Source organism: Equus quagga, chromosome 3 (genome assembly GCF_021613505.1).
Source record: "Equus quagga isolate Etosha38 chromosome 3, UCLA_HA_Equagga_1.0, whole genome shotgun sequence".
Lineage (NCBI taxonomy): Eukaryota > Metazoa > Chordata > Mammalia > Perissodactyla > Equidae > Equus > Equus quagga.
The window spans coordinates 39,698,128-39,770,216 of NC_060269.1; the positions used below are offsets into that span (position 1 = coordinate 39,698,128).

A 72,089-nucleotide genomic window follows, 5' to 3' on the forward strand; every position below is an offset into this window, starting at 1 on the left:
AGACGAATTGCCGGGGTGAGGGAAGGGAGCCATCCTGCCTGAGATTGTGGAAGGAATTTTGGCTGTTTTTCAGGGGAGACTTTAGTAGTGCCTCACTTTTAGGAATCGTTCTTGCTTGCCGTTTGAAGCTTTGGAGAGCTGGTCTTGGTGGTTAATCAGTGTCTATTACCGTCATCAAGAAATTTTGGCCTGTGTTTCAGGTCTGACTCAAAGGCTATTTCCTTTCTAAAATAAATATTATTACTATTATGCAGCTTTTCCTACAGATGTTATCCTGGAAAGTAAATTCAAGTAAAAACTCATGAAGTTGAAAGTATAGTTCTCTAGGAAAAGAAATTTTAAGATAAAAAGACCAAAATCCTCAGAAATCTGGCTTGAACCTGTTCTGGTGAATAGTGTGAGAATGAGATAAAAGCAGCAGCAACGATGAAAGGAAGCAGATTCCACCGTTCTGTCGCTGGACCCTGGCACACCCTGCCTCCTCTACAGGCGGCAGTAATGGATTTTACAAGTCTTTCCACCTCAGGGGTTAAGGAGCAAGTGTTTATAGTCAGATTTGGGAGACTCTAGGTTTCTACCGTTACTGCCACCACCATCGGCAAACAGTAGACCTAGGAAACTTCTAACTGGGTAAATCCAAGGGCTCGTTTTTATTAAAATACTGCAGAAAAAGTGATGGAGGTGGGAGGAGGGTATTGCACAAGTGAGAAGAGACTCACAAAGTAGCACCTGCCTGCCTGCCCTTGATCCAAAGTTCCAAGACCCGGGTTAACTATCCTGCTTAAACTACCCTGGATTTGACTGTCTTTTCATGACCAATCCCCTGCCATGTCCTTCCAAATAAGATTCATAGGGAATCAAACCACTAAGTGATGGCCCAATATGGCTACAAAATAATTTTTTTTAGTTTTGTCCCTTTTCCTAATTTGCTGGTGGAAATCGAAGGAGTAAAGTGCACAGATATAGGGAATTTTGTGAAGCTGAGCACCTCAGATTTTAAATTCTGTCAGCTTTAGATAAAAAGAGAGCAAACACCAGAGCTCTGAAGCCCAGCAGAGGACGCCTCCAGAAAAGTGTGTGCCACGTTTGGTTTTTCAGCAGCCTGATTTGGTTTCATTGTCAGTGGCTCCACCTTAGAACCTTAGTGCTGAGATAGAATGGCACTCAGGAGAGCCCTCAGCCACCTACTTACGAAGGAACAGCTGCGCTAAGCTTACTGGGCAAGATCCACCCACCTCACCACCCAGCATGCTAACTGGAGGAAACAGCTGGGACTGGTGACTGGAGAGGAGGAAGTTCATGCATTTCCAACTTGGTCTGCATCTCTTTAGTTCTTTTATTTCTTATTAATCCAGAGGAGAGAACCATTCATTCAAAATTCTGAAGTTTTAGGTAACAGAGTTCTTTCCCTGCTTCATCAATTTGTTTGTGATAAAGATCTGCATACTCTGTTAAAATATAACAAAGGGATATTTGCATAGGGTTCTTTTCTCCTACGCTTGAAAGCGAGCTCTTGTGAGAGACTGTTTAATCAGTTTTATTATCCCACATCGGTGGTTTTTACTGTCAAAGATTTCATAAGCTAAATTATCTGGCAAAATTTCTTTCTAGAAATGCTATCTACAATATTCAATTACTTTCGCATTTTTATTGTGAAATATACATTGAAATGCATAAAGCAGTTAATCAGTATAATGAGTAATGAAAGAAACCTCAGTGTGACTCACCAGGTCAAAAAATGGAACATTGCCAGCACCCCAGAAGCCCCCCCAGTGACCTTCTTGAACACAACTCTCCCTCCCTTTTAGAGTTGACCATCTAACTTTTGTGATAATCATTTCCTTGTTTTTCTCTATTGTTTTGTCACAAGCGTGCATCCCTAAACAATATGTTGTTTAGTTTTGCCCTTTCTTTTGAACTTTATTAAATGGAACAACATAATATGTAATCTGTTGTGCTTACTGCTTTTGCTCAACATCATTTTTAATCCGTATGTTGTTCGGGTTCATATAGCTGTAATTTGTTCATTTTAATTGCTGCATATTACAGTGTTCCATTGTAGCAATATGCCATAATTTATTTAGCTGTTCTATTGTTGATGGACGTCTAGGTTGTTTCCAGTTTGGGGCTGTTATAAATGGTGCTGTGAACATTCTTCATAGATGTATTCCATCACATCTATATCAGTTTCTGTATAGTATATACCTGGGAGTGGTAATGTGTGTCATAAACTTGAATAAATAACGCCAAGCTGTTTTCTAAAGTGTTATACTCACACCAACCATGTATGAATCCCCTTGCTCCACACCCTCAACTACACCCTCACTCTTTAGTTTTGCCTGTCTGGTGAGTGTGTGGTAGTGTGTCATTGTAGTTTTAAGTTGCATCTCCCTGATTACTGACGCTGTTGAGGACCTTTTTACATATCAACTAGCCATTTGGATTTCCTTTTTGTGAAGTGTGACATTATCTTTTTCATGCCTAATCTCAGAGATGCCCCATTTTCCAGTATCCTTTTATAGTACACATTTGAACAATATATTTCAGGTAAGGTAATGCTACCAAGTGACTTATATTTGGGAAAAGTTCTTTGAAAATAAGAATAATTAGAGTTTACCTAATTATCTTTTATGAATTTGAATATAAACTTCTTAAGAGTAGGATAAGACTATTTTTTATTTTTTTTTTTTCACTTCCAAAATAATGCCATGCTTTCAACTATTAAATTATTGCTGAAATCCCTCATAGTGGTTTTGGGTTTTGTTGTGATTTAGTTTCCCTCAAATAAATAAAGGCAATTTTTGTTCTCTTGAATCCGTGTAACTAAACTCTATTCTTTGCTGCTTTGTATTTTACAGCCAACTATATGACAAAGTGTTTCCCCACCACAGATTTTTTTTTTTCATTTCCCGGGTTCATTTATTTTATAAAAGTTACAATGGCTTTTTCTTTCCTCCTAAAGTTCCTGCTAAAATACATGATTGGTTTGGGTTTCTTTGGGTTTTCTTTTTTAATTTCACTCATTAACATCAAATACATACCATCCATATCACTACCTGACAAATTTTCTTTTTGATTGTTTTTATCATTTTCTTATCTGTCAGTTCTTTCTTTGGAGTCAGTGATATTTTAAAACTGGAGGAATATGAGACCCAGAGAAATTAAGCGACTTACTCAGGGTTAAAAGAGCAAATAAATAGGAAGCCTGGACTCCACCCCAAGTCTTCAAATAGAGTAAGCTTGCCATTATATCACACTGACTCAGTCTTCTGGAGCAGTAAGGTAAATTAATTCCCATGGTTTATAGAGTTTTGTTCACTTCCCCATGGCAAACCTCTTATTCTACCATTGAGTAAGGAGACTTTATTTTACACCTAACAGCTTTAGGATTAGATTAAGATTGATACAAACGAAAATAAATAAAATTTTTAAAGATTAACATAAATAACAGTGCTAAAAATGGATTACATGGAAACTTGCTTTAAAAAAAAGTGGGTTTCTCCACTCTCCCCTTCATCCTTTATAGTCAATCCGTCACTAGGCGCCATCGCCTCTTCAAAGAATTACCATACGTCTACATTATCTGAGAAAAGAGCTGCACAAAAGAACACAGTGGTTAGCAGTGCCAAATAATGCAGAAAAGGACCTTGGATTTGGTGATCAGCTCCCTAATAATTTCACAATGCTGTTAAAAATATTGGAGGATATCAGAACTTAATGACATTTTTAAATACAAGAACAAATCACCCTAGTAAACTTAGCTGTTTGATGAGATTGCCCCTTTGTCGCCTTTAGCATCATCTGGGTTTTCAAAAAGATTGATTCTAAAAATGAATGATAGATGACTACTAGTTTTAATAGAAAATAAATGCAATAACTGGATCACTTGTAATCTTTGATAATTTAACCTTAAACTTTCTTGATAAGCAAATAAATAATCACTTGCTAGAAACCTTCAAATCTATTATCATTTTTCAGGTTTTCATTATGACAATTTTTGAAGATACGGAAAGGTCAAAACAGTAATATAATGTGTGTTCACACACCTGCCACCTAGATTCAGTCATTGTTAACATGTTGCCATATTTGCTTTATGCACTTTTTCTGAACCATTTGAAACTAAGCTGCAGGCGTCATCATGCTTCACTCCAAGTACTTCAGCTGTCACCTAGGAAAAAGATGGACCTAACCCGAACCTTGAATCAGACCTAAGAAAATTAACCCAAATCTATATCTAAACATGGCTCATATATAAATTTTTCTAATTGTCCCAACAATATATTTTCCAGCTTTATTTGGATATAACTGACAAATACATTGTATAAGTTTAAGGTGTACAACGTGATAATTTTATATACATACGTAGTCTGAAATTATTACCACAATAAAGTTAGTTAACACACCCTTCACCTCACATAGTTACCTTTTTTTGTTGTTTTGGTGCGGTGACAACTTTTCAGATCTACTCTCTTAGCAAATTTCAAGTATACAATATTTTTAAGAGCTTGCGCCCTCCCCCAAACTGGATCCAATCAAGGTTCATACATTGCATTCTTCAATCATATTTAAATATAAATATTTTTAGAGAAACTAAAAACTGGACTCTCCATTAATATTTGGAAGTAGTTGCTTTATGTTATCATTCCTCTCTTTTTAAAAATGTTATATTTTAAGTCTAAGAGCATTATGTATTTTCAGTAAAGGATGATCTCCCTTTTGTCAGTAGCTTTTTCACTCCCCTTTGACTTACTGCACTTAGTACAACTTCAGTAGTTGCAGGAGTCACTCACTGAGGTACTGAGCATTCCCCTATTTTCCGAAAGTAACCTGTACAATTTCGTAGACACTGCTTCCTTCCACCTTTGCCCACCATGCCTTCCTTGGAAAGCCCTGATCTTTCTCCCAGCCAAAACCCTATTACCTCTTTCCCCTCTCCTTGAATTTGTCCTAACTTTCCGGGAATCCTTTCAAGAGCATCAAACTTCACAGTGCTTTATCTTCTCTTATTCTCAACCCACATTTCAGGGCACCACCACCTCTGCTCAGCTCTACCAGAATCTGCACCTGATTTCCTTTACCAAAACCCTCTCACTAGAAGTCCTTTGCATCAGAACCCACCAACACTGCAACCTGCCACCATTAGTGTGTACTTGGCTGATTCCAAAGGAAGGGAAGGTCATAACATTTGTCAAGAACCTAGAATGTGCAGTTATTTCATTTAGTCTTCACAAAATCCTGCAAAATAGGTGCAAGATGCCCACATTCCCTTTCCTTTTCCTGGCCACATAAGAAGACTATGTTTCCCAGCCACCCTTGTCGTTAGGCTGGGACCCTGTGATTAGTCTGACCAGCAGAATGCAGGTAGAAGCGATGTGTACCACTCCCAGGCTTGATCCCTAAAGTCTGATCAGCTTGCAATTTCTCCCCTGTCTACAATGCTTAGAGCAAAAGATGTTAAGATATTGGATCACATGCTAGAAGGAGTCCAGATTCTTTAGTTGCTGCGTGGAGGAGTGCTATCTGACCTCTATCAGACAGTGAACTGAGAAAAATATAAAGTTGTGTCGTGTTGAGTTGCTGAGTTTAATACCAAGTTTGCACTGAGAAACATAAGAAATAGCAAGTCATTGCGTTAGCATTCTAGTCTATTGGGGTTGGGTTATATAGCTTCTGTGACCTGATGTGAGAATGCAACCCCCTTTTGTTATACTGTTTTTATAGAAACATGAGTTCTGAGTTCCAATCCAGACTACAAAAGAACTTATAGAGAAAAGAAAACAAAAACCTTAGAGATTGACTTCTGTAAAAGAAGTACAACGTAATAGAACATCTGCTTCTCCAGGTGTTTGTTTAAGGCTTCCTTTTCAACAAATAGGCTTGCATTTCAAGGATGAAGATATCCTCAGCTTCTGCAGACTTACATTCCAGACATTTCTTTTCATAACCAAATAAAATTGGTTATTATATTCCATGAAAAGTTCAGAGCCAGCTCTCTCCACTGTGGCTGGCATCCTCATCATTTCAATGCCTTGCCCCACACTGGACACTACTATTTCATTTCATTAACACAAGACCATTCTATGTAGCAGACTTTTAGGCTAAGGGGTAACAAAGGGTTATAGTATAAGAACCAACTTACAGCACAGGAAACAACTTCAAAATCAATGTCAGGTATAACTTTTCCTAAAACAGTTGGCCAGTTGCAGCCTTCGGGAATTTCTTAGTAATTATGTCTTTCTTTAGGTCTCTTCCAATCACCCTGTATTTGCTACTCTAAAACACCTTCCTCACGTCTCTCCAACACAATCTCCTTACATACAAGGTTCTCTTTACTTTATTGAGCACACAATTCAACTCTCTTGGGTCCATACCTTTTACAAAAAAAGCCCATCAAACTCATTAATAATATATACAAATGCAAATAACAGAAAACCCAACTGTTATAAACATGTAGAGGGTTCTCTGTTTCTCTTAATGAAAAAGCCACTTGTAGGGAGTCCATGGTTGGCACGGCAGCTCAGTAATGCTATCAAATACCCAAGCTATTCTTCTTTCTTTGCCATCCTTATTGCCATCCATGTCACATTGACTTTTATCATCAAGCCTGTTGCCTAATGAGTCACAAATAGGCTGCTGTTCCTCGGGAGTCACATCCAAATCGCAGACTGGAAGGAAGAGGAAAGGGTGATGCCCATATAAGGAAAAGCTGATTCTTTTCCCAACATTTCCAGCACACTTCTATTTGAGTCTCATTGATAGAGTGGGTCCTTGGGACCAGGCCTAGATCTAAAGAAGGCTTAGGAGTAATTTAGCTGGCCGTTGTGGCCCAAAGTGAAGTTGGAGTTCTGTTAATAAGGAAAGTGGGAAGAATAGATAAAGAGCAGGAAATTAGCCATGTCTGACACACTTTGTCTTAGTCTGTTCTGATTGCTATAACAAAATACCATAGACTGGGTGCCTGGTAAACAACAGAAATTTATTTCCCAAAGTTCTAGAGGCTGGAAGTCCAAGATCAGGGTGCCAGCGTGGTCAAGTTCTGGTGAGAGCCCCCTTCCTGTCACAGACTGCAGACTTCTCACTGTATACTCACATGATGGAGAGTAGAAAGCAGCAACCTCTCTCCTAACTCTTGTAAGGGCACTAATCCCATTCATGAGGGCCCCACCCTAATGACCTCATATAATCCTCATTACCTCCCAAAGGCCTCACCTCTTAGTACCATAACCCAGGGAATGGCAGTGTAGTATTTCAACATGTGAACATTCAACCCATAAAACCCTTAAAGATGTTTCCCTTTTTTTTTTTTTTTTTTTTTGGTGAGGAAGATTGTCCCTGAGCTAACATCCGTGCCAATCTTCCTCTATTTTGTATGTGGGATGCTGCCTCAGCGTGGCTTGATGAACAGGGTGTAGGTCCTCGCCAGGGCATACCAGGATCCAAACTAGCAAACCCCAGGCCTCTGAAGCGGGAGCATAAGAACTTAACCACTATCCTACTGGGCCAGCCCTAAAGATGTTTTTCTTAAAAGGATTATCTATCCCAGAGATGAAATGCCACTGGCTAAACCCCAGAAATAGCTACCATTGCTTTTTGTTTTAAACAGCAGTTTTCCCCAATGCTTTGCATATAAATATCAGTAATACATAGAATCCTCTTTTTTGCCTCTTGTAGTTTAAAAATTCTGTAATTTAATTTCAGGAGCGTTTTTCAACAAATGAATTTGTGATCTCCAGATGGTGGCTTCTAGTCTCTTACGTCATCATTGCAAAACACATCTTATTAGTGACATTTTAAGCTCTTGTTTTAGACCCATATGTAGGAATGATTAAATATTCATTTCCCTTTTGAAACCAAAAATAAGTATTCTTTTTATTTCTTTTAAAACAATCTGAAACCTACAGAGAAGTTGCAAGTATAATATAAGGAACTTGTTTTATCTTGAACCGTTTGGGAGTAAATTGTCAGCCCAGTGCCCCATCACCTACAAATCCTTAAGAGCACATACAGAAGACGTTCTCCCACATAATCACAACGCAATCAGGAAATTAACATCAATAATCCGTAGTACCTAATCCTGAGACACGACCCCCACTAAATTTCATCACTTGTTTCCATAACATCCTTCATAGCAAGTAAAGAACACGCTTCAGAATGTGTGTTGCAATTGTCACATCTCTTTAGTCTCCTTTAGTCTGAAATGTTTCCTCACTCTTTCTTTGACTTTCATGACCTCCAGACTTTTGAAGGTTATAGCTAGTTATTTTGTGGAAGATCCCTCAATTTGGGTGTCCTTGTGTTTAGCAGGAATATCACCAAAGTGACGCTGCAATCTTACTGCATCTCATCAGATGATGTTCAGTTTCAATTTGTCTTATTACTGATGACATTCACTTTAATCATTTGATTAAAATGGTGTCTGCCAGGCTTCTCCACAATGAGTAACTCCAAAATGAAGTTACTATTTTTTCTGTTTGGAATTAATAAGTATTAATTTTGTGAGGAGTTACTTTATATCAAAATAAATATCTTATTCCTCATCAAACTTTCATTTTACTCTTTTACTTATATGAGTGTGGCCTCACGGTTTCCTGTTTTGTTCAATGGATTATAATCTGTTACTAGTATCATTTATTTTGATGCTTAAATTGCCCCATATTTGGCCAGTGGGAATCCCTTCAAATTGGCTTCTATGTCATTTTGTCCCATCATTCTTTGAGTATTTTCTTTTTTCTAACACAACAGAATGTTCTGGGTTAATGTTGTACTTTCCCTGCCCCAGTGCTGGAATTGGCCATTTCTCCAAGGTTACCAAATTAAATATACGTTAAATTCAGTTAAATTTGAATTTCAGATAAATATGAATAAATATTTAGTGTAGGTATGTCTTATGCAATAATTTCTTATTTACTAAATATTTGCTGTATTTTTATATGCTGAATGTGGCACCCTACCAAGGAGCCCTGCTTCCTTTAAGTGGAGATCCTCTCCTCTCCCAGCTCAGGCTTCACTACCACACACCAGGTCACCCTCCATGTGGAAGGCCTCCTCAGCCTGCTCAGAATTTGACTCCATACGGGTCCCTCCTCCTGTGTGCACACCCTCCTCACCTTGCTCAAAACACGAAAGTCTTCAGATTTAAGTGATAACTAAGTATGAAATATTATATTACTCTTTTTACTCATAACGCAAGCTGGGGTTTTCAATGTAAAAGAAGCTTTGACAGAGACAACTGGAAAAATAGTTACTCAGGGATATTTTTATTCATTTACATTGAGGTGATACTAACCATTACTTACTGTCTAATAATAGAAACCCAAGAAAAGTCAAAATTAGAAATGTAGGCTACTGTTTAAAAACCTGCGTTTGTTTCCACTTCCTCTCAAAACTCCTTAAAATAACAGTAAAGGAATAAAAAGGCACAAAAAGTACAAGGAGAACAGGAGATGAGATGACTGCAGAAAAGAGATGTCAGGAAATTCTAGAAGATAGAAGGTTGGTGGATAAGGAATAACTAACTTAGAGAAAAGGAAGCTAAAGCACAAGTTCCTGCAGCAGAGTGTCCAGCAATAAGCAGCCAATCCCTGGTGCAGTATCCCAGAAAATGTCCAAAATTGAAGTCACTAGTTGCCTCTGAAGGCACGGATTCAGGGTAAAGCAGAAACAGGTTTTTCTTAAGTATGAATGGAAGCCAAGGATCACAAGACATTTGAGGAAAGTCTAATATGAAAGCAAAAAAGAAAATTAACCTGGAGAAAATTGAGACAGTATGGAAGAAGAAAAGAATCAAAGATTGTGATAAAACTTTATTAAGATGTAGGAGGTGAGATAGTGGGGGTGTGTGTGTGTGTGTGTGTGCTGAGATGATTAAAGACCCATTTTTAATAATAGATGATGTCTTGATTTGAAAAATCATGACATAGCTGTATTAGGATGTTATTTAGATACAAATGCTAAGGGGAAAACCACCTAAAGAGTTGAAAGTAGTTGCCTCTAAGGAAGCCACATTAGATGAGGGGAAAGGCACACGACTCTTGTTTTTTAGAAGCCTATATATTATTTTGATAAAAACAAGAATTTAATTTAACACGTTTGTACAGGTTGAAACATCTTAACATAGCACAATTTGAAAAGAAGCATGCTGTAGTAGAAAGAACCAGAACTTGACATCTAGATTCAATTCAATGGGCACCGCTGCCCTTTTACTGCTTATATAAGTCTGTATGGGTCTTAATCCTTGAGACTCAGTTTACACATTGATAAAGGGGATAATCATATTTGCCCTACTGTATTAGTTTGCTGGGGCTGCCATAACAAAATACCACAGACCAAGTGGCTTAAATACCAGAAATTTCTATCTTATAGTCTGGAGATTGAAAGTCCAAGATCAAGCTGTTAGCAGGTTTGGTTTCTCTTGAGGCCTCTCTTTTTGGCTTGCACACAGCTGCCTTCTTGCTGTGTTCTCACATGGCCTTTCCTCTGTAGGAGCTCATCCCTAACGGTCTCTTCTTCTTATCAGGACACTAGTCATATTGGATTAGGGCCCGACCCTAAAGGCTTCATTTTAACTTAACCACTTCTTTAAAGACCTTATCTCCAAATTCTGTTACATTCTGAGGTACTAGAGGTTAGGATTTCAACATATGAATTTGGGGGTAACACAATTCAACCCATTATACCTACCTTCTACATTCATTCATTTGCTAAGATTTATTGGGGCGCCTTCCATGTTCCAACCTGTACTAGGCACTGAGGATAGAAAGAGAGCATCAAATGAGATAATGGTATTTTAAAACTAACTTAAAATATCTTTTAAAAATTAAGGTGTAGCCCACTCAACATAATGCTTTGCTTGCAGGAAATAATTAAGTTGAATAAAGTCAAATGAGGAAGACGGAAAATTTCTAAAAGGGAATAAACGGGAAGCATGGAAAAATCTATTAAATAGCAACTGTTATTTCTCAAGCACCTGATATGTGCCAGGAATTGACTATAAGATTTATGCAAATTGTCTCACTTAATCCTAACTACTACCTTGCTGGACAGATATTATCAAAATCACTTTACTGGTGAGAAACCTATCACTCAGAGACTCAGGAACTTCCCTAAGGTTGTACAGCCAGGAAGTGACTTGAATTTGGGTCTATCTGATACCAAAGCCCAACACCCACGTTCCCACCACTACTCTCTACTGTAAGTCACAACTAGCAAGGAATTACGGTTAGGCTTCACTTCTTTAAATTATTTTTGTTAAATATTAAATACATTCAGAAAGTACAATTTATGTGTATAGAGAATAACAATAGAATGAACACCCACGTACTCACCACTTGCCTTGAGAAAGAGAATATTACCAATCCCTTAGAAGTCCTGTTATACACCTTCCTCCATCCCTAGTCTCTTCCCTCTTCCTCCCTCTTTCTTCCCGCTTCTTCCCACAGAACTATTCTGGTTTTGTGTTTACTATCCTGTCATACACACACATAAACACACATACATTTTCATTTTGCATGTTTTAAAAATCTAAATAATTCACCTGTTCTTCTGGGACTCACTTTTCCCCCCATCAACATTAGGTCCCTAAGATTTATTCAGGTTGATGTAAGCGACCATAATTATATCCCTGTTGCCCCTGATGGCCCAGTGCTGCCAACCCGGCCTCTAGAATCCTGTTATTGCTATTGACTCTGGGGCATCTCTTGCCATCAATCTTGATCTAGAGGACAAGCAATTCTGAACTTCTCAGAATGTATTAGTACATTCCTTATCACTTTAGTGAAGGCAATGTCCTCTGAGCCTTCCCAGGGAACATTGTTAGCTGGTGGGTTTTCTGGTGCTGTATAATAAATGCATTCTTAATTCCAACCTGTTTGAATTTTTTTACCCCTTCCTCATCTTTCTTCTAAGAAATTCCAGCATCTCCATCTCATTGTTGTTTTCAAGTTTCAAGGCCATTCTTGCAATGTACTAGGTACAGTTCTACCAGGATATTAAGACTTGCATCTCTGGATAATACACCCATATTAATAAACTCTCCCCTGTCCTGATATATAGTCTGTCCTCCCTGATCCAGCACCTTTAAGATCCATTTCCAGGCAAATTCTCCCAGCTCCTGCTGATACATATTTGCCAGGTTTTGCAGTGCTTTTTGTGAATAATCCCTTTCTTCATATAGCAGTATTTCTCTGCTTGGCTCATAAGAAGACTTCTAATTGTTAGTCTAAAAGCAATAAAGAGAGACCAGGAAAGATCTTACGGACAAGAGTCATCTTGCAAATCTTGGACGGCATCTGCCCTAGGTAAAGCTTTGCACAATCTCCAGGCGATCGGAGACTGGTTTCCTTTAGCAAGAGGAAGGGCTCCAGAGAATTCTGGCTCAGAATGTTCAGAGGAATCTGGGGAGCTGAATCCTCAATCCCGTCGACCCAAACATCCCCATTGGAGGTCTCAGTGCTCTTCTCCTTCCCTTTCAGGTCTCGAATTTTAGCATAAGAACCTTCTGGCAACCTCCTTTTTAGTTCTGCTATACTTAAGATCAAATTTGAGGTCTTATTTTCCAGCTCTGTCTACCCTCTGTCTACAGGAGATGAGATTCCCCTTAAAAGATGCCATGGAAGATTTCTGGCTTTCTTTCAACCTGTGCTCTAAATTAATGGTTTTCTGATCTGAGCCTGTTACATGCTTCCTTCATGGCTCCTCTAGCGGTTAACACCAACCAACCAATTCCAACATGCTAATAATTATCGTTGTCCCCCATATCTTTTATTTAAAGAGCTACTCTATAGGCCAGTGCATTTTCTTGCACCCGCACACCATCCTAATTCATCACAGGTAAGACTCTTAGACATAGTGATGCTCCAGCATGCCAGAAATTATCATGGCCCCATTCACCCACAGTAACAGGGTCATTGTTGCCATCTGACCAGCAAGCGATCCAATTCTAGAATCCCATCCTGAGGGTCTCCTTCCTTGCATCACTTCCAGGACCTACTGACTTAGGCTGGGTTCCTCCAAAACTAAGGATCTGAGTGCAAGTGGTATGTTTGAAATGTAAAATGTGATACCAGGAAGTACTGGTAAAGGAGTGGAGAAGTGAGACAGCAGTAGGAAGGAAACAGTACAGAGCACTTTAATGAGCAGGGTACTACTGAGGACAACTAGGGCTCACTCCCACAGGGAATCTCTGGGAAACATGTGGAATACACTTCACAGTTGTCACCCCAGGGGGCTGGGAAGCTGGGATGGTAGTCCTTCAACTCCCATGTGCCATTGGCTGAGGGCTGTCCCCCAAGCTTGGGCCTGCGCCACATGCAGATAGGGAGAAGCCCTCAGGCCACAGGCAGGGAGTCACAAGTGCTTTCAGTAAGGTTGGCTTGTACTGGATCATTCCAGAGTGCCCAGGGCATGTGAGCATGGCACCATGGCTGTCAGTTAAACCTTCCTTGACATCCCATCTAAAATAACACACACCCCATCCTCACCCTTTCCTCTCCACTTCTTTCTTTTTCTTCACAGTAGTATTTCTACCTGGCATTCTATTATATTTATATATATTTATTTGTAGTCTGTCCTGCACACATACACTTGAATAGAGACCAGAGATTTCATCCAATTTATTCACTGCTATATGCTCCATGCCTAGAACAGTGCCTAAAACGTGGCAAAGACACAATAAATATTTTTGAATGAATGAAGAGCTGAAAAAAAGTAATATTTGCAATATGGCTTAAAAACACTTAAGCTATGTGGTTAGGAAGTTAGGAAGGAGAAAGTGGTTAGGGTTTCGGAAGAGGGCTCACTGAGCAGAGCCATGAAGGATGAGCGTGATTTGTCAAGGGAAACAAACATGGGAAAGTTGTTCCATTCAAAAATTTTCAGTCTCAGTTGATTAAGAAAAAACCGAGCTAATTCATTGAGGAAGAATGACCAAACTTTTAAAAATCAATGCTTAAAAAAAACCTTATGAAATAATCAATTCAGGCAAGGATTATCAATGGATGCTAAAATTGTTAGGAGAAGGTTAATATCAGAGAAGATATTCCCTTGTTGCTAATAGATAAGCCACATATCACTTGCTAATTGCAAAGGAAAAAACATAGACTTTCATAGAGAAGAGATCTGGCAATCACCCCCGCAACCAAATGATCAAATTTAGGATCACACAGTGGAACAGTCTATTTACCTCCCCATGTGATGCAATATGAAATACACAGCATGAACTATAAAGTATTCTTGCCAAAAATAAATCAAGCCTTTAGATTTAACTTCCAAAGCATTAGGTATAAGTTAAACACCACCACAAGGAAATAATCAGAGAAGTCTTTTTTGTCTGGCTTCTTTCACTTAGCATAATTTTTAAATAGACCTTGTGTTTTAAAGCAGTTTTAGGTTCACAGCAAAATTGAGAGGAAAGTACAGAGAGTTCCCATATACTCCCTGCTCCCACACATGCATAACCTCCCCTATTATCAACATCTCCCATCAGAGTGGTACATTATTACAATTGATGGATCTGCATTGACACATCATAATCACTCAAAGTCCATAGATTACATCAGGGTTCACTGTTGGTGTTGTAAATTCTATGGGTTTGGACAAATGTATTATGCCATGTATCCATCATTGTAATATCATATAGAGTTGGTCATCTCACTGCCCTGAAAATCCTCTATGCTCCACCTGTTCATCCCTCTCTCCCCCACAACCCCTGACAACCACTGATCTTTTTACTGTCTCCAGAGTCTTACCTTTTTCAGAATGTCTTATAGTTGGAATCATACAGTATGTAGCCTGTTCAGATTGTCTTCTTTCACTTGGCAATATGCATTTAAGCTTCTTCTATGTCTTTTAATGGCTTGATAGCTCATTTCTTTTTAGCTCTGAATAATATTTCGTTGTCTGGATGTATCACAGTTTATTTATCCAATCACCTACTCAAGGGCATCTCGGTTGCTTTCAGGTTTTGGCAATTATGAATAAAGCTGCTATAAACATCCATGTGCAGGTTTTTTGTGTGAACATAAGTTTTCAACTCCTTTGGGTAAATACCAAGGAACACAATTGCTGGATGATATGGCAAGAGTATATTTTGTTTTGTAAGAAACCATCGAAGTCTTCCAAAGTGGCTGTACCTTTTTACATTCGCACCAGCAATAAATGAGAGTTCCTGTTGCTCCACATCCTCACCAGCATATGGTGTTGTCAGTGTACCAGATTTTGGCCATTCCAATAGGTGTGTAGTGGTATCTCATTGTTTTAATTTGCATTTCCTAATGACATATGATGTGGAGCATCCTTTCATATGCTTATTTGCCATCTGTATATCTTTTTTGATGAGATGTCTATTAAGGTCTTTGGACCATTTTTTAATTGGGTTGTTTGAAAGTTTTATGAGTTCTTTGTAAATTTTCAATGGGCCCCTTAAGAGATGTCTTTTGCAAATATTTTTTCCCAGTCTGTGACTTGTCTTCTTATTCTCGTAACATTGTCTTTTGCAGAGTAGAAGTTGTTGATTTTGATGGAGTTCAGGTTATCATTTATTTCTTTCACCCATTATGCCTTTGGTGTCGTATTTAAAAAAAGTTATCACTATACCCAAGTTTATCTAGGTCTTCTCCTGCATAATTATTTTGAGAGTTTTTCCCCTCTCCCATAACAACAATATGGGTTTTTTTCATTGCTGAGTTCCATTGTGTGGATATTCCACAATTTGTTTATCTACTCACTGGTTGATAGATGTTTGAGTTGTTTCCAACTTTTGGCTATTACACTAAAGCTACTATGAATATTTGTGAACAAGTTTTTATTTAGATATATGCTTCATTTCTCTTGGGTCACTTTCTAAAGGTTGAATTGCTGAGTCATTTGGTTGGTATATGTTTAACTTTTTAAGAAATGGTTCAACTATTTTCCAAAGTGGTTATATCACTTAACATTCCCACTAATAGCACATGAGAGTTCCAGTTGCTCCACATCCTCCCCAACAGTTGGTATCATCAGTCTTTTTAATCTCATCCATTTTTTTCAGGTGTGTAGTGGTATCTCATTGTGGTTTTAATTTGCATTTTAATTTTTTTGAAGTCCAATTTATTGATTTTTTTCATTTTATAATTCATGCTTTTTGTGTTGTACTTAAGAAATCTTTGCTAAACCCAAGGAAACTATAATTTTCTCCTCCATCTTCTTTTAGAAATTTTATAGTTTTAGCTCCCTTGTAATTAGGTCTATAATCAAATTAAGTTAATTTTTATATATGATGTGAGGTGAAGGTCAAGATTCATTATTGCTCTTATTTAAGACGTACACATTCTAAATCAGGTATGGGGTGATGAGATTGACTATAGAGAGGATATCAGTGAGAGAATTAAAAGTAGGCAAAAGATTTGGTGATTGATTATAGCCTAGATTTTCCAGAAGAGTCCCAATTTTTAATTTTCTGTCCTTTCCCCTCCTACCCATGTTTTATTATTTAAAAAGTTCAAACATACAGAGAAGTTTGAAAGGAGCTTTTATAACCACTCCATACCCACCAAGTAGGTTCAACAGTTGTTAAATTGTTTCCATATTGGTTTATTTAACTATCTTTCTGAACCCCTTGAATGTAAATTGCAGAACCATGACACCTTATACCTAAATGCTTCAACATAATCTAGAACATTCCTCCACCTTTTAAAAATATGTCTCATAGAATGTACCATATTCAGTACATATTGCATAACGCCATTTACGTAAAATTCTGAAGAATGCAAACTAATCTATGGTGATGGAAGGCAGATCAATGGTTACCTGAGGATGAGGGAAGAGGATGAGAGAAAAGAGGAATGAATTGCAAAGGGTTCTGAGGAAACTTTCGGGGTTATGATATGTACATTATTTGATTGTGGTGATGGTTTCACAGTCGTATACATATGTCAAAACTGATAAACAGGGGCTGGCCCGTAGTGCAGCAGTTAAGTGTGCATGTTCCAGCGGCCCGGGGTTTGCCAGTTTGGATCCCGGGTGCGGACATGGCACTGCTTGGCAAGCCATGCTGTGGCAGGCGTCCCACATATAAAGTAGAGGAAGATGGGCATGGATGTTAGCTCAGGGTCAGTCTTCCTCAGCAAAAAGAGGAGGATTGGCAGCAGTTAGCTCAGGACTAATCTTCCCCAAAACAACACAAAAGCAAAAACTGATAAACAGTACGTTTTAAATATGTGTCAATTATTGTACTTAATTACAACTCCACAAAGCTGTAAAAAGTTAGAGGAGGACAGAATGTACTAGTGAAAATAATAGAACAGAAAATTTTAAATTGAGACTGTCCTGGAATATCTAGGCTGTATAGGAATTTAGCTTATTATCAATCACCAGGTCTTTATTCTACCTGCTTCTAAATTTCTCTCTGATATCCTATTTTCACTCACATCACTTTATACTGGATTTAGAGGAGGCATGTATCTTAAGCAATAGCAAAAACACATTTTAAGTTTTAAACTACTTCTATGAAAGCGCTTGGAAATAATTTAAGAAAACATTGAAAATGCATTTTAATTTGAAAACCAAAAGAAAAAGAAAAGATTTTCCGTAGCTCCCCCTTGCCTCCTAAATTAAACATAAAGGCAGTTCACAAAAGGATTTAAATCTCGCTTTTCAGCTTTTTCTCCCATTACTCCCTCATACACATCTCATTCCCAGATTGATTGGCCTGCCTGCTGTTTCAGCCCTCATGCCTGCACTGCTGATGCCTTTGTCCATGTTGTTCTTTTAACATGGGCTCCCTTCTCCCTACAACTGTCTCTGACAGGTGGAAATCCAACTCATCCTTTAAGACTTCTTCTGGAAACTGCTGATTACTCTCACCCTCACCAGATGTGTCTTCCTCCCCTTAGACTGCTTAGCCTGTTGTCCTTTCCAAAGAAGCTGGGACAGGGCGAGGCACAAAGACACTCACCTGAAATGAAAATTTTAAGAGGCCACCAAAAACCTCAGTGATCAAGTACCTTCAAATCAGTAATCAAGGTTCACTCTTTGCATTTGGTTGTTATCTCTTTAGTCTTTTTAAATCTAGAACATTCCTCCCACTTTTTAAAAAATGTACCTTATAGAATGTACCATATTCAGTAATATGGAATAGCTCCATTTTATTATATTTATAGTATATAATATTTTACATAAACTTTTTTAAATAAAAATGAATGCAAAATATAGAAATGATATCAAACTTTTAAATAAAGACGAGATCCGTATGACTGATTTTTCCTGACCCTCCGACGTCAATATGGCCCCAGGCCACACTGGCCTGTTCCCACACTGCCTGGACGAAAGGGCTGACTCATCCTACATCCCATGCAGCACCTGTCCTGGGGCCCGGCCAGTCCTGGGCACTGTTCATCTGACCACGATTTTCTGCTCCTTCCACGTGTTGCTTCCCTTATTAAAGGAAGAAAAGAAAACAGCAGCTGTGATTAGGGCATCTAAGCATAGAGAACAGATAAAGGAAAAAAATCTATAACAGGTTTGTAATCAAAGAGAATCCAGGTTGTCTCTAAGACAAAGAACTTCAGCTGCATCCTGCGCGTGAAAATAGACGACAAGGAAAAAAAACCAGCCAGGATCATAAATAGTTCTCAATTTAAAATGCTCTTTTTTACCCCAATAATAATCACTTTGAATAACTGAAATCATCATGCCCCCTTCTTATCCTTGGGGTAGAAATTTTTTTGTCCTAAACGGATGCACATTCTTGATATAAAATTAATATATTATATAAAGCCCCTTCCCAGATTTTCCTATCTTTCGGTTATAGAGTTCTTGCTTGCTGTGGGGATGAAAAGAATTGTCTGTTTGTGGGCATTCACGCTTTTTGTGATTTCATAACCATTTTGACAGTCCTCTTTTGTGGGCCCAAGACTTCAAAATAAAATCTATGAAAGTATTCAGTGACAAGTAGAGTATCTCAGTATTGTCATTGTGTTTGTGTATTAATGAAAGATTTAATTATTCAATTCATTTCTTCAGGCATCATGATATTTTCTATTCTGGTTAAAAGCGGTTTGGTTCTCGTGACTCTATAAATACACGTTATAGCACAGAAAACCTCAAGGCTTAAAGAGAAAAAAATAACCTAAAGTAACTTACTGATCTGCTGTGCATTTTCATGTTCTTAGCAGTGTTGTTTCTAACTGTATATGTAATACTGCTTTGTTTGGTAATATATTCTATTTTTAACGTTATCTGGTCTTATCAGAAGACAAATACAAGCAGAGTCCAAATGGCTTAAGATAAGCACTCCCTGTGTAAAAAGATAAATTCTTGCTCCTTAAATTAGGGTAAAATATGCCCTACGTTCACTGAAAACTTGAAACTGCTATTAATTGTAATGGAGATCCATCTCTTTAGTTGCATCTTCAGAGTGAACAACAAACAACAGCAGCAACCAGAAAAAGATCCTTAAAACAAGGAATATTTTTAAGTGAAACAGCTTGGGACTAGATTCCTCATTTTGTTAATCCAATGAATCCCAGCAGATACAGGATGCATGTGTCTTGCCTATCTCAAGGGAAGAAACAGCTAATAACTAAGAGGATGCTTATATTTTTCATTTGCATCAATATTGTTGGTTATTCATAAATTATCTTTTGAAATTTTAACTACAATTTTAGGCTTTATTACTGACTGCAGGCAGAAATAAATTTATCTATGTTAGTTATTTGGTGGGGAGGAAGATCCAGATATACTCCAGGCTGAAAGAAACAGGTGGAGACCACCTTTTGGAGCAGTTGCCTTTCTCTTGCTTCATCAAATGTTGTAGTCAAGGATTAGCACAGGATCTGCATTAGAACAGGATCTGCATTGTGAGCCAGAAGGGCTCATCCCAGCTACACGAAGGAGAAGGAACTGGTTAGTCAGGAATACGGTAAATCACTTGTGGGTACATTGGTCTCCTTATAGTTGATGATGTAAGCAAATTATTTCCTCAGGGAAAAAAAGAGAGAACCTCCAACATAACAGGCCCAGTACTTGTTGCCCTGGGAAATCTGGAGTTGCTGGGTGCTGAGTCTCTGACAGTTTCGAAGCTTAGATCAAGGACAGCAATTTTCCTGTCTTGTCTGCTACAGTATACTCAGCACCTAGCACCCTGCCTGGCACACAGTAAGTGTTTAACACATGTTGTTGATGAATTTTTAAAAGTCTATAGACTTGAAAATACATGGAGAAAACTTAAATCCATATTGCTAAGGGAAAGAAGCCAGTTTGAAAAGGCTACATATTGTATGATTTCCACTATGATATTCTGGAAAAGGGAAAACTATAGCAACAGCAGGATCGATGGGTGACAGGGTTCAACGGGAGGGAAGAAGGAAGGAAGGGATGAATTAGTGGAGCACAGAGGATTTTTTTGGTCAGTGAAACTATTCTGTATGTACAATACAAAGATTGAGCCCTAATGTAAACTATGGAGTTTAGTTAATAATAATGTATCAACATTGGCCCATCAATTGTAACAAGTGTATCACACTAACACACGAGCTTAGTAATTGGGGAGACTGGAGAGAGAGAAGAGGGTTTATGGGAATTCTGTACTTTCTGCTCATTTTTCTATAAATCTAAAGCTGCTCTAAAAAAATAAAATTTATTAATTTAGAAAAAAGTTTATGGAGCTTTATTGTGCCCCTTACTTCCACTCCACGATAATATAAAAGGAGCTACCAGAAACTAGGTAAAGGAATGAATGTGGTATTTGAGGTAATGTTCTTTAGAATCTATTTTATTTTGAGTAAACAAATATCCATCGAGTGCCAACTAAAGCAGTGCTGGGCAGTGTACAGTATAGAAGGAAAAGAAATTGCTCCTTATTCTGAGAACTACAAGGAAGACTTTTTATTCTCTTGACCACAAGACTCTTCAGGAGAGAAAATGTTTACCTGCCAAAGAAGAAAAAAGAAAAACTTTAGGGAGTGTGACAATTAAGTAGGAATTTAAACAAAATTGATTGGGACAAAAAGTTTCAAAGACTAGGTAAAAGTATGAAGACAGGGAAAATATTTCAATAAAAGTGTAGTAAAGGTAAAACAGTCAACGTTGCAAGTAAATGGATGTAAGAATTACAATATCAACAAGCAGTCGGAAAGCTTGTGTATGACTTTATAAGTCATCTGAGACATGCTATAATCACCTAGAATCTCAATCTCTTTTTTTTTTTCTCTCTCTCTCTCTCTCCCCTCAACCCCGCGGGCACGCACACACACACACACACACACACACACACACACACACACACACTAGCTATACTCTTTCTGAGGCTCTCCAAGTTATAGACAGTTGAATGCAGCCATGGGAGGTAGGCAAGAAAATGTGTCATTTGATGCTTAAAACAAAACAAAGCAAAACACAGGCTTATACAATTAGGACATCTTTCTCATCACCCAAAAGGCAGAGAAACAGTACTGCCCATTCCTGCTTCCACACCCACTCCTCTGGCTGACGTTTCGTCATTGCCTTTATTCTTCAACTCTGGCCTGGGTGTGTATTTTAAGCTGGTTTTATCTGTACATCAATTGCAATGCATCAAGTGATAAAGACAGGTGACAAAAGGAAAGCAATGTGATTTTCCCTATATCCTAGCCCACACAAGGAGAGTCCAAACTTGAATACAGCATTTGGGACCTATAACCTACTCAAGATAGATTTTTTAAAAACCCACACACAATCCCCCAAGATTCCAAACATTGGAAAAGTATCTTACAGGTTTGGACTACAATGGATTAGGGGCATTCCTTGAATACCCCTAAAAGAGGAGGTAACGTGGAGGTCGGGCTTTATGGTCAGAAGGCTCAGTTCTACTACTTACTAGACTAGAAAGCCACATAATCTGTCTGCACCTCTTTTCCCCATCTCTAATATAGGGGTTTAATAATACTTGTCCTTTACAACAGATAGTTGTAATGAAGATAAAATGAGAGAATGAAAGCAAAAGTTATTGGTACACTATCATCATCGTCATCATTATTTTTTCCCTCACCAGAAAAATGCAAGTTGTCCAAGAAGTACCCAGGAAACTGCCTAAATGTTTTCAGGGTGTGATTCAACCCCTGGTGTGACCTTGGAAGACTGGAAATACATAGACTTGCTTTCAAGTTCAGCAGACTGTTATCACCAGAGCTGTAGCATATGGCCGTGCAAATGATGCACTGCACAACTCCGGGGAGCGCCATTCATATAATTCAAGACCTGCAGCTGGACTGAGGATTAGCAGGTAGAGATTTTAGATCCCTCTTTCTATAACAAACTCACAAATGATGAAGCAAACCAAATAGCTTGCTATCCATACAAGTGGCACATGGACCCATATTTTCAAGTAAATTTGAGAAATACAATAAATTTAATGAATGAAAGGAATTCCCATTCTGAGGGTCTAAGTCTTTTTTTCTAAGTGACAAAGGATAGAAACAAATACTAAAACTAAAAAGAGACAACAAGAAGTGTAGGAATTTCGGCCAAAAACTCACTTGTTATTTAAGTCCTACCTTCAATTCCGAGTTCAGTCACAACAGAAGTGTGTCCGAAAATACAAATTTTAAATAACAGCTCTATGAGAACAGGAAGTTTCTTCCTCATGCAAATGAATTTTGCTCACAAAAAGAGAAAGAATGAACTGGACAGAGAGCAAAGTACCAGAACCCTGATCAACTTTGATGGCAGGAAATGCTGATCCTAGCATTTGGCTATGCTCTAGACGTTTTCTCTCTTAAAGTTTGTGCAGTTCCAATCAACAGCTTGGTAGGATTTTTTTTTTTAACTTGGAAGTTATTCTAACCTTCATTTGGAAGAATGAAAGAATGAAAATGACATGGATATTTTAAAGAAAAATGAGATAGGGAGCTAACCCTACCAGATACTAAAACCAATTATAAAGCAATAAGAATTAAAACTCTGTGGTACTGGTATGGAGACTGAATTGACAAATCTCTCAATAGAACACAATAACCTGTAAATGGCTTCTAGTATGTATAAAATCATGCTAAAAGTTGTATCACAAATCTATTGGGAAGGAAAGATCATTCCACAAATACTAATGGGCTGAAGAGCTAGCAGTTGGGAGAAAAATCAATTCATATCTTGACCTCACAGCATAACTAAAAAAATAAAATTTTAGAATATGTAAAGAGATGAAAAAGAAAAATCAAGATTTAGATGAGCCAAAAGAAAAGAGAGTTAAATACTTTCAAGCCTCTGGAAAAGTATGAATTTCTGAGCTTGAGAACAATAGAAGGAACAAAAATTTGACAACATAAGAACAAATAATTTAAAGTTAAAATAAAAAAGTGAACAACAAACTAGGAAACTCCATCCTTCAGTCCTTTAGACTAATAAGTCTAAAAAGTTCAGATAAATAGATATAAAAATTACTAAGATTTTAATAGATGAATCAGCAAAGGGCGTGTTCAAAACATTTATGGAAGAGCTACTACAACTAGTCTTAAACATAAAATTTTCACCTGCAGTGTGATTTTAAAAAGCAACAAATGAAACAAAGATACGTCATTTTCACCTATTAAACTGGCAAAATTAAAGAGCGATGATACTCATTAATGTAGAAAGGACAGAAAAATGGATATGCTTATGCACTTCTAGTGGCATTTCACATGGACACAACCTTTTAGAAAGTAATACATTTGACAAAATATATCAAGAAGAACAAAAAATCTCATGCCCTTTTTTCCCAGGGTCCCTATTCTGGAGATGAAGAAAATGCAAGTACGGAAAAAGCCATATGCCCTAGGACAGTCATAGAATATTATTTATGATTATAAAAGACTGGAATCAACCAAATTATATAACAATCAAAAATTGGTTCAATAAAGTATAGATCTTGGCAAATGGTAGTTTGAACAACAAAAAAATGAATGAATGAAACATACATATGGTAGAATATTATTCAGCAAAAAATAAGATTACTACGTAACTACAATGACCATGCAGAGCAGCTACTGTTTTAATTTTTTTCCCCTCCTCTGTCCAGCATGCTTACCAATCTCCTTCTGACAACAGCATCTCTTTCTTTTGGAGAATCCTCCCCAATCTTGTGTGATCCTGGTGGGGATGTACATCATGATGGCCCAACCACATCTCTGCTAACTGCTATTATGACCCGGCTTGGACTATTGATAATGTAACATCCCCCTGTACATGGTAATTGGTCAAAGGAAGGATACATTTTACTTGCCTGACCAGTTTGAATCCTTTCCCAGATTTCTCCAAATGTAAGATAGACAGAGGTTCTCTCTTTCGTTTGGATGATCTTGGGCTATTGGCAGCTGTACCCCCTGCTGGCTGGGTTCAGAAGTGCGGAAGGAGAGCATGAAGGCAACAAAGAGAAGCAGAATTAATGAGAGAGAAAATAAAGGTCTGAGGACATCCTCTGGACCCCTGGATACAGCCCTACCTAAAGCCCTTATATTTTCCACTTACACGAGCATTCTTGACACACAGTTAGGAATGTTTAAGCCAGTGTGAGTTGGTATTCAGCCGTTGGCATTTGTGTCGTCACTCATGCAGAAACGATTTCTGTACAATGTCTTTGGTGACCAGAGTACTCGAAAATCTAGATCAGACACGTCATTGCTCTGTTTAAAATCTTACAACAGCTTCACATTGCTCTTAGACCAAGAAATAATCTCCTTACCGTGCCCTACGTGGTCCCACAGGATCCTCTCTTCTCTCTCTCACGCACACTCTCCTTCCCTTAACTGCTTTCCCTCCATGCTCCTCTTGCTCATTTACTCTACCCACATTGACCATCTTTCTGTTCCTCAAAGTTCATGCCTGTCCTGGGTCCTTGAGCCTACTACCTCATGTGCAAGGAATGCCCTGGCCCAGACCTTCACAAGGTTGCCTTGTTCTTGTCAATCAGGTCCCATCTCAAATGACACTTTTGTGAGAACTTCCCTGACTTCTTATGCCACATTCCTCTCCTTTATTTAGTTCACATTAACTATATCTATCTTAAATTATCTTATTTATTTGCATGTTTATTATCTGCCTTCTGCTTTAGAATGAAGGAAAAATTCAAGATAAAAACTTATATGTACACTGAGATTACAACTAGGAAACAGTAAGCATATGAGCAAATATATATCGGATTTATAATATTGGGATGATGGGGATTGATTATGTCTGATTTCCTGTATCTTTTTTTAAAGAGCTAACATCTGTTACCGATCTTCTTCTCCTTTTTTTTTTTTCTTCTTCTTCTCCCCAAAGCTCCCCAGTACATAGCTGTATATTCTAGTTGCAGGTCCTTCTAGTTGTGCTATGTAGGACGCCGCCTCAGCATGGCTTAATGAGCGGTGCCATGTCGGTGCCCAGGATCAGAATCTGTGAAACGCTGGGCCTTCAAAGCACAGCGTGTAAACTTAACCACTTGGCCACAGGGCCAGCCCCTCCTTCATCTTTTTTTTGATTTTCCAAATTTTCTGTAACGTCTTTATACTATTTGATTGATTAAGACAGATAAAAAAACCTTATATGCTCTTCAGAACCCACTAGCTTCCTTGCATTCTTATGAAGAATTTCAATTACCATAGTCTTAATTTTCAGAAACTATAATCACAGGTTTTGCTGATAACTAGCCTCAGGAAATCTCTTGGTTAAAAAAAGAAGAAAGAAAAATATTAGAAGGAGCGTTTGGTATGTTAGTTTATCATGGTGCTCCTAATCATAAGGGATAAACTTGCACTGGGTCATTGTCAAAGCTGTCAAAGCACAAAATACAGCTGTGATGGGTTTTCTATACATACACCTAAGCTCACATCATGACATATGAGAGATCAGATACAATAATAAAAGTTCTTAGAATTATTTGGCCCAATGCCATAGCCAACTGCATAATGAAATGTCTGTTATTTATTATCTGCAAGCTGAGAGTTGTAAATTGAGAACAAAAAGGCTAAAGCCTAGAAATTCTACAGTTTTTATTTTTAAACTGATATTTACAACTTTTGAAATTTCACCCTCCATAAAAGTATTCCCAAAGTCCCAAATATCCCCAGGTGATCACACCTGTTTCTTAAACTCCACAATAACCTTCTTCCTCCTTGAAATCAATTTCTCCTATTCCTAGTCTTCTGGTTCTTTCACCCACATGGACCTTGGCATCTCTGCCTTCCCAGAGATCCCACAAGCACCCTTGCTGGTTTATTTGAGGGTTTTACCTGTTTTTAAATCACCCAGTCTCAACTTGATGGATAACTTCATTCACTCTTTCCACAAATAGTTATGGAGTGTATGTATGTGGTAGATTCTGGGCATAAACAAGGCATCCTTGCCCTCTTGGAACTTGCAGTTTACTGGGAGAAACAACGAAAAACAAGTGATCAAACAAAATAAATACAAATTTTGGTAACTTCTAGGAAGGAAGCAAATAGGATTTCCTGCTGGGATGGTCAGGGAGGGTCCTTCTGAAAAGTTAAGTTGAGATCTGAAGCATGAGAAGGAGTAGCCTAGGGTAGGAAAAAACAGAGCTTATTTGAAGGTTTATATGGCTGGAACATTGTAAACAAGGGGCTAAGTGGCATGAAATAAGATGAGATGCCAGATTAAGCATGGCCTTAAAGTGCAATTTGAAACAGCTGAAAGGTCTAAATCTGGAAAATGACATATCTGACTTACTTTTATTTTGCTTCATTCTTTTCCTTTATTTACCAGTTTTGAAAATAATGGATGGGCTCCTTAGTATCAAAAGGATATAAATTTTATAATCAATTTGTTGATAATCAGAAAATAACTGGTCTGGGATTTTGATTATAATTGTATTGAATCTACAGATTAAATTGGAAAGAACAGACATCTTGACAATATTGAGTCTTCCTATCCATGAACATGGAATCTCTCTCCATTTATTTAGATCTTTGCTTTCTCTTATTACAGTTTTATAGTTTCCCTTATATAGATCTTGAATATATTTTATTAGATTTATACCTAAGTATTTTATTTTGGTGCAAATGTAAATGACATTGTGTTTTTAATTTTAAATTCATTGCTGGTATGTAAGAAAGCAATTAACTTTTTTATATTAATCTTGCATCCTGCAACCTTGCTATAATCACTAATTCTAGAGTTTTTTTTAATGATTCCCTGAGATTATCTACATAGATAACCATGTAATATCCCTCAAAGGTTTTTTAAAAATATATATCATTATGAATTCATGAATTTAAACACCTTGATTTATTTCAATCTCTTCAACTATTATTTTTATCAGTACTTAATTATCCCATCTTGGGCCAGTGGGAGTCTCTTCAAGTTACCTCTTGAATCCTTTGGACGTGACCTCAGCAGTCCTGGATTGCATCACTGCTACCTGGTATGGCAAGATGTTCCAGGCTAGTCTTTTACATTTCTTGCCCCAGACTTGTAATCAGCTTAATCTCTAAGGAGTCCTGATTCCTTTTATTGGTAGTCCAGGTAGACTACCATGCCACCTAACCGCTTTCTCCGATTCCATTCAACTTGCTTTTATTTCATTCTACGCATAAAAGCAAGGATGATTTTAAAATCACACCCGGAATTGTGACTTCCAAATACTGTTCCCCAATAAAAAGCTCCTTGGAGAAAAGAAAGAATCAAGGACAACTTCTAAGTTTTGAGTGAAGACTGATGGGGAATATCAATATCAGGATGATGAATATTTTGGGAAAGATTTGAAGTGGTCTAAATGAATCTACTTCAAATGAGTCTATTTCAAAATGCCAGTGGTCTAAATTTTATTTTAAAGATATTATACAAATAATGTTTCCAAAAATCCCATACACTTAGTAACTGTTTACATTACTTTGTATACTCTTCCAGTCCTTGTTAACTAAATCTACAATTCTTCTTTTTCTTTTCTTCTTTTCTTTTTTTTGGTGAGGAAGATTCGCCCTGAGCTAACATCTGTTGCCAATAATTCTCTTTTTTTGCTTGAGGAAGATTAGCCCTGAGCTAACATCTGTGCCAGTCTTCCTCTACTTTGTATGCAGGATGCCTCCACAATGTGGCTGATGAGTAGAGTAGGTCTGCACCCAGGATCTGAACCCACAAACCCAGGCAGCCAAAGTAGCACTAGGAACTTTGACCACTCAGCCACGGGGCCTGCCTCCTAAATCTACAATTTAAAAGTTGCAAGCAATATGTTCATTCTGCCTTATGGCTTGCATTTTTCCATGCAGACAATTTGAAACTTCATCACTTTAAAACATATTTAATCATGCTAACATACAATAATTTATTTAATCATTTTCTTTCTTTGGGTTGAGTTGCGTCTGATTTTTTATTATTGCATCTCAGTTAAGACTCTGGTTATAAGCAACCAAAAGTGACTCAAGTTACTTTAAGTTGAAATGTAATGTATTATAAAGATAGAGGTGTGTGTCATGGAGTCAAAGGGTAGAAATGCAATTGGGCATCTGCAAGGAGCCAGAAGGTTGTCAGTCCATTCTTTGTTTATCTCTGTTTCTCTTGGTGAATCTATTTCATTCTTCTTTCTCTTACCCTGATTGTCTCCCCTTGTAGGGGAATAGAGTTACCCCCAAGTCGAGTTTATTTTACTACCCTGACCACGTGCAGAGATAAACCTGTAATTCTCTGTTGCAGTTCCACATCCTAGCTTGCAATAGGCCTGTCTCCAGTGGAGTTGTACATCAGAAGATGGGATTCTCCAATACAAATATGGCTGCCAGGGCCCCATCCCTGTGGATGGTGCGTAGGAGAAGTTCCTAGAGAAGAGGGGATGGCTCACGGGCTGGGCTGACCCCTAAAAGATGTCACCACAATTTGAACAATGCTGCTATAAACAGATTTGTGGATGTTATTTTTTTGCTTTGTCCTTGGAGTATGTTCTTCAAAGTGGAATTACTGGGTCTCAGAGTGGGAACAGTTCATGACTTATCCTTAGACAATGTGGGTTAGGCCCTGCTGACACAGGAGAGGAAATAAGGGTGTTGGGAAATACTGGTCTGGCAACTCTCAAGAAACTCTTCCTTATCTCCATGGTATGCCTTTTAAGTCATTGCCTGATCCACCCTCAGTAAGCACTAGAATGAATATATTCTTTTCTATTCTTTTTTTTTTTTTTTTTTGGTCCCTTCAGTAGTATTTATTGAACAGAGGAAATGAGAGGACAATACAATCCAATGCCCATGTAGTAACATCACATTCTCAAGGGAGTTGTGAAGTTGCAAATTAATTTCTTCTCACAGATAAATATCCCACATCCTCTCATCTTTCGTATTGGTCCCATTTTCCAGCCCTTTTTGCATTTTTCTGGTCTTTGCCACCCTCTCTCTACTTTCCCCCCTCAGACAGATGATCTGAACACTTTCCCTACAGAATACAATATTAAGAAATACTCATCGGCTTTAACTATTAATTCCTCTGAGTAAATGATAGCTTTCAAGGATATTGATTATCTAAATACTTTACATTTTTCACATTTTAAACAAAATTACATGGTTCTTTTTTAATTGGGGCTAGAATTTTAACCTACATTTGGATTCCTTAATTCATGAATTGGGGAATTGGACAGGAGTCAGCATAAGATGGCAGGAAGTGGGCAGAAGGGTAGGCTAGAGAGAACCAGGACCAAGGATGTCCCTGGTTGACACCATCCTGGCTGACTCGGCTTAGCTGACTGTGAAGGAGGCCACAGGCAGGAGGAGGGAGAGCGAGGAACCAGCCGATATAAGATGGGAGGCATCTGACCGACCTAGAGGAAATGACAAATTGTGACCTCTGAGCAGGCAAGCTAGCTACTGAGAGACACTAAGGGTTCTGTGTGGGCAAGAAGGCAAAGGTAGGCTTAGAGTCCAAGTGTCCAGATGAGGGTCCAAGGAGTGGATGAAAAACATGTCCAGTTCAAAGGACCAGAAGGCTAACCAGAGAGGTTTAATTCCATACATCAGCATTGAGGGAAGTATTTGTCATGTGTTTTCAATACATTATAATTCCCCCAAATTGCATTTTTTCTTCACTTTATTTTAATGTCCCCATATTGCTTATTTAAAATTACACAATTCACAAAGATGCTGTCAGAGCACAACTCTTGGTTCTAAGTCAGAGGTCTCATCCTCTGTCTTGTTTTTAAATGCAAGTGATGAGAGCTGGCATAGCCTGGCAGGAGTGTTCTTATCCACAGCAAGAAAGGACTGTGCAGGTGCCATTGGCTGGGGCTGCAGCCCAGGCAGGGGGCTGTGTCCCCTGGAGGGTCCCTCAGTTCTTGAATGAGTTCTCCCACAGGTGCAATGGGAAGGAAAGGGGCCCTTTCCTTATATCATGCATTGTTTTACACACTCCTGCCTCATTACAAGGGTATAAAGGGAATGGCAGCTGGTTTCTGCGTTTGCACAGAAAAGTACTCAATGTAAATAAGTAGTTGGGAAATTGTCTTGAAGCTCATGGAATGATTGAGGCATTAATGTGTAATAGAGGGGCTTATAACTCTCTGGGAAGGCTCTAATAGTGTGTTAGAGAGATGGTTGGCCATTTGTTTTAAAGAATTCAAAGAATAGCAAAAGCCACTCTGGCCGTTTAGGGAAATGCTGTGGCAAAAATCACAGGAGGGGGAGGGGGAGCGCATGAGGGCCATTAAGCAGCTGTCTGTTAGAGAACATTTAATTTAAAATAAGATAAACATCCAGTGTAGTGTAAAACAAATATTTTTGCAGTGTTTTCATCCCAGCTTCCTTACGTTGCTGTTTTCAGACTTTGCTAGGATGTAGGATGGAAAACCAACGGGAAGCTCAGATAGTGTGGGACTCCAACCCATTCATCAGTATTGAGGGGAGAATTTGGCATGTGTTTTCAATACATTATAATTCCCCCAAATTGCCTCTTTTCTTCACTCTATTATAATTTCCCCCATGTCGCTTTATTTAAAATTGTACAATTGATGAAAGATTAAGGCTTGCTCCAATGAATATGCTCAAATTTCTCATTTGACATAGAATTGCATGTGCTCCTGTCTTTGTTAGTGACTAACCCCCTCTGGGTACATAATTCTTAGTAAATATTAAGTGATGTATTTGCTTTTATGTTGTTGGCTAGAAATTACATGACCAGGCCTACCCTCAAATTTTGCATCTTTTTGGATTATGTCCTTTTTGTAACAATGAATCAAAATAGATTTATATTCAAATGCTTCCTTGAATTCAAAATAGAGAGAAAGGGATTCTAGGATTTTCAAAACACTAGGGAAATGTGACTCTGCAATGGAATTGTGTCAAATGAAACCTCCAGGAAAAACTGAGAAATTGTTCTTTTTACCAGGAACGAGAATTTTCTAAAAAGAGGAATCTCTCAAATGAGATATTATTAACAATTATAACAATTATTTCAATTATTTTACGTTACACATGATAACCTGAATATATCAAAGTGAATGTAATGGACACTGATTTAACTAGATGGGACTGCAATTTTCCAAAACTTGTACCTAGTAGGATTTTTTTACTATGCTGCTGACCTAGTTTTAGACATGGACTCACGAATCCCAGGCCCCTAGGAGAGTAGGAAGAAAACTTACTTGCTTATAGTCTGCAATTTATTACCCTAATTTATGGTCCTTCAAGTCTGGGCAGGGGATGGGCTGTTCTTGTTTTATAGAAGAACCTTTTTGTCCTTTGTTGGGGACGTTTCCAGCAATTTAACAATTGACTCTAATAGAATCTTATGAATAAAACTAATGAAAACATGAAGAAATGAACTCTAGAGACCAAACATACAGTAGCTTATTGTTCACTCTCTGGAGAATAGAAATACCTTCTCTAACAAGGTACAATGGTGCAAACAGGAACTAACACTCGGGTTTCAATGAACAAGGATTCAGGGTCAGGAGAAGGCCAGTGTTGCCGACCTTAATCTGGTCAGTAAGAATAAACCCCATAAACAGGTATAAGCAAAAACGTAAACACACTTCAGCTTTTGGATCTGTTTAGACGATTATTAAAATTGTTTTAAGAGAGCAACAATTACGAAATCTAGTTCTTTGTCCCTGGACCCATCTCGATATTTTATTGAAGGGGCTATATATAATAAATAAGCAGTGCTTTCTCTTTCGCTAAGGCCAGTCCTTGTTTTGCCCATTCTCTTGGATCTTGGGGACCATACGGGAAGTGTGGAAAGAGAGAGTTGGAACATCTGAAACACTGAATGGTTTTTAATGACCAAATTCTTCAACATATCAAAACTTTTATTGGAATGCAATCACCAGGGACTCAGGAGAGGGCAACTCACTCCCGTTCCTTGGATCTCGGGGTCCTCATCTATCAAACGAGAGGTGTATGTGGTCAGCGTTTACCCAAGTGTGGTACCCATACCACTGGTAGCACCTGAGATGATTTCAGGTGGCACATGGACCACTGCTTTAAGTTATGTATTTATTTTACTAGCCTATCAAACCTGTGATGTTTATGATATTCCTGCTTAGAAATAAAGTGGGTGTTACGTTTTTTAAAAGCCAGTCAACATAAAAACAAATATTAAGTAAATGATATGAGGATATGACAAAATGTTGACATGTTGTTTTTGAATGAGTAACAGCTGGAAAATGCTAGACTAGATAATCCCTAAGGTATGGGTTAGCGCTAAGTCTAAAATGTCTATAATTTTTAAGCCTTTCTTCCAAAGCTTGCTCACATGAACCATAAAAGAGAAGCCAAAATGAAATAAAACAGAGAAAGTTAAACAGCAGAAGTGGAAAGGAAGAAAAGCAAAGCACTTGGATAATTCATAGACTTGATTAATCACTCAAGAATTAAAACTGGATCCGTTTCCCTTGATTTTGACATAGAATTTTCACATAACTGTCTAAGCAACTTCATGCAACACTTTCATAAAAGCCTTTAAAAAATCCCATCTTAAATTATAAATTCTGTAAATGTGCCCTAAATGTTTATGTTGTGATCAACACTAGCTTCTAAAAGAATTGCAAATTCTGCTGTGGTTGTCCTTTAACTGCCTGTTGGAATGGAAAGATGATACCATACATACTAAATTCATTTATTAAGTGTCCTGCAATGGCCTTGCACTTTATAAACCTTATCTTATGTAATCCTTACAACAACCCTACAAAAGAGGTATTATTTCCCCTATGTTCAGGTTAAGAAACTGCAGCTTTTTGAGTTTCCTAACTTGTTAACTATCTTACTCAAGGGCTCAAAGTCTGTGGTGAGCATTTAAGAAAATGCTACCCAGGTCTGTCTCATTTCTAAGCATGTGCTTTTTCTACAACATAAAAATTTTATGTAAGTGTTTTAAAGAAATATCTCTCTCTCCACACGTGAAATAAAGAGGCCTTTGGACTTGACCATGAAAAACTTTTGGAAGAACTCAAGTTCTTGAAGAGTAGGACAGAGACTCAAGTGGTTATCCTCGAGATCAGCCATCTGTGTCTTGACAGTTTAGGCCACATTCTGGGGTCCCTGGGTTAGACTCTTCCTCCACCTCCTCAGATAACCACCCTGCTCCTCACCACTCACGCCCAGGTTAAAAGCTGGCAGCATTCATGACTAGTAGTTTTTCTTCCCTCACAGCTTCTCTGTGCATATCCCCAGCTAAGAGCCTATTCTCTCACTGCCCTCTCCACCAACCGTTAAACTTTCAGCAAAAAGTGACCACAGTTTTGCCAAACTTGTACAAAGTCGCCCCTTGACTTTTCCTCCTCTTTCAACATTAACAAGTCCTCTTTGGGGTCTGGCCCAGTCGTGTAGTGGTTGAGTTTGCGCACTCCGCTTTGGTGGCCCGGGGTTCATGGGTTCCGATCCCAGGTGCAGACCTACACACAGCTCATCAAGCCGTGCTGTAGCAGGGTTGCCACATATAAAATAGAGGAAGATTGGCACAGATGTTTGCTCAGGGCCAATCTTCCTCACCAAAAAAAAAAAAAAGAAGAAGAAGAAGATATCCTCTTTGGAATGCTCTAAGAACTCTAAGGAAGGGGCTGGCCCCATGGCCGAGTGGTTAAGTTCGTGCACTCCACTGCAGGCAGCCCAGTGTTTCGTTGGTCCGAATCCTGGGCACGGACATGGCACTGCTCATCAAACCACGCTGAGGCAGCGTCCCACATGCCACAACTAGAAGGACCCACAACGAAGAATATACAACTATGTACCACAGGGCTTTGGGGAGAAAAAGGAAAAAATAAAATCTTTAAAAAAAAAAAAAGAACTCTAAGGAAGACCAACTATCCATTCCTTTACCTGGAGAATCCACTCTGTCGTCCAAAAACAATGTGGGGCGATCTGAAGTTAGAAATTGTGTGTGCAAATAAAATTATCAAGCCCTTGATCCTTCCGAAAATGTCCTCATATAAATTAATTTTTTTCTTCTGCTTCTTCTGCCCAGTGCCCTCCAGTACATAGTTGTATATTCTACTTTCAGGTCCTAGTTGTGCTAACTTAATTTTTTTTAACTCAGTAAAAGAAGTATCTTATCAAGTAGGGAAATAAAATTGAAAACATTTACAGTATTTGGAAAACAGTCTTAGTCATAAAGGTGCTAAGGAGAGAAGGAAACTACCTCTAAGCACACCTTGTTTAAGAGACAATGGCTTCAGTTACAGACAGCTGACAGGTGCGGAGAGCAGTTGCTCAAGGGCAAAGAGCCCAGCAAGGAAAATAGGGATGTAAGCCCTTGGTTTAATCCCACTCCCAATTGTCTCCGTTATCAGCGGCTTTCCCACTCACAGGTGAAGTCCTAAAGGAGACCACCTCTCCAAGGCCACCCACCTACTAGTTCAATATAATCGACTGACATTTTTGCAGGTCAAAAACGGCCAAATACCAGCAATTCCAACCTACACATTTCCTTCCCATCACAGTAGGTGGGTGCCTTGATTCGGTCTCCACCTCATTCACTTTCAACGGACATCTCTTCTGGATTATTCCTTTGCAGCACTAGCCCCCACGTTCAGACGCCATCTTTAGCTCAAACTGATCCTTGAGCTTCAGCCTGCATAGGAGCTCTGCTCTGTGGCCCCATCCCTGCCCAACTTGCTTGGTAGAGGGTTTTAACTTTAGAAGGTCCACATTCTGAGAAAACTAGCGGGCAGCATGTTTCTCAGGGAATTTCCACCTCTGAACAGGCTCTGGGCCCCAGAGAATCACTCAGTACACATATACACCCCCAAACATATCTGATGTCACCCCTACTACAGACAACGGACACTGACATTTTCTATTTTAAGTTTTTCTATTTCATTACAAAAATACTGGTGGGTACTCACTACATTTATTTTGTGACTCACGAATGGGTCATGATCTACTGTTTGAAAAGTACTTCTCGGAGAAGGTGTTCTGGATAAATTCTTCGAATACAAATGAAAACACCAAAATGGGCACCATTTTATGAGGACTTGCTTTCCAGGGTGCCATGACCTAATCTTTGTGGTCCTGCCTCTCTCCTTTTGTCACTCTGATTCAGGGTGTCATGATCCAGGGGGCTTGATAGCTGCTTTGGGAACCTTGTCCTGCCTTCTTTAGGTCTTCACTCTTCCAGCTCCACCCCAGGCTTCCTGTCCGGACTTTCCTGCCCCTCGAAAATGTGTGCATGGCCATGACATGAAATTATAGCTTCAGAGATTCATCAGTTTGCCATTTAATGAGTCCATGTTTTAATCCAACTTTGAAAATTCGAGATGTATTTGGTACAGCTTATTTTAACAAACACCACCACATGCAAACAAGTGAGCCCAAGTACCAACATCAAACTATCAATTACGAAAGAGATTGAGATTGAGAAATGGCAATTAGACTGCCCAAGTATATTTGTCAATGCCTGCTCTAGTCTCCAAGATTAAATACAGTCAAAATTTTCTTCATACCTTTTTTATTGATTGTATTAATTATTTGTGGTTATTTGATTAATCACAGTCTCCTCCATTAGACCAAGTTCAATGAGATCAGAAACAATTTAGCTCACTCCCCAGCACCTAGCGCAATGCTTGATATACACTAGTAGGTTTCAATAAGTATTTGCTGAATAAATAAATGAATTAAGAAGACTTCAGTAAGATTTCTTTTTCCACAAATGCTTTGCACTGTCTCTCACGTCTTACAAACTAGAATACTGAATGTGAATTGGTCACTGAATCAAAAAATACATGTACAGCCCTACAGGTTTGAGCTATCTTTAGCATTCCAATTGGGGTATCATCCCTCCAAAACACATCAGCATCCAACCCCAAATGTAGCTTTCTATTAATGCTAGCTGCTATCTATTCCACACCTCACAATAACTCTAGGAGGTAGGTACCTTTATTATCCCCCATTATACAGAAGAGGAAATTGAGGCTCGGGCAGGCTTAATCTAAGTGTCTAGATTCTAAGCCATTTTGCCTTTATACTAAACTTCTATAAAACATCTTGTTATCATTTTAAAAAAGATTTTTTTTCCCTCCATCCTTTTGAGAATCTTTTGTGCAAAGGGAGCAATAAGAAATGGCATAGAAGAGAAATGAGCTTTAAAATCAGGTTATTCCAAAAGAGAATATGTAACGTCATAATGGACGGCCTTCTTTAAGATGTTTACACACATTTTGAACATGCCATTTAAAAATTTGTCTTTTCTCAATGCAAGTGAATGACCAACCTTTCAACAGCATCATTACTGTCGATCTTGGATGATATTCTTTCAAATATAAATGGATGTCACAGTAACTAAGAGGAGAAGTAACTGTTTCTAAAATATATTTAAAAATGAGGAATAAGAAATAATTACTATACTAAAAAACAAAAGATATTCTAAACAGTTTTTTAAAGTTAAAAGAGGGAGATTTTGTTTTTCTATAATCCTTTGAATAACTTCTACCTCAGATCATGCAAAGGGTTCTGGAAACATACTTGAATCTGAAAGCTCTGTGCCTCTCATCTTGTCAATTTCCTCTATTTGAGTGGGTAGAGAGTGCAAAAGGGGTTAGACCGGGCTCCAAGGAGCATAGTGGGAGTTTTCTGAATTTTACAAAAGCAGTGGCAATTTTTATTACTTTTCTTAGAGTTATTTCAAAAGGACACATATCCTGACATTATTTCATTTCTCATAATTTATAGTCATAGTGAGCCCCTTTAAGAATCTGGCCAGCAACAAACACAGTGATCCCCACCCCAAAGCACTCAATAAATGCTTACTAAGTAAAAACTGATGTTAAGATTGACCTAAGCAAGCAATGGGCTAAGAGGTCGGTGAAGATCCATGCGCGTTCCTCTCCCTCCCTCTTTTCCTTTGTCCAATTTCAATTTTGACCTCAGGAACTTAACTGAGATTCTTTCTGCTGGCTCATGGTGGGCAGGTGCCAAGAATTAAGTAACAAAGTATTAGCTGATAACAGTAAGGCAACTGCCTCCCTTGATTTCCATCCTCAGCCAGTACAGCTGGGGCTTGGACAGCGGCCAGGGAAGCCATGATGGTTCAGTCACCAGGAGAAACAAACCCAGGGAAACACGTTTAGGAGTAAAAGTCAAAGTGGGAAATTATGCAGATAAATAGTGCTGCTTTGACAGCCAACTCTGATCTTGTCACAAAGAAGTTAGGGACTAAGATGAGAAACAGATTGTAGAGTAATGGGGGTTGGTTACTTTGTAATTCTAAAGAAACAGTGGCAAAAGAATTATACACACTAATGGGAAAGACCGGTTACTGGTCCTCCCACACCGTCTCACTCAGTGACCTAGGGTCGCTCCATACCTATCTGGTCTGGGGAGTTCTCATCTGTCAAAAAATGTACAGAAACTACAGAAACCTGAGTTACTTTCTTTCCATGTCACGTGGAATAAATTTTTTTTCATTCTTTTAGAAAAAGATAATATAGTAGCAATATAAACATACTTTTTTAAAAAATGTAAATATCATAACTAATGAAACTTCATTTTTTCATGTTACCTCCCACATGCATGGTTCAAATATAGTTGCACTCATTTTATGCAGAAATATTTAACAGTAAATAAATCCACCCACTTTAACAAAAACTTGTTCTTTGATCTGTTTACTGAAATTTACTATATACATTGCCAAATCTTTCATGTTATAAGTTCTGCTTAAGTTCTTTTATTCCTCTTTCCTTCCAGGAATGAAGGATCCTGCAGGACATTAGATATTTTGCTTGACTTTTGGATTCGTGCCTGTCAGTGGGATCTTAGTTTGTAAACTAAACTTCATACACAGTTGGACTAAACAGAGCATTTAAAACCACCGTGAACTTTGGGTTCTCCCAAGATCCCATATGGCTTCCGCTTCTACCACGCAATTAAAATTTCTCCTCTTGAAATGAAAGACCATCTCTGCCTTCTTAAAACCCTCTCCTGTCTGCTTTCCTGACTCCACATTCTCCTGGTGCCCCTCCGACTTCTCCAGCCTCTCCTCAGGCTTCTTTGTTGATTTCTTCTCCTCAACACTCTTTAAACGTTGGAGTTTTCCAGGGTTCAAACTGGAGCCCTCATTTCTTCTCTCACAACATCCTCTCCCTAGTTCATCTAGTCCCATGATTTTAAATACTTCCCCGAACTTCTCCTTTAGGCTCATCTACCCCCTATATTCACCCTGCTTAAACTGCCTCCTCACCTTTTCCCTGTTTAACTGAAGATTGAAGATGCTGGTGGAAAGCAGGACCATCCTTAAGAAATCAGAACTTTCCACATAGGCACCTCAAACTCAGTATCTCCACAATAAAACTCTTGATCCAACCCAGTCCCCACCCCAGAACATTCCCTCTCCTAGTTTCCCTCCATCTCAGTGAGTGGTACCATCTTCCATCCCATGGCTAAGTTTAAAAAGCCCTGTCATTCTTAATTCCTCCCTTCCTCTTTTCTCTCGAGTTCAGTGAATACAGCCATTTCAGGTTCCCTGAACACTTCTCATCTTCGGTAGTTTTTCCCCAGCTGTAAGCCATTCTCCACCCTGTCCCGGATCACTGCAGTCGTGGCCCGACTGACTTCCCTGTTCACACTCTTGCTTCCTGCCGAAAGACAGCCAGAGCAATTTTTTTAAGACACGAATAGAATCATGACACACCACTGTTTGACAGCCTTAAATGAATTATTCTTTCAATACAATCTAAACTTCTTTCATGGCCCACTTGATCTGCCCTCGTCCCCTTTTCCTATCTTGTCCCACTTGTTTCCTTGCTCTGTACCTCTCAGCCACACTGAACTCCTCTCTCTGACTGAGTACACCAACGCCTTTTGTGCCTCAAAGCCTTGTACTTACTGCTCCTTCTGTTCGGGACCCTCCTCCCCTACTCCTTGCTTGCCAACATTCTGTTCATTCTTCAGACCTCAGCTTCAGTGTGACCTCCTCCAAAAGGCGTCCCTCTACCTAACTACTCACATGCACGCACCATTAATATCCCACTGCATCTTTTCATTTATAGCATTTATCACATACTTAATTACATATTTTTCTTTATCTGTTTATTGACCATCAACTGCTTCTGCCACTTATCCTTTCACTAGTTAATAATACATTAATATTTGTTGAATGAATAATTTACAAACTCTGAACACAAGATAATTGGCTTTAAAAGAGGGGGGGAACTATTTAAACTTTCAAGATTTAAAAGGTATTTCCAGGGTGTGGAAGTCTTTAGGTTTATAACCATTTGAGAATACAGGCCACTAAGAGGATTTTAAGCAAGAGTGCTCTCCACTAACTGGCCTACAAGGAAAGAGAGGCGTTAATTTGTACATTTGTTGGAAATGTTTAACTGAAGATGCTGACAGAAATAATCAAAGAAGAGTCATAGAGCGTGACCATTCTTAAGAATTCAAAAATTTCCTCTCCTGGTGTTTGTGGGAAGGATAATGTCAATAATGGTGTTAGCCAAAGCCACTCTTGTTCAATTATCAGTCACAGTATAGAAGTCATTTGATCTGACAAAATGAGTGACAAGAGGGTCTTTATCATCGCGGAACTGATTCAGATAAAACCTTCAAACATCTGGGATTCTCTCACAGTTGGGATCCTTTCCTGGTTTATGAAGAAAGCATTTTTGAAAAACATCTGGTTCAAATTCCTTCCCCTTCGTTAATCTGGTAAGCAGTCTAAAATTTGCATAGTGTGAATTAGCCAGTCTATTCAAATATTTTGAAGGAAAGGTGTCTTCAGTGAGTGACATTAGGGGACTAGAAAGCAAGTTAATTTATACTATTCTTTTATTATTTTTACCTATAAAGATGTGTGTGAATTTTTTATTATCCACCATGACAGTAGAGAAGGACAGGAATATTTATTGTTTGAATTAATTATGTATCTTTGGTTATAGCATTATATTAGCATATGTCAATTTATCAAGGAAGGAAATAACTCAGATACAAAATCAGGGCCGACTGCTGGGCTGAGAGGCCAAGCGGGCCTTCCAGCTTTTCATTTAAAACGAATAATCCCCACAGCAGAAGTGGCACGTGTGCCTGCATGTGTATGCAGGGTTACCGCCCCAGGAAGCAAAGATGTCCACACGAGGAACAGAAGCTGAGCAGAACCTACACAGAGAAGGTTCAACAGCAAAACCAGGGTGTTTATATCAGCTGATAACTTCTGGGAAGGATAGGCAATTTTTTTTTTAGGTAGTACTAAAACTAGAAGTTATAAACATCCTCTCTACTTCTCCAAGAGCTTACAGGGACAGCTCAACACAGAGCAAAGAATCTATTGAGAGAGAGGGGGTGGAGGGAGAATTTCCCGGATAACAGGTGGCTGCTGGAGGCCCTCGCAGCGTGTGTATTGACGGAGGAAACACTTGCCTTCTGCTCTACATACGTACATATCTGGCCCCCAACAGAAACACAGTTGATGAAGATTCCCTTCTTAAAGGCAGCACCTTGGGCAACTGTAGATGGAGAAAGAAAATTAATGAAAAGACTTCATGCAAGGAAATAACCATTTTGACGACTACAATCGTGGATGAGGAACAGCATGCCGCCTAGGAGGGGATTACTTGCAAACATTCAGGGAAAGAAAAGATCCTGACAGGCCAACACGGCCACAGCAACCTCACTGAAATCTGGTTAAGAATCCGATTAAATGCTCAGTGCGGAGGGATTAAAAGTTAGCACCAGAACTGTTCTCTATATTTTCGTATATTTAGTACACATACTTTTGATTGCATAAACTATTTGGTTAACCCTATGTTGTTGGTTGCCAGAGTATGGATTCAATAAATCTCAACTTATTCTGAGGGTCTTTATAAAGACCTGAAATTTTAAACAAATCTAGAGGTTTTGTTAAAGAAAGGAAGCTGTCCTCCATGGATCCAACTGTTAATTGCAGTCAAGGTTCCGGAGCGGACAGACCAGGTGAGCAGCATCCCTCGGAGAACAGGGGCGTGGAGGTTTGCTCCTGCCAAAGTGGGTTTTACTCTACACTCACAGGAATGGATGTTAATATGAGTGCTTCTGATCCTAAGGGAAGAGGTTGAAGCAAGAAACAAAAGGACCAATGGAAGCTTCTAACTTTGCCATCTCCGTGTCTTTTGTCTTTCAGCCTTCCAAAGGCTGCATTTGTCCACTGGGGTGCAATCTCCCAAGACCACCGGTGGCCATTGCTGGGGATGGCCTGGAACGTACTATGACATTCATCCTGGAGGAGTGGTGTTTGAGCTGAGAGTTAGGAAGCTGGATTTGAGTTCACGATCTGCACCAGCAACTGGCTGAGTGACCCGGCTGAAGTCCCCCAGTCCTTTCACATCGTTTCCTGGTCCATCCTGCTGACAACATTCTCCCCCTCAGCCGCGGAACCTCCTCTGTCTTGACTCCACCCGCCCTCACTCTCCCTGGCTCATGGATTCCTCAACTCTGCCTGGAGAAGCTCTCGGCGGTTTGGACCCATGAACTCACCTGGACTGGGGCCTCTTTCCAAGAAAGCCTCTCTCAGCTTGCAAAGGATCTGAGACATTTCTTTGTTTCACATTTGTACCCTGTCCTATCCCCTGACTCCTACCTATCAAAGTCCAACGCCTTCAAGGCCAAGTCAAATCCTGAGTTCAAGAAACATTGTCAAAGCCTCTCAGAATATTTCCAACGTCCTCCGGAGCTGTTTATGTCTATGTCTCTCTCTCCTGCTGCTCCTTGATTGTGGGTTCCTCCAAGCAGAGCTCAACTCTTCTTTGTCACATCCCCTAGCATTTCGCTTTATTGAGTCTGTGGAATTGCTTTGAACAAAATAATTCTAAGTTTTTATTAAATAAATATTACTGAGATAAGCGTAAAAAGAACGTCTGTTTAGGTTATTTAAAACACACACGACTCATTCTAAGTGTTTTTTAAAAACTCCTTTGTTGAGACGTAATTCGCATACTACAGAGTTCACCCATTTAAAGTACACAGGTCAATGTTTTTAGTATATTCACAGGGTTGTGCAACCATCACCACAATCTAATTTTAGAACAATTTGTCTCTCCAAAAAGAAACCCTGTACCCATTAACAGTCACTCCCATTTCCCCCTCACCCTGGCCCCTGGCAACTATTACTCTATTTTCTGTCTCTATAGGTTTGCCTATTCTGGACATTTTATGTAAATGGAATCATACAATATGTGTTCTTTTGTGATCTAAGCTTTATGCTGTTGAAACATTCAGAGATTTTTTTTATTTTTAAAAGGTTGGCTCCTTTAAATAAATCTGTGGTAAAATCCACTCTGGAAGGGAGAAATCATTAATCAGGCGGAGGAACACTGAATGACCTTTTTAAGGGTATTTATATTTTAACAGCGAATAACAATGCCATCACACAAATAAATGACTCTTATTTAAGAGGAGGACGCTTTGGGTGAATGTAAAACACATCACAGGAGCAATTGTCCTCTCCCAAGGCTGGCTCTCACCTCTAGAATCTTCTGATCCTCCAGCATCCCTCAATTGGAGGAATTGTCAAGTCCTTAGAAAAGGGCAAAAATTCACTCTGCACCTTCTCACTGATAGGACGAGGTGCAGTTTTTCAACAATCCTTGAAATGTTTCCTAAGAATTAAACCCATCCTCTTAAAGAAACAAGTTTAAATCTCTATTACCAATTTGTGGATCCTAAGATGCACATTTTTTCACATTTCAATGTTCCTTCAATCGGGATGCCTCTTACAGTCACTGCTGGCCCGGTGGCCGTCATGAAGGAGATGTCATCGCTGGCACAAGCACAGACCTGTCACAGCTGTTCATAGGACATTTCAGCTGAGAGGCGTGCATGGTTGCCTCCACCTGTGCTGAGCCCCCAGGCCCCTGACAACGTCTTCAGCAAGTGTACACTATGATTTGACGTTGACATCCTACATACCCATTGCTCCTGACGGCACAGAGGATGACATTACGTGAAGAAACACAGAGATATTGTTGACCGAGGGTTAAAAGTGATTCAGAAGACTCAGACTCTGCATGCAAAGAAGTTCTAGAAATACCCTAACTTGATATTTTCCTTTTTACATACGCACAAAAGTGATATGTGATTTTTTAAAAATCTGTGTCTAAGTCAGCCTGAAGGAGCATTTTCAAATGGATTTTTTTTAAAAGCTTGTGGTTAGAGTTTAATTAGCAGGCATTCGTTTCTTTCTTAGTGACACATAAAATAATGATACATTTTATAATCTTAAATTCTGCATCTTAAACTCGGTATATCCCTGGTGTGTTATCTCATTCCATGCTCTTTGTGAATTAGAGAAGAGGCTGAGGAGTGGAACTGAATTCTCAGAGACTCAAACCAGCAGGGCCAGAAAAATGAGTCTCAAGTAAGGAATTTTTTTGGTTACTTCGCATGCTCCAGAGGTTGCACAGAGAACGACAACAACAAAAACCATGAGAGAGAGGAGCAAGTTGGGATACACAAGATTCAAGTGGGATTCAGTTTTCAGAGTGCTGGCCAGCAGCCTGGAGACGCTCTATAAGTCCCTGGAACCCTCCAGAGGATTGCAGAACTCCGTAAACTATAGGCTGACTTCATCCCTGTCTAGGCAAAGACGGGACCAGCAGCCACCCAAGAATGGCCTCTCAGAATCCCTAATGAATTAATCACCATAAACCAGAGCGGGAGGGGAGAACGTGCTCGTGCCCTGAGTCTGCCTTTGCCCAGGAGTCCCACCTCCCATCCACCAATTAACTTTACAGTCGCATCTGCCTTTCTGCCAAGCTCTCTCATAAAGGAATTTATCACCTTCTGTTCTGCTTTCTTCCCAAATGTGAATCAGAAACCAACAGTACCGTTTAAAAAGGCACTTTCAGCAAATCCAATTATGCTCCCAAACACCTTTACACAGAATGAGTGCACTCTTCTGCATTTCCTTTTGTGGCTTTATTAATGATGCTGGCCCAGAAGCTCGCTGTTAGCTGGGGCCAATAACAATAAGAAATGCTTGTTTATGTGCCAGGCACTGTTCCGAGGGCTTCACATATATTACCTCAACAAATCCTCAGGAGAATACTATAAGGCAAGCATTGTTACTACATTCATGTTACAGGTGAGGAAACTGAGGCACAGAGAAGTTAAGAAACTTGAGCAAGGTCACACAGCTCTAGACAAAAAAAAAAAAAAGAGATGAGAGTTGAACCCAAGCAAGCTGGCTCCAGAGCCCATGCTTCTAACCACCATTACAATCACAAAAGAAGATGCTGAGACTCCTCAATTTGCCTTTTTCTCAGTAAGAATATGAAAGTTAGCTAGTCCTGTGGTTTTCACACCTTTAAAATCAGTTTGACTTAGAATTCAGTATATAGAGAGGATCCAATCAGAGATGCCCTATTTGAATGGGGGAAGGGCCTGTAGGCATTGCCCCTGTCTGGCCTTCCTCTGGATCCCTGAGGTGGCCTTAGGCATTTCCTGGGACCCCAGGGGCTTCTCAAAAACCTCTACCTAAACGCCTTTTTTAATTGACAAGTTACCAGTGGTCTCAGAGAGGCAGGCAGCTGATCTCCCCAGGCTGCAGAGCTCCTCTTGGGCGGCTGCGGGCAGAGCTCAGCTCTCCTGCCCTGTTCCTGGCTCCCTGGCCCTGCCCCAGCCCGCTGCCTGTGCACGTCGGTTAGCGCCCGCTACGCTGCACTTAATGAGGACAAACAGATGTGCTCATCGCGTTGAGTTCAAGTGTGAATGATGTGATCATTCTGCTCTTGCTTAGCAAGCCTTTCTCTGGAAAGATCTAGGGCAGACGCTGCAGAACTTTAAACATAAACTCCCAGAGAACAGAGGCACGCTTACAGGGAAGCCCTCAGAATGGGAGCTGCAGCGCAGGTCTGGTCATGAATTCATCTCAATTAGTCTCATCTTTAAGGACATTTCTTGTCCAGCTATTACTATTATTTCATCCCTGATATTATTAGGAAGGCTGTCCTTCTGACTTACCCCTAATAAGACAGGGGATAAAAATCCTACACCACCTGAGAAATTTTGAAGGATTCCTTCAAGCTGTTAGTCTCTCTTTTTCTGAGAGTACAAATCCCTGACTTCCTCTGTATGGATTACTTTGTATTTGCGGAGAGCCCACAAAGCGTCATTGTTTTGGAAAACATCACCGCTTGAAAACGAATCTGTGTCCTCTCCTTCACAGCAGGCGTTAGCAAGACCTTTTCCGAGGTCTCCAACCAGACAGATGGAATAATTGGCCATGAAGTAATAGTAACATACAATTACCGCTCTGTGTTTTTAAGTTAATAAAGAAATGATTCTTTGATTGCAACACTTTCCTTTGTGTTAAGTGAACTTTTGCTACCTGACATGGTAGTTTAACAACTATTTCAGAATTCTGGTCACGTGCATAAAAAACCTAGGCACACTTGCCTCCCTTTCTGGCTTTGTCTGATAGTGTCTTGATAACTTCAAGAGTGTGAGACATTTATGTAAGATAGAAGAAAAAATAAAGAATTAAGGTTTTGCCCAATTAAGATAAAAAACAATTCTATCTTCCTCTTTGCGAATAGATGCCATTATATTTAGAGTCAAATGCAGCCACAACATTATGTTCTGCATCTCTGGGCATCTTCAGATATGTCTGCCTTCATCCTTTATACACTTGGCAAAGTTATTTATGCTCACACTTAATTTTTCTCTAGAAATAATGCCATCCTAGTCATTAAGAAATATGAATTCCCTCTTGCTCTGGCTTGAGATCGGGGAGCTCTTAGCCATAACTTAGAAAACTGTGGGGAAAGTGAGCTGCTCAGTTATGAGAGACATTATTACTACAGGAAGACAATCCTTCTGCTTTGTATTAAGGTGGCTATTTTCTTGGATCCCACTCAAATCTTAAGTGAGTAATCTGGGCAACAATAAGCAGTGGGTAACCATCTTCTTTCTGGATGCGACCAAGTGTAAAAGCAAAAGATATATACCAGCCGTCAGAAGATATTCTACTAACCAATAAATGCTGTTAGAATTGCCTCATTTCTTTTAGTAATTTTTCTAATGCAATCGCTCTTAAGTGCAGCATCTTCAGTATATAGACGTACAGTCTCCACCCGAGAGCTACCAGGTCAAAATCTTTGGGGATGTGACCCAATGTGTTAAGAAGGCTCCACAAGTTTTTTGCGGTGCCTCCCCTAATTGGCTAAGAATGACTTTTCTCAATGGCTCCTTTTTGTATTCTGATTTTTTCTAAAATTTAAAGATTTTTAAATATTCTAATTCTTATTCTAAAATTTAAAGCACTTTTATAACTTTTTGTAATGTCTTGTTGATTTTACTGATGACAAAATGAATTTCCCTGGTTAAAATATCACAACTTTCAGAGATGCTTTGAAGGGTAAAGTCGACAGCAAATGACACTTGGGGGAAGGGAGATGGGGTGGGAAGCTTAGGGAGTTCACCAACTTTCAGTTTGAAGGAAACAGTCTGCATGTGGGTTAAAATTCCCACCATCTGCTGACTCTATGCAATGACTTGGTGTCAAGCCAGCAGCAGACAGGTGTCTCTGTGCCACCAAATACCGGTGTGGCCATTGTCACTAATCTTAAGTCTTAGGCATAGATTCCCAGCACTGAGCAGACCTAGCAGGGCCTCTGATCTGTGTAGGTGTCCCCTTTCCTCGGGAGGACCCCTGATACCTTGGGGAGAACTGGGCTGAACATCCAGGGAGCAGGACTCCCAAAGGTGTCATTTCGGAGCAGCACTCAATTCCTTCCGGACGCACACATTCCTGCACACCCCTGGCATTGCTGATGAACAGGTTGCTTCTTCAGAGCGTGAGTGGCACAAGGGTGAGAAGGGGTTAAACCAGGCATAAAAGGCAGGCTAGACTGTACCAAGTTTAGACTAATATATTGTGTTTTCATACGTCTATAAAGTCATTTTACACAAAGAGTATTTTCTCATGGTTAAAACGGCACCCCTTCAAAATGGCAAAACATGAAATAAGAAGGGATCATAACAGGTTAAATCTGCTCTGAGCAATGGTTTTCTATGTGCAGATGCCTGTCGTGAGGAGCTTGTAAAGTCAGCCACTGTGACCGTCCATGCATAGGCTCTGCTGATTTTACAAATACATAGTAATGCAGCCGCCTCTCCAAGGGCAGGCTCCAGCCTGACGTTTGCACAGCCAGCAGAAATCATTTCTTGCAGGAGATAGAATTTCATCATTTAGCAATATTCCATCAAAGGAAGCTGCACCCTCAGCCACACGCGCTGTCTGTTTCGAGGGAGGTGGCTGCCCTTCCCCTGCCTGCTTCTCTTCAAATTAATAGGCAGCCAGCATCTAATCAATGCCTTTTATACAGGCTGGCAGAGAAGATTCTGTAGGTCTCTGTATTGGAAGTATTTATCATATGAGGCAGACACAAGGTTTTGAAAAATAATGTGTTGTTTTTTCCTGATTATCAAAGTAAACTGTGTTCAAGACAGAAATGTGGAAAAATAAGAAAGCTTCAAAAAAAATCATTCTTAATTCAATCATTCACAGATAATCTAACGTTTTTGTGTACTTTTCGGCCTCTTACACGTTGGGCATTACACCATGTATTCAGCGCGTAATTCTCACTTAACATTATACTGTGCACATCGGACTGGAGTTGCTTCTTCTTTGTGATTATAAATGATGTTTCAGAGAATCTCCTTGTATATAATTTTTAGTCTACATTTCTGATTGTATCCTTAAGATAGAAGGTTCCTAGAAGTGGGATTTCCAGATTCAAAGCCGTAAATGAACATCATGGCATTTAAACAAGGATTTTCTGGGTTAATTGGAAAACACACCGCTGTGTTTACTGGCTGTGTACGGCTGTTTCCGGGTAAAGAAAAAACACCTGCCGTCAGCTTTTCTCATTCCAGCACTCTTTTGATGTTGTTGTGGTAGTAGGTTTGATGCTTCCCCTAGAGAACAGATGACTGAATGACGGGACCCATGCTGTCCAGCTTCCTTTGTCCCTTCAGATCTGCTTCTCTTCACCCTGTTTTGCGCTCTCAATGATTAATCTTCACGAACTACGCCATTGGGTTCCCTCGCTCTGTGGATTTCAGCTGGGTTCAACCAATGAGAGATTCTGGCCAAGGAGTGGAGGGTAGAAACACAAAGAAGTCAGGGCTTTATGCCCCAGAAGCTCCCTGAAGAATGCTGTGGGTTGGCTGCATCCTGTTCTTTTTTTCCCCCCTTATCTGCATTTTTTAAATTGTGGTAAAATATACATAACATAAAATTTACCATTTTAGCCATTTTTAGGTATACAATTCAGTGGTGTTGTGTACATTTGCAGTGGTGTGCAGCCGTCACTACTAAGCCTTTGCAAGAACTTTTTCAGTGTTTCAAATTCCGCACCCATTAAACAATAACTTTTGATTATCCCCTCCCCTTGACACCAGGTAACCTCTATTCTGCTTTCTATATTGATAAACTTGCCTATTCTAGGCACGTCTTATAAGGACAATCATATAATATTTGTCCTTTTGTGTCTGGCTTATTTTACTTAGCAAAATGCTTTCATGGTTCATCCACATTGTAGCACGTATCAGAATTTCATTCCTTTTTAAGGCTGAATAATATTCCGTTGTATGTACATGCCACGTTTTGTTTATCCGTTCATCTGTTGACGGACGTTTGGGGTGTTTCCACCTTTTGGCTGTTGTGAACAAAGCTGCTATGAACATTGGTGTACAGTGGTCGTGTCCTTTTTCAAGGCCATAAATTCTGTCAAGTGGCTCTTTCCATTGGCTCTCCTCTGTTTGTTCCAGTAACCATGCCCTTCCTTGGCCCTTTGGGCTTAGGGAGGTAGTGGATCCCTCCTGCTGCTAATCTTTCAGTACTGGGTTTCCCTACACCCTAACCATGTCTTTGTAATTCTTCTTGATTAATCTTTCTTCAAATGACCCAGCTTGAGTGTGCCATCTATTCCCTGCCAGGATTTTGACTTTCACTGAACCTTTGTTATAAACTGTCTCCACATTAGGCCTCAAACAGCTGAATACCTCTCCGGGCACCTGGGCATGGGTCCATGCATGCCCCCAGTAGACACTGACAAGCATCTGGAAATGTAAAATAATGCAGACACCCAGGCTCCATTCCACTTCAACTGATTCAAAATATCTAGTGAGGACCCAGAAACTCTTCATTTTACAGACGCTCCCCAGTGATTCTAATGCTGTCGGTACAAGGTCTAAGCCGAACGCCTGGCACTGGGATCCTGGTTTGCGGCTCTGAACCACGATGTAGCTCTAGGCCTGCTTTAAGAATTTAGGCCAACGTTTGGGAACTAAAATAGCCAAAGTATATTGAAATGAAGGTATTTGAAAGTTAATCACATTTCATTCACATCCAATTTCTAAATTAACTTTGTCTCACAATGGGTTGCCTTCCAAACGATCAAGCTTTCAGGAAGGAAGAACAGAAAATGATTTTCGTACCCAGAAATTGGCTTCTAAGCTGCCAACGTCTTGTCCATTTTTCGCCAGGCACTGTCTCATCGCACACTAATCTTTTTATGTTCGATTCCGTAGCAGTAATAACAGGCTAAGACAGGGAGGCTACCAGCATGTCCCTTCATCTTCCTAAAAGTAGCTTAACTAACAATACTTCTCGTAATACATTTCCTGAAGTATACAAATACAGCTGTCCTTAAGTGTAACATTAAAAGCCACCTGGACAGGCTATGATTGCCTTACCGGTCCCTCCCGGCAACCCACGGCTGCAAATTTAAGTGGTACTCACAGATAAGCGGGGAGCTGAAAGGCAAGATAAGAAAACAGGCTTTATCTGCCCCAATATTTTGCCAAAGGCAATTATGAATTCAGAGTATTAAATGAGTTACTATAACATTCTTTGCTTGTTACCTCATTTTTATTCTCAATCCTGTGAGGTGGCAGTTTTCAGGCAAATCATTTAACTTCCCTGATCTTCAATTTCTTCACCTGCGAAAAAGAAAGAGAGAGAAAAGATTTTGCTGTACTGAAAAGCACCTACATCTCATCGGATTAAAAATTCTTTGGTCCCCGAGTTCTGTGTTACAAATGAGGAGATGCGCTGCAGAGGCGTTTCAATGACAGCTCTAAATTCAAACCTCTGTGTGGCAGCGGGATTAAGCTTCAGAAGCAGGCCTCCTGGTTCTCAGCTTAGGAGATAGGCCACGAGGAAGCCAGGCAGGAGTTTAAGAGGAATTGAATTAGCAACAAAACAAAACAAAAACAGAAAGAGAGAGAAAGCAAACAAGAACGGATGCTGTAAATACTAGACTTTCGCCACTGATGAGACTGAGCCGGAGTGTGGCCTCCATGGTTAGTGCAACCCGTCAGCCCTGAGGTTTCAAAATGTGAAATAGCTCCAATCTTAAGTGAGCTGGACAGGAGCTAAGCGCAAGGGAGGTGTTAAAAACGACGACGAGGCCGTTGTCTGGTTCATGGTGGCATTCAGTTCGGGTTGGCCGCTAAAAATAAGGCCCTGCAGGCAGCACAGGCACCCCAGAGGCCAGACGTGATGGCTGCACAGGGCTAACAAGTGTCCCTTCTCAGGGCTGATGAATTTTTCCAAACTGATCTGCAAACCTCTTTTTTCTCCCCTCATCTCAAAGGTAAGAAGTTGAATCACTAAGTTTCCTTCTTGCTCCTTAACTCAAAAAACCAGTAACCATTTTCTAAGCATCTTTCTAGATTCTGCGGCAGGCTGCCCTGTGGTTGACTCAACTGCTTTCATAACATCTCCGACGAGGAACTGCTGGTAAATTGAGCTTTGAATGTTTAATATTTTAATATAATAACATTTGGGGAAGATCTTATTTGTCTTTTGAAGAACTTGATCCTAAAACACTCTCATAATCACTACAGCAAGTTGCTGTTTTGAACCAGAAGTGGTTAAAAAAAAATAGATAACTTCATTTTCAGCAGGTAACATACAACTTGTGTTTACTTCAAAATCAAAAATAGGTTTCTGCTGGGGAGGAAAAAAACACACCCCTCTTTTTCTCATCAGGCAGTGGTTTAAGAAAGTGTACTGCAGATTGTCCCAAAAGGAAAACCCATACTTTCACTTCTGCAGTGTGCACAGCCTTCGACTAGCGCTGAAAGGTCACTGGATTTGAAATACTGTTCTAACACACTACACTCTGGCATTGGGTGAACTGTCAGAGTCACCGGCACAGGCAGAACTCAGAAGGCAGCGCCTGCAAAGCCCTAATGTTTCTGGAAGTCTGGACCAGATAAAATAAAGCACGGTAGGCTCAGCACAGCTTCCTGGAAGGCAGGCATCGCCTTTTACTGCAGTGTCATTATCAGCTTCATTTTCTAAGTGTTTTGGGCTAATTGAACAACATCGTGAATCCACAGTGGCCACAACACCTTCACACCACAGTGAAAACATGAAACAAGAAGCAGACATTCCTCATATTTCTCAGTAAATTCAGTACCTTTATTCTTGTTCCCTTTTTTCACAGAATGGCTTTTAGATTATAGCAATGAGTAAATGGCTAATAGAGATAATAATGAGTCTATGTGGATAAGTTGCAGCGGGATGAAATGATGCTCATGGCCAGAAACTGCCCCCACCATTGTAGAGAGGATGCAAGGGACACTCCCTCCTTCTGCTCCAGGACCTGCAGAGCTCAGGGTATGATGGCAGGTTTTTTGTGTTGTACTAGGATACGGGGGTTCTGTTGAGAGCAGAGGGTCAAACCACATCCCTGTGGGTAGAGGGAGGAATTTCCCTGTTGAAGTGTGTGTGTGTGGTCACTCCCAGGGAAGGAGGCTGGTCCTCAGTAGGCAGCTAGAAGTGGGAGGGCAGGGCAGGCAGACAGGAAGGGCAACCCTTTTTTGTCATGGTTCCCCCTGCCCTTGGGCCAGGATTTAGAGGTAATTTTCCAACCCCATCCCCCTGGGGGAGGGAATAAGATGGCCTCCATTGTGGAGAGAGCCTGGGAGCAACACGGCGAGGCACATCCCGGAGCTGGTGAACATTGTAGCATGTTGTTACTCTCTGCGGTTTGTACCATGAGGAATTAAAGGAGTTGTGAGCCTTTGCCTAGGTCAGCGTGGTATGAGGGGGAGCTTCAGTCTCAAGTGGGATAGTCCCAAAGCGATGGCAGAAGATGGCATCTGGCTGCTGGCCCCAGTGGCGTTTCTTCCTCTGTTGCCAACCTTGGAGGCAATTTACATTGTGGTTATACACAGGACTTTTGAGCCAGACTCTGTGGGTTTATGTCTCAGTCTTGTCACTGATTGGTTGTTGACCTTGGGCAAGTTTCATAGTCTTTCTAGGACTCAATGTTATTATCTGTGAAAGGAAGACAGTACAGTTTGGTTGTAAGGATTAAACACATTCATTTGGTAACATGTAAATGCTATTTAAGTGTTAGCTTTTATCTTAAGATAAAGGATGCTGGTGGATTTCCTGACAACAGGATTCTTAAGAACACTGGTGAAATGGGTGAGTGGCTGTGTAAGGCAAGGCCCAGGAGAAAAGAAAGGATGGGGGAAAGATCAGAGAAAAGGAAGAGGTGGTCACCACATGGCAATGGATGTGAAATGGTTAAAAAGGACACCCTGGGGCCGACCTGGTGGCACAGCAGTTAAGTTCGCTCGTTCCGCTTCGCCGGCCCAGGGTTTGCTGGTTTGGATCCCGGGTGTGGACATGGCACCGCTTGGCAAGCCATGCTGTGGCAGGCATCCCACGTATAAAGTAGAGGAAGATGGGCATGGATGTTAGCTCAGGGCCAGTCTTCCTCAGCAAAAAGAGGAGGATTGGCAGCAGTTAGCTCAGGGGTAATCTTCCTAAAAATAAATAAATAAATAAATAAATAAGGACATCCTGAAGTGTCACCTTCAGGGGAAATTGTCATGGTATCCTTGTTTCTGCCCAGAGGAGAAAAAAGCAGGGGTGAGCTTTCAGCTTGGACTCAGGACTGCTTGATGGTAAAAAAAAAAGGAGTGGATTCAAACAAATCAACCCCCTAAGGAACGAAAACTTTCTATATCTTACAATACAGTGACCTTAAGCACAGACTGTAAAGGATACTTCCTTTGCAGCAAGTCAAAGGAGCTGATGAAAACCCTTAGTCATAAGGGGAGCCTGTTTGGCTCCCATCTGGCATCTTCTTCTTGTGATACAGAAGGTCTGCTGGTCCCCCACTGTATTAGCTTCCTAGGGCTGCCATAACAAATTACCACAGATTGAGTGGCACAAAACAAAAGAAATTTATCCCCTCACAGTTCCAGAGGCTGGAATCCAAAGTCAAGAGGTTGTCAGGGTTGGTTCCTTCTGGAGGCGACAGTTAAGGGTCAGGATGAGCCTGGTGACCCCCTTGGAGCTGCCAGCTGCTGGTGAGAATTTCCACAGGGGCTGACTGTGTAGTGGGGTGCCTGCAGCGAGGTCAAGGTTTACCCAGAACAGCACTAGGAAATGCTGGGGGGAGAGCATTGCATAAAAAACCAGATTCACATCTGTTTATGCTGCCCTTTCCACACTGCACTGCTAAGCCTCTGTCAGAGAATTGCCCAGTCTCCTCAGGGCACAACTGGCCATGAGATGAAGGACAGAGAGCTCGGTGCAGGTCCTCTGCCCATGGAAACAGCCAAGACTCCTGAAGGCTGGCCCCGGGTGCTGGCTCCTGACATGAAGGATGGCTGTTATTAGATGGAACCGAGGATGACATTCCATGCCACTTTATTTTTAAATGGGCAAGAGCAAGTCACCAGCCCTTCCGTTTCATCTGGCGGGGTATTTTCTTCACGCTGCGGCACTTAGCAACGGCTTCACCCCTCCTGATTACTGCTGCCATTAGAGAAACGATTCCTTGGCACAGTGAGTCATCTCCCATCCTGACAACTGTAACCATTCCAGATGGCGAGAACGTCAGAGACCATAATGGCCCTTCCTGTCAGCATTTGCTGCGGGTTGTTCTGGGAACCGCAGGGGACAGACACAAGGCTTGTAGCCTGGAGAGATTTACAAGGTGTGGCTGCAAAGTAATGACACTGATTCTACAAGCCATGTGTGGAAATCAGTCACTTTTCTTTAGAGGCGCATCTTACACCAGGGCCCAGAGCACAACACTGACTGCGAGAAGCGAAGAACAGAAAGACTCCTGCCACCCAGCCAAACGCCAAGCAAGAAACAAGAAACAGGTGCTCCCTGTCTCCGGGACCGCGCCATCAACGTGAAGGCTCCTTGTGGGCCTCTTTCGTACTGTCACCTAGATACACTCGCAGGCCTCAGAGGAAAAGACAGCCATCAATAGCAACATCTTTCCGTGTGAAGAGAAAGCAGCCAACTGCTGTTGCTCAGGCAGACAGCAAAAAGCCCAACATCTTGGCATTTCGGGTTTTCAGGGAAAGAGATGCTAAGTTGAAGAAAAATCAGTCCGTTTTTAGAATTTGTGCAAATGACTTCACGAAGCTGGTTGAGTCAAGCAGTCTCCCCCCACCTGGATATCTGGGTTCTTTGGAGAGCTGTAAGACGGTGCTAAGCACAGCTGAATTTATTTTACCAAATTTCAAGCTTACTTTATAAAAAACAATCCTGGGCGACGCCTCATCATCATTACAGCAAAGTGAAGCGCTCATTTCACAATTGGTTGTTTCAAGTTAATAGTGGATCAACTGAGCAACCGCGAGAAAGATGATGTGTTGGCTTCCTTCCGTGTTGTTCCAGAGCTCAGCAGCTGAGTTAACATATACGCCGAGCTGTTGGCAGACGCTCCTTCTGGTAATAATATGCATTTTTATGAATGGCTCATTTATTTTTTATATGTTCCTCTTTAGCCCTGCCCTCATTTCTCCCCTCTGTACTGAGTCTGGTTCCCAGGACTCTGAAGGTAGAGGAGGAAGGAGAGCTTTGCATTTTAATGGAGAGAATAAGCAGGCTGCTGCTTCACACAGCTCCAAAGCAGGGGAGAAATGGAGAGAAAAAAAATTAGGAAAACAAAGCAGTGGTAGAAATTGGTCTCAGAAGGGCCAGTCAGCTGGTTATTTACTGAGACTACACCCTGTGTATCTTCGTGGGTGTGTTTCAGACGCAGCCGGTGACTCATGGCTGCAGCGACTCTCTCCCATCCCCTCACCTCCTGCAGGAGGGAACTTGATATGCGCAAGGCGTTTTATCCTTTTCATCTAATCACCTGAAGGATAAGAGCAGCAAACTTACTGACACACACACACAAAAAAAACAAAACCCAAAACCTCAAAGGAAAATGCACCAGACCTTCCTCTTAAAAGATACAGGGCCAAGGAGGAGAGGGTCTTGTGGTTGTTCCCGCCTCTCTTGCAATTGCGTGTATGTTTATAGCAGGACCCCCAAGGGTCTGATCATCACCGCTGAGCCCACCAGGCTCCCTGCTTTCTCCAGCTTCCTAAATGTTTACTGTGAAATAGGGCACCGAGGCTGCCCTCTGTTAACCACATTTATTCCTCCTGGCTTGGCTTTCCCTCCTCACAGCCCTCCTGCAGAGCAAAGATGCAAATGGAAAATTGGGAAAGGGATGGATAAGGAGCTCTCTGGGGCCACAGGGCACGGCTGAGGCTCCTCAAAACATAGGAGAGGCAGGAGTGCCAAGTGGTTAAGAACTTCGGTCGCAGAGTCAGACTGCCCTGTCTGGAATCTGGGGTCTCCTGCTTACTAGACGCGCGACCCTCACCAAGTGGCTTAATGAATACATTCAGAATTCCTCTCTCAGGGGTTTGTTGGGAGGTTTAAATGAGTTCGTGCAGGTAAATTACTTAGAACGTTGCCTGGCACAAAGTAAGTTTTCGCCACTGTTGTTATCATTTCAACTTCCTGTACTAAGCAGTCCCTGATGTAAATGCCCCAAAATGCTCCATTGTACCTGTTACCCTAAACTAGGAAAAAGAGGACCTCGTCAGGGGAAATTAAGCTTCTCCGCCTCTCCCTCTAGGATCCGTAATGAAGTAGTGGTCCTTGAAGGTCACGGCACCCTGGGGCTCAGGGAGAAATGCTTGCGGAAGGTTTTTCCGTGGGCGAAGAACTGCAAAGACCTCCTGCTCCTGGACTCGAAGCGGGGCATGCGTCACGTGTGTGGGTAGATCTTCAAGCCTTAGGGGGGCTCCCTTGGCGCTGTGCTGGGGCTGCGAAAGGCGCCCAGGACGTCAAAGCAGACTCGGCACCCACTGGAGGACTCACTCTTTCAAGGAGATAAGGCATTCATTCACAGGGAACAGTTAGATAATAGAAAAAGGCAGCTCTGGCCAGGCTTCCCCAGTGTGCGGTGGAGAAGGGAGAGTTCAGGGGCTCAGGGTAGAGGCCATGCGAACAGCTCAGCCCGGGCAACCAGGTCACCACTTATCCCTCACACGTCTTTTCTCAGGGATAATAGGGTTCTCTCTTATTCTTTTTCTGCTTCCTCCTCTTCCTTCTTTGAGAATTTATTTGCAATATGTTTCAGAGGATAACAGCATGTCGAGGCTGGAGAAGAGCTTAGAGTGGATTTCTCAAAGTGTGGTCCTCAGATTCCCTGCTTGAGAGTTTTTCGGGGTACTCATTAAAACTGCTGATTCCTGGGCCAAACCCCAAGCTACTGAATTAGTCTCCGGGATGGTGACCCAGGACTTTGCATTTTCAAGAAGCTAATCAGATGCTTATTATGCGCAATTTGGTGTGAGAACTGCTGCCTTGGAAATGATTACATCTAGCTACTTTATTTTGCAGATGGGGAAACTGAGGCCCTGGGAAAGTGAAGCAGCTTCCCCAAGTCACCTAGCTAGCTAGTGGTAGAAGCAGAACCCTAGGAGAGGAAATGCAGGAGTGTTCGTGCTGCAGAGAGGGCTTCAGGCTCTCTGGATGCAAACCTTCCGAGGAAAGCTAATGCTGAGTTCCGTTTCCTCTCCAGCCGGCGAACAGTCCTGGCCGCAGCAATGTGGGCCTTATTGCCATATTTTACAACAGACATAAATTCAGCATTTCCAAATAAAACTAGAATCCAGTATATGCCCCATGAAAAGAAGTTAATTTTAATGAGGATCTCACTTAGAGCATTCACGGATTCTGCATATTTCATTTGGTCATTTAATGCATTTTACCTTGAGTATTGATATGGAATTGATGAAGTGGTTTTTTTTTTCTATATAGGAAAGAAAAGACCATAAGTACAACTATTTCCCAGCCTTTTCAATTCTACAAGAATTACTAATAATAACACAAAACTATGTAAAGTAGCAGAGAGTAGATAATGACAGAGTTGGGAAAAATGTCAGTGATAAAGAGGAAGGTGGGAAAAATATAGCTACAGCACAGATATCTGTACTTTACCTCAAAGTAGTGATGTCTTAGAAAATGTCATTATGGCTCATGCATTTGTCATCATATTGTAGGTAATTCAAAGTCAGTGTCTGACTATTGTCGTCTTTATACTGTCGCACAACACCCAGCTCAGTCTTATGTAAACTCTCAAAATACGTTGCCTGATGAATGGGAGAGGAAGTGGAGGAGAAGACGAAATGGCGAGAGAGGGGCTGTGGGAGGGTGAGAGAGGAAAATGAAGTCAAAGGTGGAGGAAGCCTGTGTCCAACTGTTCCTTCGTAGGATTGGTGTTTTTAGAAGGGGGTCAGGTGTCACGGAGAGTGGCGTGGTTTGGCAGGCAGGCCACAGTGAGTTCAAGGAAGCACGGTGCTGGTAGGGCACATGCAGAAAGGTAGAGTGATAGAATTTAAGACTCGGGCGTATAAGAACCTACTTATCCAACTTTATATTTCTTAGCAAACAAACAGCTAAACCATCTGAGGTGGATAGCTGTCTGTTCTAATTTCATTGGTTCATACAGTGATCCCAAAAATATTTGTTGCTTTCTAATAATAATAATAATGACTACCATTTATGGAGTACGTACTCTGTGCCTTTACCCCATTACACGGATGAGGAGCTGAGGCTCAGAGAGTCTGGGTAATGTGTCCAAGGTCACACTGCTGGGATTCAAATGCGAGCCTGCTCCACGCCAAACTGCACTTTGAGTCACTGTAACGTTGCATAAAGTAAGCCCTTATTCAGTCATGTTCAGATGGACCTGTGACAAATTCACCCCACACTGTTCCATCACTTCATCCAAGGAATCTGGTTCTGCACCCCATCCCCCCGCCACTCTCTTGCTATGTGACATTAGCCAAGTCTTTCATGTCTATGGGTCAAGTTACTTTATCAGCAAAATGCTGGACTGGGTGATTACTGAAATTCCTTGCTGCTTTAAAATTCCACATGTCTGTTACTGGGTATTCATTCCTCTTAGCTGGGGGACCATTTATGAAACTTCACATTTTTTTCATGGCCTCGGCTGTCTCATCTAGGCTGTTGCTTCCTGTGGTAGAATCAGCTGTTGCCCACCTGATGTACATTCTTCTTAGTAGAAGAATCCTTGACTTTCTTCAAGGTAGCAAGTACCCATCTAAAAGGCTACGTCTCCAACCTTATTTAAAGCAAGATGCACTCCTTGTCCAGTTTTGGCCAGTGAGATGTAAGTGGATCAGGCTTTCTGGGGAGTCCATTTCACCTTCCCCCTTCTTCCTTCCTGCTGTAGGAAAAATAGGTTTGATGACTGGTGCTCCAGCAGCCATCTGGAACCAAAGGTGACTTTGAAGATGGAATCCAGATGCTAAGAATGGTGGCACAGAGAGGCAGAGAGAACATGGTTCTCTGATGACCATGGAGCCACCGTACCAACCCTGGACCTCCCACCTCCAAACTTCTTTTGGGTGAGAGAAGAAGAAACACTTGCAAATTTAAGCCTCTGTTCTTTTGGATTTTTTGCTAGATGCAGGCAAACCAGTCCTCACTGATATACCTACAAACTCTGCACTCTTTCTTCCTCTGGCTGTAATATTTCCCTTAAATTGTAGTGTTAAGTTTGCTGCGAATTGCTGGATAAATTGATGACCTGCTGGTACCTCTGAATCAATATGTACAATACTGGATTCATAATCGCCCCTGGAAAATGGTTTCTTCTCTGTTCCCTGTTTCAGTAAGTGGCAACACCACTTTTCCTGTCACTTGTGTTCAAAAGCCTGGTGTTACCTTTCATTTCTCTTATTCAATTAGTGACCAAACTCTATAGATTCTCCATTCATTGATCTAACATTTTGAGGGCATATTATCTCACAAGATGATTGGGGCTGGGGTACAAGGGTAAGCCAAACAGATATTTATCTGTTCTCATGATGCTGGCAATCAAGGGAAGGCATTTATCTGTTCTCTTGAAGCTTATAATCAAGACAGGCATTAGTTGGATAATCACACAAACAAATGTCAAATTGCAACGGCAGCAAGTGTTACAAACAAAAGGTACTGAGAACCTACAGTGGGGGCTGGGGAAGGCTGGGCTGACCTGACAACTGAAGGATGCATGGGACCGAATGTGGCAAAGCATACGGAGGGCTGGGGGGTGGTAGGGTAGCATTTCAGGCAGAGGAAGCAGAAGGTGAGAAGCCGAGGGAGGAAGGGGCAGGGTCTACTCCTCGAGTTGAAAGGAGGCTGCTGGCTGAAGCACTAGGAGCCATGAGGGATCCAAGAGCCAAAGGAAGGGTTCATACCATGTTGAGGACTTTGAGCTTCATTTTAAGATCGGTGGGAAGACATTTGAAGAGTTTTAAGTGGCAAAGGGAGGACGGGCAGTGACCTGATCATATTTGCAGTGTCCTTCCTATTTCTTTTCTTTTCTTTTCTTAATTCCCTCTGCTGCTATGCTCGTGCCCTATTACCTGCTTCTCTTCCTGAAACTCACCCTCCAAAACTGAGGATCATTCTTCCAAATCCCAGCGCTGATCATTCGGCTCTCATTCTCAAAAGTCCTCAAGAGGGGCAGGTCCCATGGCCTAGTGGTTGGGTTTGGTGCTCTCCACTTTGGCGGCCTGGGGTTCGTGGGTTCAGATCCCAGGTGCAGACCTACACCACTCATCAGCAGCCATGCTGTGGGGGCAACCCACATACAAAATAGAGGAAGATTAGCACAGAAATTAGCTCAGGGCCAACCTTCCTCAAGGAAAAAAAAAGTCCTCAAGAGCTCCGCATTTCCTGCTAAATGAAATCCAGCTTCCAAGGCAGAGTTGAAGGCACTGGCCTCCCAGTGCAGCCTGCATCACCTACTGTTGTCCCTCACATACCTATGTGCCCCAGGCAAACTATACTGTACTGGGCTCCCCTGTTTCTGGGCCTTTCCTCATGCTCTTCCCTAGGAACTAGAATGCCATTTTCTTGATTGACCATTTGTCAAAACTTTCTGTCCTCTCAGACTCTGCTCTAAGGCAACTCTCTCCCTGAGGCTTCGCCTGCTCTGCCCAACCCAGTCATCCTTCCTCCTCTGTGTCTCTGAGCCCTATTGCTGCTCCTCACTGGGAACTTGTCATTTTCTGCATTTGGGCATAAGCCTTATCTCCTGAAACAGCTTGATGGGAGGATCCTGGCTTCCTTTCTGCACCTGACAGGTCCCACTGTGCCCTACTTAGAGCGAGGGGCTCAGTAAATGTCAGCTGAAGGAGCAAATGAATGATGCTCAAATAAGTAGGCAGATAGCAATTTGCACAATTTCTTGGTTGTCAGTGAAAATGGCACATCTGCATGGTGACCCTGGTAATATGCAGGCTGATTTTGGAAACAGACTACCTGGGTTCAAATCCCAGCTCTACCACATACTGCCTGTGTGGCCATGAGCAAGTTATCTCATCTCTCTATGCCTCAGTTTCCTCATCTGTAAAATGAGGGTAATAATATACCTACCCGGGGAGTTAAGCCAGTTAATTCACATGGAGTACTTAGAAATGTGCCTGTTACAGAGTAAGTACGCAATAAAAGTCTTCATCATCATCTTCTCATTCCCACTCAGAATGACCCTCACTAGGTGAGTATGCCGTCTGTGACCCAGTTACCTACAAAATGGTGCTTGGGGCCAGAGTCCTGGGCAGGATGATTTCCTGCAAGCTGTTCAACCAAGGAGCCTCCCAGCCACTCCACATCTTAACACGATGAACCCGGCAGGCCCTTCATCTTGTTGCACAGACTTCCGGTTTGTGCTGTTTCAGCCTCTGACCTGTGAAACTCCTTAAGGGCAGAGACCATAATAGTAACACTCAGCACTATACAATCCTTACCACACACTAGGCACTCAGTGTTCAGAGCATTCACTTGGATCAATTCATGTGGTTTTCCCAGAAATCCTCTGAGGAAATTAGGGCACAGAGAGGTTAGGGCCCAGAGGCACACAGCCAGCATTTAAAGCCAGCCAGTCTGGCTGCAGGGACTATGGGCTTTTCTACACTATCCCCTCCCCTCTGTATTTTTAACACCTAGTGCATAGTAGGCACTCAATAAATGTTTGCTGAGTGAATAGATCCCAGTGGCATCTTCAGGGAAGGCTTCTAGTATCTCCTCTATCCAGGATTTCTGACTGGCTTCCTCTCCTGTTGACCCTTCTAAACCCTCCAATAGGGGCGGAAAGTGCTTCTGCTCTGTTCAGGAAACGATGCTCCCATGGGCTGCTTGAGGAAGTGACCCTGGGTGGCCCCACACTGTGGTCCACTCCCAGCCCTCTTCTTACTTTCCCTTTCTTAGAGAGAGATAGATGGAGACTCTAAAACACTTCTAAAAATAAAAATTGCTTTGTTAGGCAGGTAGAATTAAGAATAATTTTGCAGGGGGGAGATTTTAACTGGATTTTATTTTATTTTTTATTTTTTTTTAAAGATTGGCACCTGGGCTAACAACTGTTGCCAATCTGTTTTTTTTTTCTGCTTTATCTCCCCAAACCGCCCCCATACATAGTTGTATATCTTAGTTGCATGTCCTTCTAGTTGTGGGATGTGGGACGCCGTCTCAACGTGGCCTGACAAGCGGTGCCATGTCCACGCCCAGGATCCGAACCCTGGGCCGCCTCAGTGAAGCGCCCGAACTTAGCTACTCGGCCACGGAGCTGGCCCCGTGGATTTTATTTTCAATAATTGTTTCACTCTATGAAAGATGTACATATTAATTGTAGAAACTTTGGCAACTACAGAAGTGCACAAGGAAGAGAATTTAAAACGGAAGATAGTTTTGCCCTTTATTTAAAATATTCTTTAATGTTAAGTGGTCCTTACGGTAAGAAAATGAGAAGAACCCAAGTGGTTAGATATTATGCATTATGGGGAGAGAAAATCTTTCCAGTTCTGCCTTGTTCTCATTTGGCCTGTCAGGGTCTTGACAACAGCCTTACTGCTGTTTGCTCCTGGCCTAAAAGGTGACTTGATTCACAAGGTAAATTCAGGCTTCTAGAAACTGCCCTGATTCTCCCCTGGTCCCCGAAGGGAAATGGGAAAAGTGTGCCTGAGTCCAGCCTGGGTTACAGGTGGGCATGTGGATTATTCCACACCATGGAGCAAGCCTCTAGGCGCTTCTTCCTTCTCCTTTTGGAATCCTTTCTCCCTCCTACAAAAATGGTCCTGGTCACACACACCTAAAAATATCCACTCAGCTTTGCAACTAAGTTTCCAAAGACATTTATGCTCTAAGAATATTAGAATTAAAATTAGGATTTTTCTATCTTTTAGTTCTTAGTATTTCTGCCTTGGTTACTGAAAACCTACCCACTCTATTCTTTTTTTTAAACATGTATTACAAAGGTACTAAATATTTACTGTAGAACACTTAGAAAATATTAAAAATGCACAAAGAAGGAACTGAAAGACATTGGTAAACTCCCCATCCTGAGTTCTGAACGTAAAGAAGGAAGTGGAAGGAGAAAGAGGAAGGTGTGTAATGGCGGATATCAGGGTGCTTGGCTGGTCCCCAAGACCCTGCCTCTGGTCATAGCACTCTGATTCCCTTTAGAAACTGCTTCCCCCTGCGTTCTCTTCCCCACAACCAACCAACCAAATAACCAACCAGCCAATGAACCAACTAATCAACTACCCACCCACCCCACCAACCAACCAACCTATGCATGTAACACGCACAGGCACATGCACTTCAACCAGAGGTAGTAGAGGGAAGTGTCGATCCTAGTCAGTCCCAATCCCCATTTTCACAGGGTTAGGCATAAACCCCAGACAGTCTAATCTGGTTCCTTCTGGGAGACCTTTCTTAACCAGATGCAAGGAAAGAGATTCCTCTCCTCTGGTGGGAAAGACAGAAAGACGAGCTCCCTGGAGCCACTAGCTGCAGTAGTTACTGCCCGATAGGGAAAGTTGTCTTAGAGAATGAAGGAAAGACAAAAAGACTAAGAAGCTGTATTGCGTTTGAATCCCTAGTCTGGCTGTCCCTCGTTCTAGCTGTACCTGATTCTGGTTGCCCCTGAGAGAAGCCACTTCCTGCCCTTGCCCAGTTTACATGAGCCCAGGAGTGTTTTCTCACTGAAACCGAGAGTCTTGTTTAAACAAACACACCAACGTTGCATTTAAGGAGAGAAAATTAGGAGAAGTGTATTTATTTAGGATAAATTTTTAAAAATTTATTTGAAGGACAGTATTGAGCTCTGCCCTGTCCACGCTTCATGTCACTTGCTCTGGACTTGGCCAGAGATGTAGGTGGCCTGGCCCTACCCAGGTAAGCCAGCTAGCCCCTGCCACTCCCATAGCTCTGACAGGAGTCAGGGTATGTGCCCCGATGCTGTGGGAGCACGGGTCCTAGGTCTGTTATTCATGCTGTCTCTCTGGAACTGGGTTTCCAGAGAGAAGGGAGGACGGGCAACTCTGACAAAGAGAAGGTATTGATTATCTAATGTCCTTTCCACCTTTCCACCATTAGGCCAGGCTGATCACCATTCCTTGTGTATGTGGCCAATAAAGGATAGCCTTTGGATAGCTCGGCAACAGTGTGGAAATCACCCAGAACGCTCCTTACCTCACTCCCAAACCTTTCCAGTCCTCTTCTGCCCAACACCTGCTTCTCACTTGTGTCCCAGATTTTGACTCCTCTCCTGCCCCTTGAGTCTTCACAACTAATCTGGTTTCTCCTGTTTAACCAGAGAACTCCCTAAGAGCTTTTCTTCACATTCTCCCCACCCCCAACTCACTGTGTTCTCTTTGGTCATGCTCCAGCCCCACGCAAAACATAAATCTTGACATTAATTCATTTGGCTGCTTCCCCAGATATATCTAACCCAGCTCCCTGAAGGCAGAGGGTTGGGCAGTATGAGCAAAGAGGAAGGTTAGAGGTCCATCCGGAGTGGAACAGGGGTGGGTTTTGAAAAGAAAGGTATATTCACATGAGGTAAAAATTCATCTGTAGCCACTTGTAACAAGATGGAGGAATTTCTGTCCTGATTCATGGAGGTGAGAAATGAAAGGGTCTCAAAGTTTCCTATCTTGCCCAATTAACTGGCTTGGTTGGCTTCATCTACATTCAGTGCTGGTTGGGGAACGTTTCGGGAAGAATTTACGGCACCTCTTATTTTGTTAATCTGTCTTCCTGTCCAGAGAAGAAACAATCCGTATCTTGGGCTTCGATCATGACCTAAAATAGATTATTTACTCTTTTTATTAATAACACTTGTATTTCTTTTCTCCATGGACTCTCCAGAGGTCAAAGAGGAGAAGCCCGGAACTGAGGCAGAAGGAGCTGCCGGGAGGATTTTAGTGACCTGCTGGGCTCCTTCCGCACCCTTCCTTCACCCTCCAGATCGGGGCCACTTTCCTCTGCCTCCACTAGCTTATTGGTTCAATTATGATTGTTCTCTGCCTGCTTCCAGGCTGGATTTAAAGTAGCTGAAAAATAAAACACTCAAACAATAGGACGATTTCAAATAAAGATTAAAAATGCTATCAGAATCCATTAGATGGAAGGCGAGAAAAACACAATTAAGCCAGGAAACTTGGGAAGAAAATGGTGATGGAAAAATGGACAGTTCTTTCTTTGGGTTGTGTTCTCACTGACGACAAAGACTGATGAGACACTTGAGTCAGGGGAGTACAGGGACTCTTAGCTCAGTAGATGATTGGTTTTTCCATGATGATTGAGCATCTACAGTGCCAAGTACTGCTCAGGATACAGAGATACGTGAGACTTGATCCCTACCCTCAAGGTGCTGACAATCTAATCTGCTCCCATTTTAACCTTGAGTACTGAGAGTAGTCATAAGCTTCTCTGTGTCTGACCCACCCACAATCTTTTCTGTGTCGTAGCTCGTGCCTCATGTAGTGGGTGAAACCAGTTCTACCTACCACAAATTATTGGACCAGGGATCTATGTCCAAGAGCAAAGACAGCCGCAGTGGCACCAAGCTCAAGGGAGCTCACCTATTCCTGAGGACACTTGATGTGAGGTTGCCTAATATACTTCTTCCGTATTGCATGGGGCCACATAAATTTTGGCAAATCAGATTTTCCACACATGCCTGCAACAAATCTCCTGTCCCACTCGCTCTTCCCACAATGTGACCTTGACACTGGTCCCATTGATTGGTGGAGTTTATGTCCTCTCCCCCTTGAACTTTGTGACTGCCTCAACAGAGTACGGCAGATGTGATGGTATGTGACTCCCGAGTCTAGCTTATAAAAAGGCCACACGCTTCCAATTTGTTCTCTTGGGACACTTGCTCTTGGAACCCAGCTACCATGTTGTGAGGAAGCGCAAGAGTCCATGAGGAAGGCCACATGGTAGAAACCAAGGGCCCTGGCCCATAGACCAGACTGGGTTTTAATCCACCAGCCAGCACCAACTTGCCAGCCATGTGAGTGACACTTCTGAAAGTGGATCCTCCAGCCCCAGTTGGGCTGCCTAGCTGATGCCATGTGGAACAGAGATGACCTATTCCCACTGAGCCCCACCCAAACTGCAGACTCATGAGCAAAATAAACGACTGTTGCTGCTTTAAGCTACTAAGCTTTGAGGTGGTTTGTTAGGCAGTGATGGATGGCTTAAACACCAATCCAACAGATTTCCACTCTTGGCAAGTATGAATGCATCCAGAGGTGGGCCTCTTGAACTCAGGCTGAATCCCCAACAACGATGCTTTTCCTGTTCTACACAACTGCTGTGTACAGGCTAGGCTTGGCTGTTCGGAAAGCCAGAATGACTATGGCTGTGAAAGAGGTGATATTGCAGGCCACCTTAAATTCTCTAAAATTCTAGCGCTGCCCCCCTGTTCCTGAGAGTAGCTGGGCATGCTCTCCACTGCAGCCTTAGAGAGTACAGCTACTAGCCTGTTGGCTTCAGCTCTAGTAAGTGGGAACTTTATTTCTTCACCCTGTGACCGAATACACCCTTACCAGAACCTAAGTCCAGAAACCAAGCTTGTTCCTTATCACCCCTATCCCAAGCTCTGGTTTTTCCTCACATGATATACCATTTCTACTGGCCCTGGGGTCCTGCCTCCACTGCCATCCTGCAGCTTCTGTCACTTCTTATCTCAGTCTGTACCCATCTTGAGGCCTCCTTGACAATGACTGACGCCGCCTTCGACACTTTCCTATTGCTTGTTACTGAGGAGGCAGAGTAGTATAGTGGTTCAAAGCACGTGCTTTGGCATTGGGGTGACATGGGACAAGTGTTTATAAGTTCTCTAAACTTGCCTGAAGAGTATATTGTGAATATTACAATGGGATGATGTGCTAAATGTTTAGCGCCTTATGGCCAGGATTGCGACCTCATTTGATTCGCAATATTCTTTCACCGCTTCTTCAAAGAAAGCCCTTATTCTTGGGTCTGATAACGTACCCACCATAGAGCTACAGTTCCCTGCTGCCTTGCAGATAGGTTGGCCAATGAGCTGCAGGCCAAGTTGTTTCATTGGGCTGGCGGGAAAGCTCTTTACAGTGGCTGCCTTAGACGGGAGGCTCACCCCCACGCTGGTTCCCTCTCTCTCCTTCTTGCGGATATGGTGCTGGAGCTGGAGCAACCATCTTGGATCATGTGGCGAGCCCGAGGGTGCACGCTCTGCAATGATGGAGGTGGGGAGACTTAGCAGGAGCTCAGGTGACCGTGGAGGTACCATGCCAGCTTACCTCTGTGCTCCTTCACGTGTGGGAAAAAACCATCTTGTTGAAAACAATTTTATTTTGTGTCTCTAGTATTAGAGGCTGAACTTAATTCCTAACGCATAGTAAATGTTAGTCAGGATTATTGTTCTCTGTGAGCATCATTTCCCTAACTCTGTGGGACATCTGCTTTTTGGGTCCAAGCCATCTCCAGGCTGATCTGTCCCACCACTTTAGTCACTTGGCCATTCTGGTTAAAACAGGAAAAAAATACACACCGAAGTAGACTCTAGGGGTGTATCAATGCCATAATTGACCGGGTTTCACGTTAGTTGGGACCACAGGAAGGAATTTTTCTCCACATTGTTTGTCAATGTACTGACTAGTTTTTGTGGTCTGCAAGAATGCATCCTTATTCAAGGATGTTTTCATATTATCCACATTTATGAACCTACCAGTTAGCCTCGCTCTGACTGTTATAATGTCAAGGTGTGGAAAATGAGATTAGAAGTAAAGCCACGAAGAAAAGTGAGTAATCAGGGAAAAGAGAAGGTTTTATCGCTAAGATTTTTCCATTTTTACTGATTTTTTTTTTCTTTTTGGTGAGGAAGATTGGCCCTGAGCTAACACCTGTTGCCAATCTTCCTCTTTTTTTTTTTTTTTTTTGCTTGAGGAAGATTGTTGCTGAGCTAACATCTGTGCCAATCTCCCTCTATTTCATGCAGGATGCCACCACAGCATGGCTTGATGAGTGATGCTAGGTCCGTGCCTGGGATCCAAACCTGTGAATCCCCGGCTGGCAAAGTGGAGCACACAAACTTAACCACTATGCCACCAAGCCTTGGTTATTTTTAAATAACCAAATAACCAAAAATATTTTTAAAAATTACATTCCCATAGACAATTAAAATTTTATTCCTCAATTTAAAAATATTTTGTAAGGAAGAAAAAGACAAAAATGTGTAATAATATCTTTTAGATACACAGAGAATCCATTAATTTTTTGGCCTAGACAATTTTGTATAAAGCAGGTTCAATGCTATAAGAATCTTTGAATTCGTATTGCTTCATTTATTTAAAGAGGCCTATGGATCAAAAGAATACAATTATAAAGGTAACAATCCTTCTTTTCCATAGTCATAGAAGTTAAGATAAAAGAATTTTCCTTTAGAAAGATGCATCATTCACTACTTTTGTCATCAACATTTTAGTAAACAAATATCTTACCTTCAAATAAACGTTTATTCTAAATAGTGATATACGTTAATGACATACAAACTAATGAAGAAAATATACTTTCCTCCTATCTTATAGTGCTTTATTTTTCAATTAAATTTAGAAATGCTTTGCAGTTTATCACTGCTGAATGAGCAATTTAGCATACAAGCCTGCATGTACTTATTTATTTTTATAAAAACCACGCAGCTGGGAATAGAATAATTTGTACATATATGTACATGTATACCTGACATTTATAAAGCCAGAAGTCATAAAGGAAACAGATTATTGTATATGTTATTCTCAGCATGCGAGGTAAGAGAATAAACCCAGAACCTTCAATCAGTCTTAAAACTTCGATAGTTTTGCAAATTAGTTCTAAGCAGTACCAATGGGACCATTTCTTCCATGAGGCTTACAAGGTAGAATTCATATGTTGCTGGGACAAAAACCCAGTGACGACCTTACTGACCTCCTGAGGAAATACTTTTCATTGCTTGTAAAATGAGAGAATCTAACATAGTATTTTTTTACATGAATCTCACTTAACTTTAAAAGCAAGATACACACATAGTAAATTATTACTAATCTATCAGATTATTTTTTAACTTCTTGAATAACTACAATCCCTGCTCTTTCTGAAAACTGGCATTTATTAAACATGCAGACTTTTCACATGTTTCTGGTGTTATTTATAATTTCAGGGGTTTCACCTAAGTCAGAGTAATACAATCATTACTCTCGACCGATCTTTACAGGGGGAAAAATGTTGCTTACTGTTTTTAGTATCTACGTATCATTCATTTAATCCTTTCCATATAGACCAAAAAAGTGAAAAATGTGAAGAATATGCTTTTTTGTAAAAAGTCCAATTACTTATTTATAACGTACCAAAGGCCAGTGATGATAATGTGATGTGAACTGAGGAGGATGATGCCCTGAGCCCTCTGCAGCCGAAGTCAAATTGTAGAAAAACTCATCTTCCTCTGGTTGTGTTAAATAGTCAACATTATATTTCTAATCTTGTACAGCACTGGAATTAAAGTCTTCATGGTCTTATAAACACTTTGGTTTAGGAATTTAATTTCTTCCTTCCTTCCTTTCTTTTTTTGCTGAGACAGATTTGCCCTGAACTAGGTGGGTTGCCGCCACTGCATGGCCACTAACAAGTGGTGTAAGTCTGTGCCCAGGAAGCGAACCCAGGCCACTGAAGCTGAGTGTGTTGAACCTGACCACCACACGGCCAGCCCAGGAATTTATTTTCTTAAAATATCATTTCAAAAAAGAGCTTAGAGCATCTATACAGTTGACAAAAAAGTTTTATTTTATATAATTGTATGGACTGCTATGTCATGAACATGACATATTGTTTAGAAAAGGTAATAGGGCAAGAAACAACCCCCCAAACCCCCACCCTAGGTATATACAAATAACCACCCCAAAAGGACTAAGTGGAAAATAAAATTCTGATGTCAGACAAGACAGTATCAAGGCAATGTCAAAAAGCTGCTCAAAAAATAAGTAATTCAGGCAATTGGTTGTTTGGGCTTTGCAATTATTAATAACCAACTTGACTAATTCCACTCCACACTAATATACAGTGACTCTTCTGGTTATTCTAAGATCAAAGAAATGAGTCAAGCTACTCTGGACTGCCTGTTGTAGATGTTAAATGAAAACACCAGAATTCATCCTGAGTGTCTTCTGAGTGTGAAAAAAGGAGCATGTGTAAATTTAATTCAGTAGAAAATTTAAATTTAATTCAGTAGAAAATTTCAATGTTTTCCCCACAATGAGAATTTCAGCAGTGTCTTCCCAGTGTGAAACCGTGTCTTATCACTCTGCTTTATTCAGAATTTGTACTAACTCTGACAGAAGTTGCAACTAAAGTCTACGTTTTATGTTTACTCAACATAAGGGCCTTCTTCTGGAGATGGTGCAAAGTGATAGTCTAAACAACCAAAATAAAAGAATAGACAAAGGTATTATGTGTGTGTGTGTGTGTGTGTGTGTGTGAGAAAGATTGGCCCTGAGCTAATATGTGTTGCCAATCTTCCTCCTTTTGCTGAGGAAGATTGTCACTGAGCTAACATCTATGCCAATCTTCCTCTATTTTACATAGGATGCCGCCACAGCATGGCTTGACGAATGGTGCTAGGTGGGTGTTCGGGATCTGGGCCTGCGAAGCCACAGAAGCAGAGCTTGCGAACTTAACCACTACTCCACTGGGCTGGCCTCAAGACAAAGGTATTTTTTAAAGCACTCAACTATGTTGTTAGAGCTATGAAGGTGACCAGCAAAAGCATCCGTCACCCTGTGGATATCAAGGTTGACCCATGCCATGTGCTTGTATTTGGATAACAATGACCTTCCCAGAGAGAGGAGCCACATCACTGAGTTAAGATTGATATTTTCACATATTTATTAAAACAAGTTTCCTGAGGAGTTCAACTAGGCAATGTTGTTAACCCAGTTTGCATAAAATGTACAAAAATGCAATACAACTTATACATCTTTAAAATATTCTAAAGTCAGATTTTGCTTTGATTGAATGCTCAACTACATAAAGTTCATAAGATTTTTACTAACAACAATCCAAATCAGAAAATTAAGCTTGGGTTTAAAAGCAATTCTTAAAATTATCATAAATTTATGATGCCTATTGATTGAACAGTAACAAAAAGATACAGGATGCTAGAATTGACCCTTGACTCTTTTGCCCCGTACTAACTTCATATATCTTGCCAGAATGAACTATCTTAAAAAGTGCCTTGTCTATGTACAATTATAGAGGTTAGTACATTTTTCAGATATAAACTCAATGACATGTTGCTGAAGCTTACTTCTTCTGGAATTTGAGTAATTTTAAATATTGAATGAAAATATTTTTTATCATATCATAAACTATTGCTTCATCAAAGTGAGATTCCAAGACCCCTTACACTTCTCTGAACTCCTGAAGTTCATCATTTGATAGGATTGGATGAAGTTTACAGGCCTAACTGTTCCGCAAACATCTTAGATACCTGGGGAGAGAAAGGAGCAAGCTGAGACTCTTCTGAGAGTCAAAACGTTGATGAGAAACAGGGTGACGACATAAGCAGAAACAGTGATTCAGAAAATGGCAGTTTTGGTGTAAATATCTGTGAGTCACTGTGGACCACAAGTTGAATATGGATATGCAAAACAGCAATGGAAACAAAAAATGCCATATTAGGATGTGGTAATGAGGATAGGACAGAAAACTGTTGAAATTCTGTACCTGGAAGACCGTCTTTGGCCAAAGCTCTCTGCAGTCCCAGGACGGCACAGGACAGTGGCTACACACAACTAGAGAGTTCTGTCTTTCATTGCATGGAAAGGCCTCCCCGGCTTGGGACTCTGCCTTTACAATTATGGGCAAAGTTCAGAAGGCAAGTATTTATTAAAGGGATTCTGAAAGGGAGGAGAAGGGCGGTTTTCTGTTGTGCATTGAGGCAGCCTTTCAAACACAAGATCCCAAAATTCAGCAGCAAACGTTTGGTAAACCTCGTCTCCCCCTCAGTTTCTGCATGGGGAGTAAAATAAATAAAGTTTTTACTCTTTGTTGCTTTCCTGGAATAAAATATCACA

At 40.9% G+C, this 72,089-nt stretch overlaps 1 protein-coding gene and 1 long non-coding RNA gene across 2 annotated transcripts in view; both read right to left on the reverse strand.

Moving 5' to 3' along the window:
- Window positions 1–24,128: 24,128 nt before the first annotated feature.
- On the reverse strand, window positions 24,129–44,917 carry LOC124237428 (uncharacterized). The gene is made up of 3 exons (XR_006888002.1): window positions 44,861–44,917; window positions 26,193–26,327; window positions 24,129–24,312 (listed from the first exon to the last, which is right to left on the reverse strand). It is a non-coding gene; the product is annotated as an uncharacterized LOC124237428 (long non-coding RNA).
- Window positions 44,918–70,874: 25,957 nt separating this feature from the next.
- TMEM154 (transmembrane protein 154) overlaps window positions 70,875–72,089 on the reverse strand; it is a 41,784-nt gene continuing 40,569 nt past the window's right edge. Inside the window, exon 7 of the mRNA XM_046656691.1 lies at window positions 70,875–72,089. This exon is cut by the window's right edge and continues 1,209 nt beyond it. The gene's annotated coding sequence lies outside the window, so the exon portion shown is untranslated.